General features: G+C 38.5%; 2 protein-coding genes across 6 annotated transcripts; both read left to right on the forward strand.

Annotated features, from left to right (window-relative positions):
• The first annotated feature begins 9,275 nt into the window (after nucleotides 1-9,275).
• Nucleotides 9,276-17,710, forward strand: LOC143030791 (uncharacterized). Its single transcript, XM_076194007.1, has 2 exons — nucleotides 9,276-9,331; nucleotides 13,396-17,710. Exon 2 carries the CDS (start codon nucleotides 13,613-13,615, stop codon nucleotides 15,068-15,070), a length of 1,458 nt encoding a protein of 485 aa, XP_076050122.1. The 5' UTR covers nucleotides 9,276-9,331; nucleotides 13,396-13,612; the 3' UTR covers nucleotides 15,071-17,710.
• Nucleotides 17,711-18,047: 337 nt separating this feature from the next.
• LOC143031822 (uncharacterized) lies at nucleotides 18,048-44,283 on the forward strand. 5 transcript variants are annotated; one of them, XM_076196147.1, is made up of 5 exons: nucleotides 18,048-18,263; nucleotides 19,211-19,334; nucleotides 32,776-32,883; nucleotides 33,452-33,502; nucleotides 42,296-44,283. In XM_076196147.1, exon 5 carries the CDS (start codon nucleotides 42,932-42,934, stop codon nucleotides 43,793-43,795), a length of 864 nt encoding a protein of 287 aa, XP_076052262.1. In that variant the 5' UTR covers nucleotides 18,048-18,263; nucleotides 19,211-19,334; nucleotides 32,776-32,883; nucleotides 33,452-33,502; nucleotides 42,296-42,931; the 3' UTR covers nucleotides 43,796-44,283. The 5 variants fall into 5 exon arrangements, with proteins under 5 accessions (XP_076052262.1, XP_076052261.1, XP_076052260.1 ...); XM_076196146.1 differs by lacking the exon at nucleotides 18,048-18,263 and having other exon boundaries at nucleotides 18,865-19,334; nucleotides 32,776-32,887; XM_076196145.1 differs by lacking the exon at nucleotides 18,048-18,263 and having other exon boundaries at nucleotides 18,865-19,334.
• The last annotated feature ends 27,806 nt before the right edge of the window (nucleotides 44,284-72,089 follow it).

Raw genomic sequence — 72,089 nt, forward strand, 5'->3', positions numbered from 1 at the left:
CCTACCAACGTAGCAACCGCTCACGCTCCCCAATCCTAAGCCCTCACTCCTCCTCGTCAGGGGCAAACAAATCCTCCTCCGGGCTCCCGCGCCGCGTGGCCATACCACGTGCCAGCTCGACTGGGAGGCCTAAGTTGAACCTGACTAAGCTCACAAAGGAGACGCTGCGGGACATAATCCCCTTCACCAGCACTACTACAGACACTGTCCAGTCTAACGATAGTGCATCCTCCTCCTCCTCCGACAGCGAAGTGCTAACCCTCCAAGCCCCTAAGGCTAACTAAACTTCCTCTCAAAACTCCCTCCAGTTAGTGGGACTCACTGAAGCCAACTATTCCTATGGATAGATTGGATTTACGTGTGTTCTACCAGAACGTCCGTCACTGGACCCCACAAAGGACCAGCACCTTGTTAAAGATTGCCAGACACGGTCCTGATGTCATTTGTTTGACTTCGATGGGTGATCCAGCCCCCGACTCTCTTCCCAAGATTCAAGGCTTCAACACTTGGAGTCGGGGTCTTGCTTTGCACTCGGGCGTCTGTATTTTAGCCAGGAAGTCCCTCCAGGCAACTATACTTGATCAATTTCACTATGAGCAGATGCTCGCGATCAAGTTGAGCAACATTCGCGGTCCCATCCTCCTCTGTACCCTCTACCGTCCTCCCCGTATCCCCTTCCTCCCCTTTGTTGACATTGCCAAGGTGATGTCATACAAAGTCCCAACCTTCTTCATTGGCGACTTCAACTGCAGGCATGCTGCTTGGAGCACTGGAACGTACAACAGCAGCTCAGTGAGTCGGCAACTGCACTCTCCTACTATACTTCACCGGCTGAAGTTCCTAGGTCCGGACTTTCCCCCATTCATAGGTCATGGATTGCAGGGTAAGCCCGACCTGGTGTTCTCCAACAGCCGAGCTTTCTTCCTTAACGCCACTATCTCACCCGGTGCCCCCACCCTCTCAGACCACATACCCTTAATCCTTCGCATCTCCACCTCACCCATCATTATCCCCAGTGAGCCTCGGTTACGTTACAGTCAGGCCGACTGGGAAGGCTTCAAAAACACTCTCACGACATACACCAACACAAACATGAACAACTCTCCACATGTAGCGATAGAGCAGGAATTGCGCTCACTTACAAAGTTTGTCAAAAACGCTGTAAAAAAGCACATTCCTAGTACAAAGCACCGAAAGGTTGCCACGTTCACCGCTTCTATGCGCACTAACAGACTACGCATTGTACTACAGAACAGATTTACATATCTATTACAAGCACCCCTAGAGGCCCGTGTCGCCATCCTACGAGACATGCACTGGCTACAGAGTAGACTAAGGAAGTCCCTCTACATCGATTCACATCGTGAGGAGGAACAACTGATGGCCTCGCTCTCCGGCGTCTGTGAGACGGACCCTTCCAAGTTCTGGAGGACCCTCAAACGTCAGCTGGAGGAGTGCTCTGTGCCTCCACCCAAGGTCATCAACCATCTTAACCACTCTGCACACTCCCCCCAACACCAAGCTGACATTCTGGCGTCAGCATGGAGTGAGGTCTTTAAACTCCATCCTGTGCAAGAACCACATTGCTTTAGCACCTTGCACAGTGTTAACTCCTTCATGAACAGATGTAGTGACCTCATTCCCGACAAGACTGTTGATCTCTCTCAGTTAGATGAAGATGATCCCCTTATCTGCCCCATCGTTTTGGAGGAGGTAAAGGGGGTTATCTCGGCTTTAAAACTAAAATCCCCTGGCCCCTCAGGCATCGATGCACACATACTCAAACGTATGCCAGACAACATAATCTCACACATGACGACACTATACAATAGCTCACTAGCCTCTGGGTACTTCCCACAACTATTCAAGGCCTCCCACACCATCCTCATTCCTAAACCCCAGAAACCCGCCTCCGCCCCCCTTTCATACCGACCGATCTCCCTTCTGGAGTACTTTGGTAAGGTGTTTGAGCACGTCCTATGCAGCCGCCTGACCGTGTACCTAGAGACGGAGAATGTGCTGAGGGATTGCCAATTTGGTTTTCGGCCGGGGCGCGGTGCAGACGACGTAATATCCATGATCACTCAATGGGTTCAAAGACCGCCAGACGGTCGCCCTGGTAAGGCCATTTTGGTTTGTAAGGATGTGGAGAAGGCATTCGATACTGTCTGGCATGAAGGCCTTAAGTACAAATTGTACCACAATTTCGACTTTGCCCTGCCGTTCACAAGGTTGCTCTGCAACTACCTGGACGACAGGACAATAAGAATAAAGTGGCGGGGCTGTCTGCCCCAACCTTTTGTGCCGAAGGCTGGAGTACCGCAAGGGTCAGTCCTTGCCCCCAATTTGTACAATCTATATACGAATGACTGCCAGAGCTAGCTTATCCACGCAACCAGGCTCTAACTCTTTCGTATGCGGACGACACTAACCACATCAGCAGACACAAAACGCTGCAGGGAGCGTTACACGTAATGCAAAACATCCTTGACGGGTCACACGCGTGGGAGCAACAGTGGCGCATTAAGACCAACGCGTCGAAATGCAATGCTGTATACTTCTGCTGCAAGCGAACCAACAGAACAATCACAAACACTCCTCTTAAAATAAACAACACAAACATCCCAGTGAAGGACCATACCTGTGTGCTGGGTAGCACACTTGATAGTGGCCTTACCTGGACCCTACACTTCCGCAAGCAGGGAGCGAAGGCTAGAGCTGTGCTGGGAAAGCTAAGACGCTTCAAAACTGCAACACTGTCCACCAAACGTCGATTGTACCTAGCCTTCGTCAGACCGATTATGTGCTAGTCCCCGGGACTAAGCCAGCTGACATGTCCCACCAATAACTACGAGCATTAGAAGGTTCAGAATGCCGCTGTCATGTTCATCACGGGTTCGCGATGGAGGGACTTCAGAACCACTGAGTCTCTACACCGAATTTCCAACATCCACTCAACCAACACAAACACAAACTTCACTCAAGACACCTAGAAAAACTGCACGACAGACACAAACACCTGATACAACACATTGCACCTAGACCACACAGTACAGACTATCTGTCAGCTGCGCCCGTCCCACGTGCGGTGTACACGATAAGACGTGTATAACCGTACCTATCAATAATACACACCTTCACCAGCTTTGACTGGTGATAGCAATAATGATGAAATAATAATAATAATGATAATAATATTGCATGTAGCCCAATAATTGACAAGCTACAAGCATACACAACTCAAACCCAACCTGGGGAAAAGCAGGAGAGCTCAGGCCTTACCTGGGGCTAATCAGGAACGCGCTCTACACGCGGGAATTGAACTCTACTCACTTCCCGTAAGATACACACACACACCTCTCACGAACATAGCCACGACCCACGCACAAACATCTACACTTAATTTTTCTTCGACTAAAATTCGCTTCCTTTCGAACCTTCTCTTATACTACATATTATTTCAGTTTACCTCCCACTAAAGATTTTTCCGTTTTTCCACCTTTCTCTCCTACTACGCCTCCCACCATTTTCTGAACTTTTGGTTATTTTCATCCCGGCGTCGGCGCCGCCGTCCAAGCTCCCAGTCCATTTCTCCCGAGCCACGACCACCAGCTGCCCCTAATCGCTCGCTAATTCGCCCGGTGGCAATAGCCCTCCTTTATACACTACTATCTTTTCATTTTCCTACAGACATTCTTCCCCTCCCACAAAAACCGATCCCGCGCAAGCGGGTGGTCTTTTCTAGGAATTCAGAATTCAGACGATGGGAATTACGTCGAAAGACCGAAAGAGAGCAGACTAGAGTGGAAAATATTGTGGAGGCGTTAACTAGCTTACACCAGAGGAGTCTAAGAAATGTAAAACAAATTTCAGTGTGTTCTGTGAAAGAACCACAAAGTATATAAGTGACAGATATATCTGAAAACATAACAATATGTCAAGATTAAGCTCAAGACGTGTCATACCATTTGAAGAATTTTGTGATGCAGTCAAGGCCTGTAACATTCAAGATAGTGATATGGATGATTTATATGAAGAGTATGGGACTGTGTAGGCTATTAATTTGATCCATACTCCAGAGATAATATAAAGCCACGTTATCTCAAGCTGATTAGTAAATCTAAGGTCCCATTCACAAATTTGAAGAAGCTGGACACTTGTATATTTTCTCTCTTCCATGCAGAAATCTTCACACGATTTTTTTTTTTTTTTAATGATGAACTCAGCTTGGAAAAACGAGAGATGCCATCTGCAAGTGGACTCCAAATCTGTAAATCTTCTCAAAAGAGTGCCTAGCCATGGACAAAAGAAAACTCACGGAGATGGCAGTCTGCCATTATGAATGTCTATGTTAAGTAGGCTATTTTATCATGTGAATCTGTAGTAGTTTTAGTTCGGAACAACGGCATGACAAATGAAAATCAACACAAAATATCTAATCTCTTTCTTTTGGTAATTAGCCACAAGGTGCGACACTAGAAGTGTCACATGAGAAATATAGGTGAAGCTCGGACTAAGGCCACAGCTTAGTGGAGCTTATGGTTGTAGCTGGACGTGGAGCCTAACGTCGGCGAGGCGGTAGCAGATGATGACGGCGAGGCTCGATGGGACGGCTAGAAGATTGGACGAGATGTTGTTGTATGTGCTGGTCGTGCTGTTCTGCCCATCTCGGCGAAACGCCGACCTTTTAAGGGAGGCTGGCGGGAATGTGAGGAGTTTTCCAAGTTCCTGATTGGCTGACCGCTGGCTGGCAGGGACACCCTTGCGAACTACGCTTGCCAACTACAAGAACTTGGAAATGCTAGTTCCGAAGATTTCTTTGATCAGTGTGTGACGGGTCGTAGGATGCATCACGTCACTACAAATCTAATTTGGTTAGCTTACAGTATTTTTTATCAATGGTAAATTTTAATATTCATTTATTCAGTTTTTTTTATTATTTATACTGCATAACTATATGTATATTCGTGAAGAGCTGAAGTCCAGAAACCTTTGTATAGACGAAGAAAGCAAACGCTGGTCTCGTGGAAATAATTTTATTCCTGCGTTTCGAAACCCAGACAGGGTTCGAAACGTAGGAATAAACTTATTTCGATGAGTCCAGCGTTTACTTTCTTGGAATATACGTATATATGTAACATACAATGCGTTTAAAATAGCCTTCATTACATTATATCTTTGACAAATCAACACTTCTAAGTATGTTTTGCATGTTTTATGTATATATATATATATATATGTGTGTGTGTGTGTGTGTTTGTGTGTGTGTGTGTGTGTGTGTGTGTGTGTGTGTGTGTGTGTGTGTGTGTGTGTGTGTGTGTGTGTGTGTGTGTGTGTGTGTGTGTGTGTGTGTGTGTGTTCACCTCGGATCTGCTGCAGCCTTCTGTCGAGACAGCCAGACACCACCTTACGGCAGCGAGCTCAGAGCTCATTATTTGCCGATCTCTGGGTAGGTCTGAGACCACTCACACACCACACACCGGGACAGCACGGTCACAACTCCTTGACTAACGCCCGGCCGCGCGCGCGCGCGCGCGTGTGTATTTACCTAGTTGTATTTTACGGGAAGGGGAGCTATGCTCGTGGGGTCCCGTCTTCATATCTCATTTTATCTAAACTATTTTTAAATTCATGTATTGTTTTTGCACACACTACTTTCTCATCTAACTTGTTCCAACTGTCTATTGCTCTGTGAGGAAAGCTGTTCTTTTTAAAATCTCTTCTATAGCTGCCTTTTTTTATTTTCTTTCCGTGTCCTCTTGTATTTCTGTCATCCCATTTTATCAGATTCTCTCTATCAGTAATTTCTATGCCTTTCATGATTCTGTAAATAGCTATCAAATCTCCTCTCTCTTTTCTTTGCTCTAGTGTCTGTAGTTTAAGTTTTTGTAGTCTCTCTTCATATGATAGTTTTGAGAGTGTTGGTGCCAGTTTTGTAATTGCTCTTTGTATTCTTTCAAGTTTTTTTATACATTTTTTTGTACTTGGTGACCATATCGTTGCTGCATATTCCAATCTTGGTCTTATCAGGGTGATTAGGATTTTCCTCACCATTTCTTCATCCAGGTATGTAAATGCCACTTTGATTGTTCTTATTAAATTATAAGTTTCTCCAAAAATCTTATTTATATGTTTCTCAGGTGACATATTATTCATAACAATGACTCCCAGGTCCTTCTCATTTTCTACTTTTTTTATTCCTTCTTCTCCCAAATTATATGATCCTGTTATTCTGTTTTTGCTTTTTCCAAATTCCATTATACTACACTTTTTTGTATTGAACTCCATCTCCCACTTCCTACTCCATTCTTGTACTTTATTTAGATCTCTCTGTAGTGATTCACAATCTTCTTCAGTTTTCACTCTTTTCAGTAATTTTGCATCATCTGCAAAGAAGCTCATATAGCTTTCAATTCCTTCATCCATATCATTAATATATATAGCAAACATTATTGGGGCCAGAACTGTTCCCTGCGGGACACCGCTTATTACTTCATTCCATTTTGAGTGCTGATCTCTTATCACTACTCTCATTTTTCTTTCTTGCAAAAAGTCTTCCATCCAATTTAGCAATTTACCTTGTATTCCTCCTTCATATTCTAATTTCTTAAGCAACTTCTTATGTGGTACTTTGTCAAAAGCTTTTTTTAGGTCTAGAAATGCACAATCAGCCCATCCATCTCTTTCTTGTATTATATCTATTAGCCTTGAATAGAAACATATTAAATTGGTGACGCATGATCGTCCTTGTCTGAATCCAAATTGCCTTGGATTTAGTACGTTGTTTTTTTCCAAGTATTTTACCCATCTACTTTTGATAATTCTTTCACATATTTTTGCTATTGTACTTGTTAGAGAGACTGGTCTATAGTTGGTAGGTTCTTCTTTATTTCCTCCTTTATATATAGGTACTATATTTGCTTTTTTCCAATCTTCTGGAACTTTTCCTTCTTTTAAGGAACTGCTTATTATGCTATGTATTTTGTCTGCCAGTTCATTCCTGCATTCTTTCAGAATCCAGTTTGCTATTTCATCTGGCCCATGCGATTTTCTGACATCAAAATTACCCAAGTGTGTCAATATTTCATTCTTTGTTACTTCTATTTCTTCCATAGGGGGGACTTTTTCCTTCCACTCAATCTCTTCAGGTTGTATATTTTCCCTTGTAAACACTGATTTAAGATGTTTGTTCATAATTTCTGCCATTTCCATTTCCTCAGTGTATTCAACTCCTCCTTGTCTTAATTTCTCTAAGTCTTGTTTGTTTTTCAGTTTATTGTTTACAAATCTGTAGAATAGTTTTGGTTGATCTTTACACTTTTCTATAACATCTTTTTCATATTTTCTTTTTTCCTCTCTGCACTTTTGTACATATTCATTTCTATAACCAGTATATATTTTCCATTTTTCAGGTCTTCTGTCTTTTTTCCATCTGGTCCAGGCTTTGTCTCTTTTGTCCTTTAACTCCCTACAACTTTTGTTGTACCAGCATTTTACATATTCTTTTTCTTGTTTTTGTCTTGGGACATACTTTTCCACTCCTTTTTTGTAAATTTTTGTCAAAATATTCCATTTCTCTTCCACTGTTGTTTCTTCTTTGTATATTTCTTCCCAGTTTTCTTGTTGGAAGAATTCTCTTATTTTATCAAAGTTTGTTTTTTCATACATCATTCTTCCTTTTCTATATTGTTCATTTCTTTTCATATATTTTTCTTCATTAAGTTCCAGTTCAATCAATATGTGGTCACTTTTACCTATTGGTGTTTTATATTCAATCTTGTCCACTATTCTAGGTTCAGATGTAATTATTAAGTCTAGCCTCGATGGTTCTTCTTCATTTCTATACCTAGTGTTCTCTTGTATCCATTGTGTCATTGAATGGTCAGTAATCATCTCAAGTAGAGCATTTCCCCATGAGTCATCACCACTCTTTACTGTCATTTCTTCCCAGCAGATTTCTTTGCAATTAAAGTCGCCCATCATAACTATTCTTCCTCCGTCTTCCATTATTTTAGTTAATGCTATCTTTGTGTCCTCTAACATACTTTTATGTTCACTCTCCTCCCATGAGGCTGTTTTCGGAGGCACATAATTGATCACAAATTTTCTGCTCTTCTTATCTCGGTCTTCCACTTCTATCATAATCATCTCTACTGTATTCTTTCCATATATGACACCTTTCACGTTTATATCCTTCTTAGTCAGGAACATAACTCCACCCCCTTGTTTTTTCTCTCTGTTTCTAATCCAATAATTGTATGTATCATGTCCTACACTGTTGGGTGGTAGTGGGCCTTTTAATTTTGTTTCTACAATTCCCATTATGTCCGGTTCTTTTTCTTTCAAATAATCATTCAGTTCATTCAATCCTGTTATCAATCCATCTATATTTGTGTAAGACACTCTTAGTTTTCTTCCACTTCCATTGTATTCTCTGTTTCCCTTATGTTTTTCTTAGTTGTATTTACCTATGTGTGTGTGTGTGTGTGTGTGTGTGTGTGTGTGTGTGTGTGTGTTCACTTGGTCTTTGGATCACGTGTTGGACTCGTGATCGACAGCTATTTCCCTCCTGGAAGAGAGCTCAGAGCTCGTAGGTCCGATCTATGGGTAATGCTATGACCTTGCACACACACACACACACACCCAACTCCCCGCCCACGAGAGTCAGAGTAACGACCCGAAGCGCAGCGGTACCGAAATAATTTCGGCCCTGGGCAGGATTCGAACTATGAGCTGCGGGCCACTATTGTGGCAGCTCAGTGCTCTACCAACTACGCCACCGAGTGTTTGTGTATTCACTTGGTCTTTGGTCTTTGGATCACGTGTTGGACTCGTGATCGATAGCTATTTCCCTCCTGGAAGAGAGCTCAGAGCTCGTAAGTGTGTGTGTGTGTGTGTGTGTGTGTGTGTGTGTGTGTGTGTGTGTATTTACCTAGTTGTATTTTACGGGAAGGGGAGCTATGCTCGTGGTGTGTGTGTGTGTGTGTGTGTGTGTGTGTGTGTGTGTATGTATGTATATATATATACATATAAATAAAAATACATATAAAATATATATATATATATATATATATATATATATATATATATATATAATATATATATATATATATATATATATATATCCACTCAACAAGTTTGATGTAGATCACAAGTGTCAGCAATATTATTATTATTATTTTTATTTATTTATTTATCTATTTATCCAGTCATTCATTCATTCATTTATTTGTTTGTTTATTTTATATTACTAATGACCACTTGTACAGAGAAATATTTGTATCTTGTTTGTATACATTTTTCTTGGCGGGCTGATATTTCGTCTTCCTCAGTACGAAAATCCAAATTATGAAATTCACTGCCTAATCTCTCAATTCACTGTGTACTGAAATTGTTACTAGTTCTTTAGAATTCATTCCACATGTGCACTGTATATCGGAATGCTCCAGAAATAGCGTCGTTTTCCATAAGCTAACAAAAAAGTAGTTCTATGTTGTTTTCGTGATTTAAGAGCAAGATTGCTATGGGCACAAAATAATTTTCCCGATGAAATAATTGTAATTCAATTTAAGTGATTGTTTTAAATGAATAACTAACTGAACAAGCTACTCCCACCAATCCACAATACTCCTTGTTTTATTAGTTGATGGAACCGAAGAAGGAAGGTGCTATGTGTAACCTAACCTAGCTATAGGTAGGGATAGGCAAGCTTCGGCTGATTAGATTATTTTTTTTTCTCAGTCTAAGATGGTAGATATAATTTTTGTTTAGTTTTCTTTGTGGTGTTCTATTTCTGCCAAAATTCACTCGTTCACCTGTCAATATTTCTTATTTCCAGTTATCTGTGCTATTGCATCCTCCATTATGCACATGCACACACACAAACACACACACACAGCAATTACAAAACTGGCACCAACACTCAAAACTGTCATATGAAGAGAGACTAGCAAAACTTGAGCTACAGACACTAGTACAAAGAACAGAGAGAGGAGCTTTGATAGCTGTTTACAGAATCATGAAAGGCATAGAAATTATTGATAGAGAGGATCTAATAAAATGGGATGATAGATATACAAGAGGACACGGAAAGAAAATCAAGAAAGACAGCTATAGAAGAGATCTGAAAAAGAACAGCTTTCCTCACAGAGTAATAGACAGTTGGAACAAGTTGGATGAGAAAGTAGTGTGTGCAAAAACAATACATAAATTCAAAAATAGTCTAGATAAAATGAGATATGATGACGGGATACCACGAGCATAGCTCCCCTTCCCGTAAAATACAACTAGGTAAATACACACAAAAGACCTGAAAAATGTAAAATATATACTTGTTATAGAAATGAATATGTACAAGTGTGCAGAGAGGAAAAGAGAAAATATGAAAAAGATGTCATAGAAAAATGTAAAGATCAACCAAAATTATTTTACAGATTTGTAAACAACAAACTGAAAAACAAACAAGATTTGGAGAAATTAAGACAAGGAGGAGTTGAATACACAGAGGAAATAGAAATGGCGGAAATTATGAACAAGCATTTTAAATCAATGTTTACAAGGGAGAACATACAACCTGAAGAGATCGAATGGAAAGAGAAAGTACCCCCTATGAAAGAAATAGAAGTAACAAAGAATGAAATAATGAAACACTTGAGTAATCTTGATGTCAGAAAATTGCATGGACCAGATGAAATAGCAAACTGGATTTTGAAAGAATGCAGGAATGAACTGTGCAGACAAAATACATAGCATAATAAACAGTTACTTGAAAGAAGGAAAAGTTCCAAAAGATTGGGAAAAAGCAAATATAGTACCTATATATAAAGGGGGGAAATAAAGAAGACCCTACCAACTATAGACCAGTCTCTCTAACAAGTACAATAGCAAAAATTTGTGAAAGAATTGTCAAAAGTAGATGGGTAAAATATTTAGAAAAAAATGTGCTAAATCCAAGGCAATTTGGATTCAGACAAGGATGATCATGCGTCACCAATTTAATATGTTTCTATTCAAGGCTAATAGATATAATACAAGAAAGAGATGGATGGGCTGATTGTGCATTTCTAGACCTATAAATTTTTTTTTTACAAAATGCCACATAAGAAGTTGCTTTAGAAATTAGAAACCGAAGGAGGAATACATGGCAAAACTGCTTGAATGAATGGAAGACTTTTTGCAAGAAAGAAAAATGAGAGTAGTGATAAGAGACAAACACTCAAATTGGGATGAAGTAATAAATGGTGTTCCACAAGGAACAGTTTTGGCCCCAATAATGTTTGCTATACATATTAATGATATGGATGAAGAAATTGAAAGTTTTATGAGCTTCTTTGCAGGTGATGCAAAACTATTCAAAAAAGTGAACACGGAAGAAGATTGTGAGTCACTACAGAGTGATCTCAATAAAGTCTGGGAATTGAGTAGGAAGTGGGAGATGGAGTTCAATACTAAAAAGTGTAGTATAATGGAATTTGGAAAAAGCAAAAACAGAATAACAGGATCATATAAATTGGGAGAAGAAAGAATAAAAAAAGTAGAAAATGAGAAGGACCTGGGAGTCATTGTTATTAATAATATGTCACCTGAGAAACAAATAAATAAGATTTTTGGAGAAACTTACAATTTAATAAGAACAATCAAAGCGGCATTTACATACCTGGATGAAGAAATGGTGAAGAAAATACCAATCACTCTGATAAGACCAAGATTGGAATATGCAGCAACGATGTGGTCACCATGTACAAAAAAAAAAGTATAAAAAAAATTGAAAGAATACAAAGAGCAATTACAAAATTGGCACCAACACTCTCAAAACTATCATATGAAGAGAGACTAGCAAAACTTGAGCTACAGACACTAGAGCAAAGAAGAGAGAGGAAATTTGATAGCTATTTACAGAATCATGAAAGGCATAGAAACTATTCATAGAGAGGATCTAATAAAATGGGATGATAGAAATACAAGAGGACATGGAAAGAAAACCAAGAAAGACAGCTATAGAAGAGATCTGAAAAAGGACAGCTTTCCTCACAGAGTAATAGACAGCTGGATCAAGTTAGATGAGAAAGTAGTGTGTACAAAAACAATACATGAATTTAAAGATAGTCTAGATAAAATGAGATATGAAGACGGGACACCACGAACATAGCTCCCCTTCCCGTAAAATACAACTAGGTAAATACACACACATATATATATATATATATATATGCTGCAGTGACTTACCAACTAGGCTATCAAGAGAGATTAAAATTGAGCACAGTTTTTCTTATAGATTTGTATGCTCGAGTTACACATACATGATTTTTTTTTTCAACCCATCTCCACTATGATAGTACAATTGGAAGTATACAAACACAGGAAAGTATTTGTACAACAATGAATGGGTCCCAGTGATTATAGATACATTTTAACAACCACAATCCACTTTAATTCTAAGCCATCAAGGCCAACATGCAGAAATTGAAATGTACTGCTAAGGATTTGAACCCCAGCATCCTCATAACAAGCATATATATTTGTTTCTTTATGTAATGTTCCATTCCTGTGGCTAATTATTTTCATATTTTCACTTTATGTTGATTTACAGGGCACAAATATTCACGCAAATTAGTTATAACACATTTGAAGTGGCTGTTTTCACAGAATAACCATAACTCAACAAGCTACTTCAACTGAGCGCCTTGTATAGTATTAGATTGATAGGAGGAATGAATCACACCAATCATAGGTGCAGTGTGGGACAGGTTAGGATAGATTTTCTAGAAGTAATTTACTTCTTACAGAAGGATGTCAAAATATATTAACATTTTATATATTTATAGGATTCTGGTGGTATATTTGGAATGTTATTTGTATTTCTGCCAACCTTGATGTTATGGGAGGAAGGGGGGTCAAACATATAATGGAAAACAAGTCATTTGCTCTAGAAATACATATCAGATTACCATGAAACTCTCAAACGGTGATTTACGACGTCATTGATTAGTGTGTGTAGGGGTACTCTGCAAAACAATTAACAAATATTTTTTATTTCCAACTGTGTTATTATATCCTACATTATGTACCAATCTCTTTTTCTCATGTTTTGCACCTCTTTCCAGCATTCATTCGGTCATGCACTTAACTTGATTATTTCCTGATTAGTTTTTACTGTTGCAGTCCCAGGTGTTATTTATTTATTTTTTTTTTCTGCACAAACTCATAATTTTTTGTATTTGCTCAACCTTCTATTTCTTTCTTCTTCCATTAAGATTCTTATTTAATACGAGTTGTTTGTTATCTCCCACTACTGCATTCTGGTTAATGCACCACTGTATTTGTATACACTCATGTTACTACTATTACATGCTCACAAAAAGTTAGATGTCGAACTTATTATATATTTTCTTTCAGGTTGATGGGTAAATATCAATACCTTTTCTATGGAAAAGGTATTGGAAGATTCCATATATTCCTAGTATAACAAAGAGAATTGTGTGTGGCATCTGCGGCACTCATATCTTACAAGCCATCTTAGATATCACGCAATGACCCACATTGGAGAGAAACTTTTCCAAAGTGACCTGTGTGATGTGGCTTTCTCAGGAGAGATTGTTCTGGAACAACATGCATGCAAGGCCTCGCAGTGGAGAGAAGTCTTTCAAGTGTGACCTGTGTGATGTGGCTTTCTCAGGAGAGAAGATTGTTCTGGAACAACATGCATGCAAGGCCTCGCAGTGGAGAGAAGTCTTTCAAGTGTGACCTGTGTGATAAAATTTTCTCACATAAGTGTGATCTCAAACGACATATGGTGACCCACACTGGAAAGAAGCCTTTCCAATGTGACCTATGTGATGCAGATTTCTCACAAAAGGGTTCTCTCAAACGACACATTGTGACCCACACTACAGAGAAGCAGCCTTTCCAATGTGACCTGTGTGATACAACTTTCTCACAAAAGAGTTCTCTCAAACGACATATAGTGACCCATACAAGAGAGAAATATTTCAAGTGTGACCTGTGCGATGCAGCTCTCTCGACAAAGAATGCTTTCAAATATCACATGATGACCCACACTGAAGAGAAGCCTTTCAAGTGTGACCTGTGTGATGCAGCTTTCCCACAAAAGTGTGCTCTCAATCAACACATGATGACACACACTGGAGACAAGCCTTTCCAATGTGACCTGTGTGATGCAGCTTTCTCACGAAAGAGTACTCTCAAACAACACATGGTGACCCACACTTCAGAGAAACCTTTCAAATGTAGCCTGTGTGATGCAACTTTCTCAAGAAAGAGTAATCTCAAATATCACATGACAACACACACTGGAGAGAAGCCTTTCAAGTGTGATCTGTGTGATGCAGCTTTCTCAGGAAAAAGTGTTCTCAAACAACATGTGATGACCCACACTGGAGAGAAGCCTTTCAAGTGTGATCTGTGCAATGCAGCTTTCTCAGGAAAGAGTGCTCTCAAATACCATGTGATGACCCACACTGGAGAGAAGCCTTTCCAATGTGACCTGTGTGATGCAGCTTTCTCACAAAAGATTCATCTAAAAAATCACATGCTCACCCACACTGGAGAGAAGCCTTTCAAGTGCGACCTGTGTGATGCAGCTTTCTCACAAAAGATTTATCTCAAACATCATATGATGACCCACACTGGAGAGAAGCCTTTACAGTGTGACCTGTGTGAGGCAGCTTTCTCACAAAAGAGTAATCTCAAACAACACCTTGTGACCCACACTGGAGAGAAGCCTTTCAAGTGTGACCTGTGTGATGCAGCTTTCTCACAAAAGAGTAATCTTAATTATCACATGATGACCCACACTGGAGAGAAGCCTTTCAAATGTGACCTGTGTGATGCAGCTTTCTCAGGAAAGAGTAATCTCAAACAACACATGGTAACCCACACTGGAGAGAAGCATTTCAAGTGTGACCTGTGTGGTGCAACATTCTCACAAAATAGTACTCTCAAACGACATGTGGTGACCCACACTGGAGAGAAGCCTTTCAAATGTGACTTGTGTGATGCAGCTTTCTCACAAAAGAGTAATCTGAAACGACACGTGTTGACCCACATTTGAGAGAAGCCCTTCAAGTGTTACCTGTGCAATGCAGCTTTCTTGGAAAATTATTATAATAATTTTATTGTTATAATTAACAATAATAATTTTATTATTATTAATAATAATACCAGTAATAGTAATTATGCCAGACATCACGTGGTGATCCATACAGGAGAGAAGCCCTTTTTGCTTACTCATGAAGTACTCATATCAAATTTCACATAGTGCCTCATACACTGTTACAAAAGATTGATCTCGTGTATTGCGTAATGACCCACACTGTTTAGAGGCTTCTCCAGTGTGACCTGATTAATTAAACTTTTCTATATGATGATATGTTCAGCTATTACGCATTGATCCACTGTTATAGCAGTTGTGAAATTATTTAGTTATCTTGGATTGGCTTATTGTGTAATTGAATTTTTGCTTGTTCATAATCAAAGAGTCTTGAGACTTCTGTAAAGTACACGGATGTTCTTGTAATTACCAAAAACTGTTGAGAATATTAGAGAGTGGCATGTCGGATACGGTCCTGTTTACCTTAGCATTTTGCAAAGTTGTCTGGAATATGCACCATTGTTACTTGCAATTTGTGTTACTGTAAATATAACTAAGATAATCTACTCAGCAGTGTTTATTGGATCCCTGGAGATAGAGCATCCACAGTTTAATGAAGTTTTATCAGTAATGATATCAGATTGTATATGATGACTTGCTCATTATTGTTGGATGGGTTGGTTTTGTTGTTTTTTGTGCCAAGAAGTATTTGTTTGTGGTGTCTAACAATATTTTTGATAGTACTTTTTCTTAATTACCTACTGAAAGAGAATTTCATGGACATATCATTTGTGAAATATATCATGATGCCCCCATAATTTCTAATGCATTTGTTCCCTCTGTATAAATTGCAGTTGTTAAATGATTTTTATGCTTATCACATACAAGTATATTTGAGTCTTTGTTAGGGCAATATATATTAAAGCTTACTTGATGGTGAGCTTTTCCATGAAAAACAGTTTACTGTGATTATCATTATATATTTATCATGATCATTATTATTCTTTATTTTCTTATTCACTTATTGTTATTATTGTTATTGTTGTTGTTGTTATTACCCAGAAGGGGGAAAAAGCCATTGGCATATGTATGTATATATTAATTTTTTTATTTACTAATATCTTTTATTTTTTCTTTCTAAAGGCATATTGGCTCATATGTTTGCTTCTAGTGATGGAAGGTCTATAAGACCACCATTGTTGTTGTTGTTGTTGTCGTTCCCTAGACTGTCTGTCCGAGCAGTCCCGTCTCCCCAAGGAATGCCATAGCCGAAACTGGGTTTTCCCACAAATCCTTTATAGAGCGTATGTTGTGTTGTTTGCCTGCATGATTGTGTATAATGCAGTCTTCCATTATGTGTTGTATGGTATGGGGTGAAGTGTTACATCCTGGGCAGCTGTTCACAACGCGGTCATCCAGCCTCTTCTGTTAGGCTGTGGGCAGGTAGTGGCCAACTTGGATGTTTGTAATTGAACAGAGGCTACTCTGAGCTGGTTCTTGATCTGAGTGAGTTGCGGGTGGATATATATATATATATATATATATATATATATATATATATATATATTATATATATATACATATATATATATTTATATATGTGTGTGTGTGTATGCATTCTCTATGTAGGTCTTGAAATAGGGCTAAAAATTCTGATTTTTCTTTGGTGTTTTCTGTGCTGATATTATTTTATTTCTTTGTATGGACATGGTTTTCTAGTTTTTGGTTTGAATGAGGCTTTTTTTTTTCTTCTTCTTCTTTTTAGAGGTAGTTGTATATGGATGATGCTGTGATGCATGAGGTGGAATGGGTGAGGGAGTGTGTGAGAAAAAATTTGATGCAGCCTGAAGGGATTTCTCCCCGTCTTCTCCTTTTCTGCATGAGGGGATGGAGAGGGGGGTCACCAATTTAATGAAGTGGCCTTGCTGTGGATGTGCTGTGTCTTGTGACACTGCTTCTGACCCAGGGCAGTGGGCGAGATGCAGGGATGACCCACCATCCAGGAGGTGCCAAGATAAGAAGGAAGAAAGAGGGTGGAGGGGAGTGAAGTGTGATAGGGATGGAATAGGTGGGAGTGGTTTTTATGCCTTTTTTTTTTTTTTTTTTTTTTGGCTACCTCCCTTGTAAGGGGAAAAAAGCCTTTGGTATATGTATGTATGTATGCTAAGATGAAAGGAAATATACCTAAACCTTCTCTTATGCTATCATATCCCATCCTGTAGAAACCTTGGGAAAGAGTTCACATAGATACACTGGAGCTACCTATGTCTAAAAATGGATGTAAATATGTATTTGTTACTATTGATTATCTTTCAAGATTGTATTTTACAACCCATTCCAAATAAGAGAGCTGAAACAAGTGCTTCAGTAATCTGTGATCAGATAATCTGTAATTTCACTACTAAGATCTTAGTTTCAGACAATGGTACTGAATTTAATAAGATCTTGTAAGAATTATGTAGGTTATTCAAGATCAAGCAAACATTCTAGTAAATCATCCTCAGAACAATGGAGATGTAGAGAGGTTAAATAAGAAAATTATTACATGCCTTGGTATAGTTGGATTCCTTGTGTTAAATGTACCCTAAACAACCAAATTAATACAGCTACAGGAGAAATATTTTATTATTGACAATATTCTCCATGTGTATAATATGGAGGATTACATCTCAAATAGGATACATACATTTGAATCTATACATCAAAGAGTTAAATCCTTAACAAATTTTCACCATGGTACTCAGGTCCATGTAGAATAATTGACTTTGCAGGTGGAAATAAATACAAGATTTTCCATCTAGAAACTAGGGAAATATCAATTAAACATGTAGACGATTTATATAGAACTAGGATAGAATTTTATGATGATGATAAAAGTGACATTGAGGATTGTAAAACACAATGTATTAGTTTTCATGTAGAACCCTTAAGTCCAGAGGAGTGTCAGAAATATATTTATAGCATCATTTGTGAATTATGTATTAATCCAAATAATTTTTACAGATAAGATTAATTTTGCTGATATATATGGTGCATGTCTGAGATGGGAGACCTGAACTACTTGGGACCTTTTGTGTGTTAGATGTGCAACCTGAAGCCTTTGTCAGTCATGAAGAATTGGAGCCTTGCCAATATATAAGAACAAGGCCAATAAGTATTGAAAGATTTTTCTTGTGGTATTCTGTGAAGCATTGAGAATTTTTATGTAGCTTCACTAGCATGTGTCTTAGGCAAAAAGTTGAAGTCAGTTGAATATGCTATCTCAGTTTCTGACAAGTGTGAAACAATTGTGATATTGTGCATGGATACACCCCACTGTTGCTAACAATTTTAATACTGTGCATATAGTCATTGTAACATACCTCACAGATACACAACCCACCATTTTTGAAAATGTGAATGCATCCTCCATTATGATCTAAAAAGAAAAAAAGAATCTAATGTCTTATTTTAATTGTTGCTGCTTTTAATCAGATTTCACATTCAGAAGGAGGAAGACATAAAATACTATTTCACACTTTTTCCTGATTTTGTTATTGGAAATTATGACATTTTAAGACCATGGTATTACTGAGTTTTGCAAATCAATTTATTGGATCCAATTTGTAGGTGTTTTAAACATGCTTTTTTATTGGATCTTTTAACCCATTCAACTCCGATGACAAGATGTCTTGTCATTTGGTCAAATAAAACAAAAAATCATAAAACACCAAAATGTTTGATCAAACACCAGAAAAATATGACGTCAGTCCTCGCTTCGCTGCGAGCGAAGCGAGGACTGACGTCATATTTTTCTGGTGTTTGATCAAACATTTTGGTGTTTTATGATTTTTTGTTTTATTTGACCAAATGACAAGACATCTTGTCATCGGAGTTGAATGGGTTAAGGGTCAGTATATATTTAGTGTTGCAGACATTTTGTAGACATTTTGTAGAGATTACTTATTTCTTTTTTATGTATAGCAAATATTTTGGTTTACTATTAGGTTCATGACAACATCCATTGAAGGGGATTTCTTTCAATCTTTTTTTGCCAGTTTATGCAGAAATAGTTTTAATAGCTCCTTGTATGAAATATTTTTATCAAATTTGTAATTCCAGAATATTGCTGTGGATGCCAAGTCCTGTAAGAGAGTAATAGAAAATGGTTGGCCGCAATGACCAAGTGGTAGCTGCTGCCAAGCCCTGTAAGAGACTCATAGATAGATGAGGCTCATAGATAAAGGTAGACAAGTGAGGTAGATGGAGGAGTAGTTGGTGAGGATTTCATTTTTATGAGTTGGGTGCTTGGTAAACAGCAGTTTGTAGGCTAGAAGTTGCACAAGCTCACTCTCTGCATATTTACAAATAGTTGCCGGGGACCCAATTTCATTGCTGTATAATGTTCATGTTTCTGCTGATGTAACAATATGTAAACTAAGTCAGTGTGCAGTGAATTCAAGATTGTTTGAGTAAGTATTGTATTGCAAAGTTGTAATGGTGGATCTGATTGGAGAAAGGGTGGAGGAGAAAATTGAATTGCTTCACAATTGTAAGATTATAACCCTAGGGGAGGTTCTTAGATATAAAGTTAAAGATCATTGGACTAAAGACATCATGACGTCATTTCAGAACTGACATAAGACCTAAATTAAGTGTTCTCAAGGGGAGTCCCTTGGTGTAACTTGTAGAATCAAGTGTAGTAATATTTGGGAGAAAAAGAAAGAAAAAATAAGCTCCTTTTAATTTCCCGTATACAGAAAAATAGTGAACTGAAAAGGAGAAGCCTGACAGTGCAAAATACAATTACTAAGTGAACTCAGTCAGAAATTGACTAAGTTGAATGATTGGAGGCACAGGGCCTACTGAATAAAAGAAGGGTAAGTAATAAATAGCTGTAATGAAAGACATTGGAGAAAGAAGAAAGTGAGAGTAGTACTAAACAAAATTAGAGGACGGAAGAAAGACAGCAACAGAATGGTTACAGATGTCACAATGATAGTTACAATGTTATTTACCTTGACTTTAGCAAAGTGTTCTACAAAGTGCCCCACCAGAGACTACTAAATAAAATTAAAGCCCATGGCATAAGAGAAAAGGTGTTAGAATGGATTAGAACATGGATTAGTGACAGAAAACAGCGGGTCACCATAAATGGTGTAAAATCCAAATGGGGGAGTGTTTCTAGTGGTTCCCCAGGGCTCAGTTTTGGATCCCTTATAGTTCATTATTTACATTAATGACTTGGACAATGCGATTAATAGTGATGTTAGTAAGTTTACAGATGACATTAAAATAAGATGCCTAATTAGGTCAGGAGACTACGCTGAGATTCTACAGGTGAAATGGCAAATGGACTTCAACATCTCAAAGTGCAGTGTGTTAAACATAGGGCCATACAATCCTGAAAACAGATATAGCTTAGATAACACTTTTTAGAGAAAACTGAGTGTGAGGGAGACTTGGGAATTCTAGTGAGTCCTGATCAATCCAGGAAACAGTACACAGCAGGAATAAAGCTAACATAGCATTATGTTTCATTGCTAAGACAGTTACGAATAGAAGTGCAGAGGTAATTATCAAACTCTAGCATTAGACCCATCCTTGATTATGCAGTACAGCTTTGGTCCTAGTCTTATAGAATGGACATCAGTTTACTAGAATCTGTACCCAGGAGAATGGCCAACATGATACATGGGCTCAGAAATTTACCTTACAAAGAGAGACTTGGGCACCTTAACCTACACTCTCTGGAAAGACACTTGGTACAGGGTGATCTAATATAAGTGTTCAAGTGGATCAAAGGCTTTTAACAAGGGTGATGCAAACATATAAAGACAAAAGGGCAGGACTCACAGTAATGGATTTAAACTGGACAAATTTAGATTTAAGAAGGAAATAGGAAAGAATTGGTTCACTAAAAGGGTGACCAACGAATGGAATATACTTAGTAACCATGTAGTGATCGCTGAAACTATCAGTTGTTTTAAGAAGCAGACAACTTTATGGATAGGAATGATAGGTGGTAATTCTTATGTTCTTACACTTGTAGAAGAATGTTGGTAGGTAGCTTGGCCGAAAATATAAGGCACTGTCATGAGAATGTAGGTCTATATGTATGTGGGTTGTTGTGCTATAGTATGATCTGCCAGCCATAATGCAAGATCTTGGTATAATCACAACACGCAAATTAGCAATGACTATGTTTCTGAATTTAAATCCCTATCATCTGGTGAGCGACAGAGGGCACACTATATTATTTCTTCCTCTAGTGTCATTAAGCTATGTTTATCATAGTGTATTAGGTGTAAGGATGCCTGGCATGGTCAATCGGAATATTCCAGATATAGCGTCATTCTCCATAACCTAACCAAAATGTATTCTTATGTTGTTTTTGTTATTTAAAAGTAAGATTGCCACAGACACAAATCAGCTTTCATGAAGGAATGATTGTACTTTATTTTAACCCATTCAACTCCGATGACAAGATGTCTTGTCATTTGGTCAAATAAAACAAAAAATCATAAAACACCAAAATGTTTGATCAAACACCAGAAAAATATGACGCCAGTCCTCGCTTCGCTCGCAGCGAAGCGAGGACTGGCGTCATATTTTTCTGGTGTTTGATCAAACATTTTGGTGTTTTATGATTTTTTGTTTTATTTGACCAAATGACAAGACATCTTGTCATCGGAGTTGAATGGGTTAAATGACTGTGTTGACTGAATGTAGGATATGTACGATATGTAGAACGCAATACAATAAAGTCTATTGTACACTGAATAACTTAACAATCTACTCCCACCATGCTCCTGGTTTTAATAGTTGATAGAAATGGAGGTGGGGGGGTTAGTTTAACCTAGCTTAGGTATAGGTAGGGATGGATAAGGTTAGGTTGATTTTTTTTTTTTTTTTCTATATGATGATAGACATGAGCATTTTAGATTTATTTGTGATCTTCTGGTACTATTTCTGCAAAACTCCATTCATTTACTCCCCAATCCTGTATGTGTAGGGGTTGGGGTGGGGAGGTAAAGGTGTTCCCAAATAAATGGAAACCAGTAAAGGGTTTGCAAGAATCTATGATTATTTGGTGGTTGTACACCTCTCCAAAATTTTTTACTAAGATTTATTCTTTCCAGTTACCTGTACTATTGTGTCATTCATCATAATATATTATCATTATTATTGTTATTATTATTATTTTTATAGATTTATATGGTTATATTTAAATGAGTGCATAGAGGGTTTAGCGAGAAATGTCAATGTAGTGGTCTTGGAAGATCTTAATGCTTGGGTAGGAAATGAACCAAAAGACAGACAGAGTGGTTGGGATGTGTGTAGTTCCAGGGAGAAAATTTATTAGAGATATGATGATGTGTCTAGAGAGTTGATGATAGCAAATATAGTGTTTATTAAGTAAGTCAAGCATAAGCACACATGGGAGGGGGTGGTGGATAGAAGGGTGGTCGATAGGGCCTAACCCCTTGAATACAATGACGCCTACGTAGGCGTCATGAGACGCAAGGGAGTATACGAGGATGCCCGTGTCGGCTTCCTGATTATATTTAGTTTGTAGTTGTAGCCGAGTGATCCTATTATTTCATGAACAGATTTGATCCCTTTTTCAGTGGTTACAAACATTCTGGGTGAGAGAGAACAAGTACAACAGCTGTAATTTTATATTTCATAATGCGCATATTGTGATGCCTCAATATACGTCAGGCAACTAATGTGCAGGCAAAAATTATTTGACTCGTATTGAAGAGGTTGAACCACTTCAGTTCAATGATGCCTAGGGAGGCATCATGAGAAGAGAGTGGTTACATGAGGATGCTGTGTACATTTTTTTTTTTTTTTGTAGCTGTACCCCTGTATTCTGTGAACTTTTTTGATAACATTTGCTGTGTTTATTATTACTCAGAGTAAAAGAAAACAAGTAATACAGCAATGACTTTATATTTTATAATGGGAGTAGTGTAATGAATTGTACATATGGCAGCTGATGCTGTCCATGAAAATTTGACTTGTACTGAAGTGGTTAATGAGTTATATAATGATAACCAGGAGAAGAGTAGGAAGAGTTTTAGATGTACATGTTCTAACGGGAGAGAGTGGGGGAATATCAGATAATTTTTTGGTGGAAGGTAAGATGATAATAGAGGATAGATGGAGAAAGAGGAAAAGGGCAGAATATAAAAAAGTGCTCAGAGTAAACTGCTTAGATGAGAAAAAAAAAGAAGGAGTGCAAGAGTAGGAGGGAGTGAAGAATAAAATAGAACTGGGAGTGGAGGAGAAACGAAGAGAGCTGGGAGAAACTACGAAATCATGCTGAAGAATTGTGCCAGACTGTAGGGATTCGCAGACAACTTGCACGTCAGAGGCAAAGGGCAGCCCCACGATACTTGGATGAGTTTGTCATAACATCCGGCATAGGACAAGATGATGATTCGAATGACTCCGATATTACCAAGAGACGGATCTACTACTCCGTGATAGACAAGTTTCTCAGTGAGTTGAGAAGGTTTTCCGGCGATGCATGTCAGGTACTTATTGGAGTATCTGCCCTCAACCCCAATCATCCAACCTTTTTGAACAAGGAAAACCTATCAGGAATGGTTGCATATTACGGGGTGGAGGACAAAGATCTATCCGTAGAGCTGCACCAACTAAGAAGGTTGATTGCTAGAAAGCAGGAGCAGGGAATGGAAGTGGACACACCTATGCAACTTGCCATCATGCTCCAACCGTACAAAGATGCCTTCATATATTTGTATAAACTAGTGCGTATTAATGTTACTCTTCCAGTTCACTCACCATCATGTGAAAGAAGCTTTTTGTGCCTATAGCAACTGAGAACCTATTTGTGTAACAGTAGCGGTGACAAACGTACCAGTAATCTTGGAGTATTAAACATCATTTCCCAAAGAGCAAAGATGTTAGACAGGGATATGATTATCGATGCATTTGCTGCCAGCCATAGGAATATGCGTATCATTTTAAAGTAGGTGGAATGATGTATTTCCTGAGATATATCATCGTGAGTTTCTCTTCTTTTTTTTAACTCTATCTGTTTATGGTTGAAATCCATGAAATGTCAAAACATCAAGGATTTACTGGCTTTTTCATATGAAGGACACTGAAGAAAACATGTATTTCTATCTGTTTTTAAAACTTTTTTTAAGGAACAACTTGCAATTAAGTTTAGCAAGAGGATTGCATTTTTGTTATTGAAATATGTAAATAGTTTCTAGGGAAGTGCTTATGTTTCAAAAGTGTTTGTTCAGTTATATATGAATTTCATTTTCATTTATATAAATGTTTTACAAACCTTAAAACCTTTTTGTTTTTGTTTTTATTTCAATTTTTGTTTATTCGACAATTGAAGCCTACTTCAAGCAATGTTTCATGAAGCAATTTACACAGACGTACATGCTACATGGGTTAAAAGAGTGATTAGATGCCAGGGCCCACAATATTATATAAGAAGCTTTGAATTTCCACATTGGCCCTGAATTTCCTATGGCATGTACTGCATGATGAATTGGTCACGGTAAAATTATACACTTGATTTCCTTCCTTACCCAATTTGATGATTGACAGCCAATAATACCCCATTCATAGACATTTAATCCAGCTCAAGAAACCCTAGTCACAACATGCAGAGCATGTAGAGGGGGTTTTGATTACAATCCTGCCCAAAGTACCGTGTAATTTTGTGCAACCTAAGTGGAATAGCAACTCAGTGAAGTGTTAATAATAGGCTTCCAGCAGTGGGTTTGGAAACTCGATATACCTCACTAGAACAATAGATAAGTGAGGTTAGAAAATCAACTTTTTTACCGGGATCAAAACAACATGGTATGCCTCCCATGTTCAGATGTTCGTGAATGATCATCATCCGAGTTTATTTTCTGAGACCCCCCCCCCCATCAACATGTTGAGTCCCTCCTCAGCCCCCAACAAAAAAAATCCTAGCAGAGCTCCCGTCAGGGTGGTGCCTCTGGACCCCACCAAGGACCCAAGGCCGGGCCCTTTGACCCCATGGCGGACCTTGGACTACACCTTTCGGATTGCCGCTAACGCAGAAATTATAGTACCATAAGCCACCCCAAAAATTTGCTCAGCCCCCCCTTAGCCTCCCCAACTAAAAATTCCTGGCGCCGCTGCTGCAAATTATAATGTGGATTTCAAAGACTGCATTTCCAAGGTTTAACCTTAGTATTCTAAACGCCTAACTGTTTGGTGAAATCTCAAGGAGCATGAGGTCCAATTAAAGATCTATTTAATTATTGCCCATCATTACATACAAATGGTTACACAATAATAATACCAAACAATAGAAAGCGATAGAAACACACAGAGATCAAGGATACATTAGAAATGTATATATATATAGATTACGTAAACACAATGTGTTATACTGGTCATTCGCAACGATGTTAAAACATGTAGGAACCACAAAAGAGTGCTACTTCGCTATGCGATCTACAGTCAATTAATGTGCAGTATAATGTAAAGAAATCAATGACGGAGTAGCCATTGCTGTAAGATGTAGGCTTGAAGCATAGAATAGTACCGGACTTGGAAGATTCAATCCCAACCATACATATAGAAACAAACAGAGGTCCCTTTAAGTATAAGAAAAAGGAAACTAAAACACATAGGCCCAGATTTCCCAATTTACATCTGACAGATTCCTTGAAGATGTCTCAAACAGACGAAAACGGTCGGTCACCATTCATCTAATTTTCCGTTGTAGAAATGTTACACATTACAGATAGCCTATCTGTAATGTGTGACATATATATGCATAGCCTATCTGAGATAGGCTATGCAATGAATCAGGGCGTGGCCAGGCGACAATAGTATTCCCAAAGTATATAAACCAGGGGTTCTCAAAGTGGTCGATGGGGTCGATCGGAACATCCAAGGGGTCAATGAATAGCCAAGGGGCCGAAAGGGGGTCGATGAATAATCAGGGGGTCGGTGAATGTTTACTGCTGGAGTAGAAGAGACCATTTGAAAATAATTTCAAACTACAAAATTACACTGTATTAGTGATTATGCTAATAATCAGGGGGTCGGTAAATGTTTACTGCTGGAGTAGAAGAGACCATTTAAAAATAATTTCAAACTACAAAATTACACTGTATTAATGATTATGCTAATAAAGTTTTCTAGTTAAAACCAATCATTGCTTTAACACCGATAATATAGAAATACTTTATAATAGGTTACAATACATTATTGTAGTGGAATTTATATGTATATATATATATATATATATATATATTCGACGCACCTAAGTTATATCACATTTGACCTTTGTCACACTCCAAACTTCATCATAGTTCTTAACTCTTAAACTTTTCTTCGCATTCATTCTTATCCTCTACCCACGTTGATTTTTTCTGTCATATTTGAGATGGTGCCAATATGAATGGATCGTATTTATATGGAAAACCAGATATAACTAATATTAATGACTAATGAGACTGAGTAATTTCTTAAAGACGCAATAGATGATGAAATCAATTCAAACTAATTAAATAAAAGCAATTGAAGTTTCAATTTTACAGCCTTCGTTGTCCGTGCAAGTTTGGTATGTAGTGTTTATAAGCAAGATGCATATTTTGGGCGAAATTGCGTTCTTGGCAACTATAAACTTCAATCAGTTTGATTGGAAACACTTTGAGGAATTTCATGGTTGTTATTCATGCAGTTTCAGTTTGGTTGGTAGTGGGTTTGTTTGTGATTTTGTACATGCTGAGGTTTTTCAACTTGCTGTTTCAATCTTGTAAATCGTTTTCCCCACATGGAGATGATTTCACTTCATGTATCTGTTTTTATATTGTGGTGCTGCTATTGATATATGGGTATTTTATGCATAATTATACAAAAAAATGTATATGTACTTTCCACTGTTCTTGTTTCGTTGTGAGGCACATGTTTTTCTTAGTTTCACAGTTCCACTAATAACTATACAGGCTCTTGTTTCCTAAGGATGTTTTCTATTCGTTTAGTGGTTGTTGTTCGCAGCACATTAGCGCAGGGGGACCCGCTCGGTTTCAAGTCCGATATTACCAATATAGGGCCTATAGTACTTAAAGAAAAATTCGTCCCACCCCCATTTTTAATCATGTGCTCTATTTTCCTGTATAGGTCATGGATCGCTTCCTAATTCCTCACAAGAGGCAACAAGTTCATGACGACGATCAAGAACCATGTAATTCTAGTTCTACTGAAAATCCGGAGTTGGAAGAAAAGGTGGATGATGACAGTACCCAGAAAAACACAAGACGTCCCCCAGGGCCAAACAACATCAGTCGCCAGATACTGGGCCTGATTTGAAGAAATATCCTTCACACATGCAAGGTGGTCAGACAAAATCATTCAATAAAAGATGGCACCAACAATATTCTTGGCTTGAATATTCCGTGGTCAAAGATGCAGCTTACTGTTCTGCGTGTCGTCATTTTACAACTTCCCATCTTGGTGGAGCTGATAAATCATTCACCCACAATGGATTCAAGAATTGGAAGAAGGCGACCATGTCTCTGAAGGCTCATGATACTTCAGCTTGTCATAAATTTGCGATGCAAGCTTAGGGAGAATTCAAATTGCAGAAAGTTACAGGGGCAACAATTTATCAAGCCATTGATGCCGGGCATGCCAAGACAGTGGTGGATAATCGGCGATACATTAAAGCAGTTATTGATGTACTTCTCTATACAGCATGTCAAAATGTTGCCCAGAGAGGGCACAAAGAAGAGGATGAATCCGACAATCGAGGAAACTTTTTGGAATTACTTAATGTGCTAGCCAAATATGATCATACAGTTGCAAAAAAAAAGTTAACGGTCCGGGGAATGCAAAATATACTCACCACGATATACAGAATGAATTATTTGAAATAATGGCAGGTATGATCAGAAAGGAGATAAGTGATGATGTGAGACAAGCAGTGCACTTTGCCATCATGGTGGACGAAACGAAGGATATAGCGAAGAAGGAGCAGATCTCTATTGCTGTGAGGTATCTCCATGATCAGGAACTTCATGAAGAATTCTTGGATTTCACACCAGCTGAAGGCCTTGATGCAGAATCATTACTCCACAAGATAAAAGAAACGTTAGCCAAATGTAAAATTGACCACAATACCTGTCTCGGTCAGTGCTATGATGGAGCGGTAGTTATGTCGGGTTGAACCAATGGGGTCCAAGAAAGATTCAAAAGAGATGTTTCACAGGCTGTATACATCCACTGCTATGCTCATAGGCTAAACCTCGTTTTAGTTGACTGTGTAAACAATATAAGGTCAATCTCTGAGTTTTTCGTCACAATCCAATCACTGTACAATTTTTTTTCTCCTCGTCGGTGGTGTATCAGGAATTTCTAAAATTCCAAAAGGAGCTGAACCCAGAAAGACCACATATGGAACTCAAACGGTTATCGGACACCAGATGGGCATGCCAACACTCAGCCTCCCAAGCTGTTAAGAGGACCTTGCCTGCCATCGTTGCAACCCTAAAACATCTAATGGAAGGGGGAAATGTGGACAGGGCCAGTGGAGCAAGGTCACTCACTGCCCTTCTGGATCACCATTTTTGACGAACCTGGTGTTCATGGAGAGTTTGCTGCATTTGACGAAAACCTTGTCAGATCAACTCCAGTCCCCCGATCTCCAGCTTGCCTCGGCAGTTGATTTGGTTGAAGCAGTGATGTCTAGTCTCACAGAGATGAGAAACGAAGAGAGCTGGGAGCAACTACGAAATCATGCTAAAGAAGTGTGCCAGACTGTAGGGATTCGCAGACAACTTGCACGTCAGAGGCAAAGGGCAGCCCCACGATACTTGGATGAGTTTGTCATAACATCCGGCATAGGACAAGATGATGATTCGAATGACTCCAATGTTACCAAGAGACGGATTTACTACTCCGTGATAGACAAGTTTCTCAGCGAGTTGAGAAGAAGGTTTTCCGGCGATGCATGTCAGGTACTTATTGGAGTATCTACCCTCAACCCCAATCATCCAACCTTTTTGAACGAGGAAAACCTATCAGGAATGGCTGCAAATGGTGGAGGACAAAGATCTATCCGTAGAGCTGCACCAACTAAGAAGGTTGATTGCTAGAAAGCAGGAGCAGGGAATGGAAGTGGACACACCTATGCAACTTGCCATCATGCTCCAACCGTACAAAGATGCATTCATAGATTTGTATAAGCTAGTGCGTATTAATGTTACTCTTCCTGTTCACTCAACATCATGTGAAAGAAGCTTTTCGTGCCTAAAGCAACTGAAAACCTATTTGTGTAACAGTAGCGGTGACAAACGTACCAGTAATCTTGGAGTATTAAACATCATTTCCCAAAGAGCAAAGATGTTAGACAGGGATATGATTATCAAAGCATTTGCTGCCAAACATAGGAATAGGAGTATCATTTTAAAGTAGGTGGAACGATGTATTTCCTGAGATATATCATCGTGAGTTTCTCTTTTTTTTTAACTCTATCTGTTTATGGTTGAAATCCATGAAATGTCAAAACATCAAGGATTTACTGGCTTTTTCATATGAAGGACACTGAATGAAGAAAACATGTATTTCTATCTGTTTTTAAAACTATTCTTAAGGAACAACTTGCAATTAAGTTTAGCAAGAGGATTACATTTTTGTTATTGAAATATGTAAATAATTTCTAGGGAAGTGCTTATGTTTCAAAAGTGTTTGTTCAGCTATATATGAATTTCATTTTCATTCATATAAATGTTTTACAAACCTTAAAACCTTTTTGTTTTTGTTTTTATTTCAATTTTGTTTATTCGACAATTGAAGAAATGTAGCCTACTTCAAGTAATGTTTCATGAAGCAATTTACACAGACGTATATGCCAAATGGGTTAAAAGGGTGATTAGATGCCAGGGCCCACAATACTATATAAGAAGCTTTTGAATTTCCACATTGGCCCTGAATTTCCTATGGCATGTACTGCATGATGAATTGGTCACGGTAAAAATATACGCTTGATTTCCTTCCTTACCCAATTACCCAATTTGATGATTGACAGCCAATAATACCCCATTCATAGACATTTAATCCAGCTCAAGAAACCCTAGTCACAGCATGCAGAGCATGCAGAGGGGGTTTTGATTACAATCCTGCCCAAAGTACCGTGTAATTTTTTGCAACCTAAATGGAATAGCAGTTCGGTGAAGTGATAATAATAGACCTCCAGCAGTGAGTTTGGAAACTAGATATACTTCGTTCGAACAATAGATAAGTGAGGTTAGAAAATAATTTTTTTTTTACCGGGATTAAAAAAGCATGATATGCCTCCCATGTTCAGATGTTCGTGAATGATTATCATCTGAGTTTATTTTCTGAGACCCCCCCCCCCCTCGTCAACATGTTGAGTCCCTCCTCAGCCCCCAACAAAAAATCCTAGCAGAGCTCCCGTCAGGGTGGTGCCTCTGGACCCCACCAAGGACCCAAGGCCGGGCCCTTTGACCCCGTGGCGGACCTTGGACTACACCTTTCGGATTGCCGCTAACGCGGAAATTATAGTACTATAAGCCACCCCAAATATTTACTCAGCCCCCCCTTAGCTTCCCCAACTAAAAATTCTGGCGCCGCCGCTGACACCATCTCAAATATGACAGAAAAGATTAAGAAGAGTTAAGAACTATGATGAAGTTTTGAGTGTGACAGAGGTCAAATGTAATATAACTTGGGTGCTTCGAATATATATATATATAATATAATATAATATATATATATATATGTATGAGAGAAATACGCTAATGGCAGCGACATCAAACCGATCATTTTTATGACAGTTGCATGCGGGGCTCGAACCCGCTGTACTCGGCTATCCGTAAATTACCTGTACGGCGCCCTAGACCACTACACCACAGAGACTATAAAATCCTTGAAACCTGGAATCGAACTGATTCCCGAGGGAAGGAAGATCACTTATTGCGGCGATCCGAATTCCTGTATTACTCAAGGACCAGCCCACCAGTGGTGTGGGGTAAGGACCGGGACGAACCCCTTCCACGCTTATCGCCATTGTAACTATGAGAGAAATACGCTAATGGCAGCGACATCATAAAAATGATCGGTTTGATGTCGCTGCCATTAGCGTATTTCTCTCATAGTTACAATGGCGATAAGCGTGAAAGGGGTTCGTCCCGGTCCTTACGCCACACCACTGGTGGGCTGGTCCTTGAGTAATACAGGAATTCGGATCGCCGTAATAAGTGATCTTCCTTCCCTCGGGAATCAGTTCGATTCCAGGTTTCAAGGATTTTATAGTCTCTGTGGTGTAGTGGTCTAGGGCGCCGTACAGGTAATTTACGGATAGCCGAGTACAGCGGGTTCGAGCCCCGCATGCAACTGTCATAAAAATTATATATATATATATATATATATATATATATATATATATTAGTATATTAGTATATTTTGGCAGTCAATTTTCTTGTAGACATGTCTGTACATATATATATATGTACAGACTATTATGGGAAAGGTGGAGGGGGAAGCACGGGTCTTTATCTGAATAACGAGTTTATTTCTGACTAGTTTCGCTTACAATAGCTTATAATAATGTATTGTAAACTATTATAAAGTATTTTTATGTTATCGGTATTAAAGCAATGATTTTTATTAACTAAAAATGTTTATTAGCATAATCATTAATACAGTGTAATTTTGTAGTTTGAAGTTATCTTTAAATGGTCTCTTCTACTCCAGCAGTAAACATTCACCGACCCCCTGATTATTCATCAACCCCCTGGCTATTCATTGACACCTTGGATGTTCCGATCGACCACTTTGAGAACCCCTGGGAATACTATTGTCGCCTGACCACGCCCTGATTCGTTGTGAGGTAGTTACTAGTTACGAGAAAGGGACACATGATCCTAACTAACCTAATTAAAACTAGCCTAGACGAGAAATAGCAAATGCTCAAGTGGGGGTTGGTGTGTAACGCAGCGGACCCTCCAACCAAAACAATGAGAAATACGATCAAATGGTAATACATAAGTAAAATGTATCAATCATAATCACAAAGAACAAGGGTACAAAATATAATGTGGTGAATTGGTTGAATTAATTAAGAAATTGAGGTATTTAATTTATAACATTATAATGCCTGTGATGACTTTGATCACGAGTCAATAAACTCTCACAACGGTTGTTGGGGAGAGGGGGGAACACAAATACCAAGAAGTAGTTACTGGAGGCCTTAAGACTTCCATCACTTCCATAGAGCAAAGAAAAAGTAATTAATAGCCGACGGGGCTGAAGACGACGGAAAATGGGAAGCACTAGGCAGTGTGTCACAATGCCAAACTTGTGACATTAGGTTGTTTGTTCTCTGAAGAGTAAACATTAATATAACATTCTTTCAGCTCTCTAATTATACTATACGAATGCATGTTGTATGTAACATACACAACGCGCTTGAAAAATCGTCTTCATTGAAAAATATAGTTGACAAATAAATACGTCTCATTATATTTTGTATATTTTGTAAAATATTATATTTCCTCTCCTCATTATACATATTTAATGCAGGACAAAATTGTCGACAATATTAAGCAATAAATTATTTTGAGAATTTCAAATAGCTACTTGTGCAGTTAGTAATATACTTCTTTTGTTTGCAATCTTCTTAGAGAACTGCCACTTCGCCTTCCTCGGAACGAGAATCCAATATCTGAAATCCACTCTACAAGTAACATAGTATTAATTGGATACAAACAAGTGGCAAGCACAACCGTCGTGTAGGTAACAAATAAGTGTTATTATGGACACTCGTCAATCTTGTACATGTTATTATTATTGTGTGGTAATGAGGCATTGTAACAGTTACAATGCCTCATTTAAAGTTAAAGGGTACACTCATGTCTACGCAAAAACAATGATTGCTTTTGCGTGGACATGAGTGCACCCTTTAATTTTTTTTCGACTTTGCTTTTGGTTAGTGTAGTCGTAGGATAAAGAATATATATTGATGTATCATAATTTACAAAATTAATATTTAATTTTTTAATGCTATATCACGAAGGTGTGCACTTCTAAAAAAAAAAATACCAGGTTCATTAGTTGATGTTGTCTGGGTTTATATCAGTTCCAACCAGTTTTCACGACAATTTATTAGTAGTTCATTTTAAGGGCCCGAATAACAATAACTCAACAAGCTATTCCCACCGTGTGCCTTATTTTAGTTGTTGATGAAGCTGAGGTGGGGTGTGAGGGGTGAGTGTAACCTAACCTAGGTATATGTTACTTATGTAGGGATTATTATTATTATTATTATTATTTATTTATTTTTTTTTTTTTTTTTTTCAGGCCTGTGTGTAGGAAAGGGGAAGTGTTCCCAGACAAATAAGTCAGTAAAAGGTTAGCAAGGATCACACAAATGTTGATATCTGACATCATTGATCGTTGGGCGGGTGTAGACCTCTGGAAAAATATGACCAAGATTTCTCTCTTATTATTATTGTTATTGTATCCTTCATCATCTAATTTTATCATCATTATCATCAAACTTGGGTGTGAGTGTGGCAGGGAGGAGTGGAGTCCAAATGCCCCCGGGTTAAAACATTCTCAGTGTGGTAGTACCAAAATGTCCCCAGGTCAAGTACCAAAACGTCCCCGTTCTGCAACGCATTTGTCTGTTCACAATGAAAATAATTGATAAACCATATCTAATCTATAATTAAGGAGACTACAACCGTGAATGAATGACCAAGTGTCTTCAATGTTGTGTACACATACAAAGTCATGTACATACTCTGTACCGTTTGAGATCAGGCATGTAATATCTCATTAGCGGTCTCACAAATTACCGACCGGTATTGACCAGGGGGCATTTTGACCCAAGGACGTTGTGACCTGGGGACGTTTTGACCGGTAAGCGGAGGTAGAATGTAGATTGAAAGAAGTAAGTGACTTCTTAATTCTCTGTTAATTTTCACTTTACCAGCCTCTGGTTTTTTTCTAGTCTCTCTGTCATATCATTTTAATATTTTTTCAATCATCCATTTTCTTCGTCTTCTTTTAAGCTTCTTTGGTGCAAATTGCTTGTTCTCTAAACTTGCTGTACTCTGGTTAATGCCTCTATATATTTGTATATTTTCATCATACTTCTAAAATATTAGCAAGTAATATACTTTGTATCAGAATGTCCTTGAAATAGTATAGTACCCCATAACCTAGAAACTTAAATATTGTGTTGATTTATGTGTAAGACTACAAGGCACATAGATTCACACAAGTTACTTAGAACTCTTTTGTACTGGATGTTTTTACTGAATAAGAATAATCCCAATTGTTCGCCTCATTGTAGTATTTGATGGAAGGGAGCGGTGAATCCAACATATCCTAAGTGTAGGTAGAGACAGGTTAGGATACATTGATTATAAGTAATTTACTTCTCACACAGAGGTATGAAAAAATCAACAATTTGTATTTTTATCTATAAGCTTCTGGTGGTACATCATACATATACCAAAGGCTTTTTCCCCCTTACATGGGGGGTAGCCAAAAAGAAAAATGCATAGAAACCACTCCCACCCATTCCATTTCCTATATATTCCACTCCCCTCCACCCTCCCTCTCATCTTGGCACCTCCCGGATGACGGGTCATCCCTGCATCCTGTCCACTGCCCTGGGTCAGAAGCAGTGTCGCAAGACACAGCACATCCACAGCAAGGCCCCTTCATAAATTCAGCATCCCCCCTCTCCATCCCCTCATGCAGAAAAGGAGAAGACAGGGCTGCTTCAAAATTCTTCTCCCTCACCCCACATCCCCCAACTACTCCCCCTCATGCATCACAGCATCATCCATACACAACCCTTCTCCATTCACCCCTATCTTCTGTCTCTCCCGTCCTTCCTCCACAGACATTCCTCTCTTTCCTGATGCCCCTTTCACCCCATCCATCCATCTCATCCTAGGACACCCTTTCATATTCATTCATTCCACCTCTGCCTTCCACACTTTTTTTTTACTAATCTTTCTTCACTCATTCTTGCTATGTGTCGAAACCATCCTAATACTGTTTCATCAACCCTATCTCCCAGCTCCCTTTCCACCCCTGTTCTCCTCCTCACCTCATTTCTCACTCTAGCCTAGTAAACCCTATCATACTTCTCAGACACATTCAAACTCCTTCTCTCTTCCTCTCTCATGTTCCATGTTTCTGCCCTGTACAGTGCTGTTAGCACAATCACTCCTTCATATAACCTCCTCTTAGCATCCATTCCCAGATGTCTATTTCTCATTACACTTTTCAATCCACCAAGGCATTTACTTGCTTCTCTCAATCTACATTCTACCTCCACCCCCACTCCTCCCTTTCCTGCCACATTTGCACCCAAGTATCTAAAACTACCCACTTCTTCCAGTCTCTAACCCTTAATGCTCACTTCCAGCCTGCTGTCACTCACCCCTTGTACATCTCATCACCTTACTTTTGCCCACATTTATCTTCCGCTTCCTTCTTTTACACACCTTCTCAAACTCTGTCACTAACTTCCTCAATCCCTCTGATCTTGCCATAAGCGCAGTGTCGTCAGCAAACAGCAACTGGCTCACCTCCCACTTTTCTCCATTTTCTTTAATCATCTCCAACCCCTGACCCACTACCCTTGCATTTGCCTCTCGCACCACCCCATCCATGTAAAGATTGAACAGTCAGGGCCACATAACACATCCCTGACAAAGTCCCACCTATACCTCAAACCATTCACTCTCTCAATTTCTAATCTTAACACAAGCTCTACTACTCTCATAAAAACTCTTGACTGCTCTTAACAGCTTTCCTCCTATCCCATATATCTGCAGTACCTCCCACAGTGCCTTCCTGTCTACCCTGTCATAAGACTTTTCCAGATCCATAAAAGCGCAAAAAACATCCTTACCTTTTCCTATTGTTTTCCTACATATATGTCTTACCACAAAAATCTGATCTACACATCCCCTACCTGTCCTAAACCCACACTGTTCCTGTCCAATTAATCCCTCTGTTCCTCTCCTAATCCTCCCAATGAAGACCCTCCCATAAGACTTCCTAACTACACTCAACAAGCTGACCCCTCTGAAACTACTACACTCACACTTGTCCCCCTTTCCCTTGTAAAGCAGAACTATACAGGCTCTCCTCCAGGCCTCCAGCACTCTACCCTCTCTTAAACAAACATTAAATAACCTCACCAGCCAGTCCACCATAAGTGTACCTCATTCAGACATTCTGCATGGCATCCATCCAACCCAGGTGCCTTACCTGCTATCATCATTTTAACAGCTGCTTTCACTTCATCCTTCCCTATTTTCCTCACTCATCACTCTCATTTTCTTAGCGCTTCCCACTGCAACTACCCTTCCCTCCCTATCCTTCACATTTAGCAACTCCCTAAGATACTCTGCCCACCTTCCTCTCACTGCCTTCTCTTCCATTATCATCTCTCCATCTGCACCTTTTACCTTTTCTCTACTTGATTTGCCTCCTCTTCCTCTTTTAATTTCCTTCCAAAACATCTTTTTATTACTTTCAAAATTTTCTGTCATACTCTTACCCCATTTCACATCTCTCCTCTTTGCTTTCTTTATCTTATACTTAACTTCCCTTCTCTTTACTTTGTACCTCTCATACGATTCCCTCGTTCTTATTTGTAGCCAATCTATGAATGCCTATTTCTTCTCTTCTACACCCTTCTTTGCTTCCTCATCCCACCACTCACTACCCTTCCTGCCTTCCTTGTTCCACACACCATCTTTGCACACCTTATGACTCCCTCCTTGAACCATCCCCATTCCTCCTCCACTCCTAGTTCTACTCTATCCTTTACTCCCTCCCATTCCTCTCTCAGCTTCTTCTTATACTCCTTCTTTTCTTCCTCATTTAAGCAGTTCACTCTAAGTACCTCCCTACCTTCCGCCCTTTTCCTCTTTCTCCACCTATTCTCCACTCTCAATTTACCTTCCACCAGAAAATGATCTGATATTCCCCCACTCTCTCCCCTCAGGACATGAACATCCTTAACTCTTTCTACCACACTCCTGGTCACCTCTATATAGTCCATTAATGCTCTGTCTGCCACCCTTCCATCCACCACCCTCTCCCATGTGTACTTATGCTTGACTTTCTTCCTAAACACTGTATTTGCTATCATCAACTCTCTTTCAAGACACATGTCCACCATCAATTCTCCACTACGATTTTTACCTGGAACTCCATACTTCCCAATCACTCTGTCTATTGGTTCATTTCCTACCGTAGCATTAAGGTCTCCCAATACAACTACATTGACATTTCTTCCTAATCCCTCTATGCACTCATTTATATCTACCCAAAGAGCCTCCCTTTCCTCTATGCTCTTCTCACTACTAGGCCCATATGCACTTACAAAAACCTACATCTCCCTTCCCAGCTTCACCTTCATCTACATCAACCTTGATGAAACCTCTTTCCACTCCACAACACGCTTTCTTATCTCTTCACTAACTAGTATAGCCACCCTTCTCTCTCTCGTCCACTCTTCACACCTGAGTACCTCCCAGGTACACTCCCAAACTCACACTCACCCCTCCCTGTCATTTTAGTTTCACTCAAAGCCAGCACATCCATCTTCTCACAAACATACAGCCTATCTCTTCCCTTTTACTCTCATCTGTACTAAATCCACGCACATTAAAAGACCCAAACCTTAGGGTATTGGTTGGAAAACTATCAGACGCTCTTATACCTTTACTTTTTTTTAGGAATGTCCCCTATTGGGGTTACAGGTAGTAGGACTCCTAATCCTATCCCCCGTCCCATTTTTTGTCGCCTTTTACGACTCAAGTGGAAAGACTTGGTGGTAGCATTCTCTTCCCCCACCCCAGGGTAGGCAAAAAAAAGGAAATTAATATTTAGAAAAATGGTACAGGACAGTAACAAGGGGTGGGGGGGGGCAGCATAACCGAGGGACAGTCCTAGTATAAAAGTGTCATCATTTCCCTATGAACAAAGTTTTCCTCTATCACAGACAGACAGAATGATGTGTGGCTCTGGTCCGTAGGGGTAGCCCATATAGACCCTAAAGTATCAACTGCATGCTACTTTGCCACAATAACATGCAGCCAATAACCCTCCAACCCTGATGTTAGGGGATGGGGGGTTCACTGCAAAAAAAAAAAAAAAAAGATTGCTGTAAAAATGAATAGCAGATTCTCGTGAATCTCAAATGTTTATTTATGACATCCTTCATAGTTGTTGTTGTTGTCATTCCCTAGACTGTCCCCAAGGAATGCTACAGCCGAAATTGGGTTTTCCCACAAATCCTTTATAAAGTGTATGTTGTGTTGTTTGCGTGCATGATTGTGTATAATGCAGTCTTCCATTATGCGTTGTATGGTATGGGGTGAAGTGTTACATCCTGGGCAGCTGTTCACAATGCGGTCATCCAACCTCTTCTGGTAGCTTAGAAGTGCTGGGTGGTGGCCGCACCGCAGTCTGGCCAGGTGGACTCTGTCCTTTTGTGGGAAAGAGGATTCAGAAGGGTGGATATCGGGGGGTCTGGCATGCAGCAGTGTGTTGTCTCTCAGTGTGTTAATGGAGCGGTGAGTGATATGATTATGAATATGTTTCCGGAGGCTGGTATTTGGTGGTTGTGGAGGAAGAGAAGAGAGTATCTGTGTGTGATACAGGTCTTTGGGTGTTGTTTTGATGTTTCTTGGTGTGTGTGGGTGTTCTGCTATGTAGTGTAGCGGGTGTGATGTGTTTGTGGTGGCTGCGGCAAGTGTTTGTGTTCCTCTCATGTAGTGGTGGTCCTTGACTTTGAGGACTTTTGTTTCATGGTGTAAATGGTCTGTAGGTGTTGTATTTGTGCAGCCTGTAATTGCCTGTAGGGCTTTGTTTTGTATGATTTGAAGGGTGTTGTGGTGTGTCTCACTGAGATTAGGAGCCCATGTAGGACTTGCATAATTCATTACTGAGCGTATGCATTGTTTGTATAATGTTGTATTAAATTCTTTGTTTTGTCCAAATGTTGTTCCAGTGATTGACTTAAGTGCATTAAGTCTAGGTGTGCATTTGTTTTTTATGTTTGTAATGTGTTGTTTGAAAGACATGGATGTATCTTATGTTACACAAAGAATTTTTGGTGTGTTTGAGTGTGGTATTAGAGTGTTGTTGATGTAGAGATGAGGTATGTATTTATGTTCTTTTGTCCAGTTGGTGAGAAGTGTTGCTGTAGATTTGGCTGGAGCTATTTTGAGTCTGTTTGTGATGAACCATGTGTTGAGTGTATCAAGGTATGGCTGGATTATTTCTGCAGCTTTGTCTGAGTTACGATGTGTGCATGTGATTGTTATGTCATCTGCGTAGGAAGAGATTTGTATTTCTGAGGTGTCTGGTGTGGGTAAGTCATGCATGTATAGATTAAAGAGTGTGGGGGATAGAACAGAGCCCTGTGGTACTCCATTCTTAATGTTTCTGATGTGCGATGATTGGCCATTATATGACACATAAGCATTCCTACCTGCCAAATAATTGGCCAGCCATCTTTTGGGGTTATTGTGCATGTCTGTGTTATATATTTTATTTGTTAGGTTGTGGCGGGGGATAGCATCAAAAGCTTTACTAATGTCTAATGTTATAAGAAGTGTTCTGTGGTGTGGTCTATCTGAATTGATGCCATCTAAAATTGTTTGTGCGAGGTTTATCAGAAGAGTGTTTGTGGAGTGTAGTGGCCTAAAACCGTGTTGTGAGTCAGCAAGGGAAATATGTGGTGTGACAAGTTGAAGTATTAGGCGTTCAATGACTTTAGAGGGGGTGCAGAGAAGTGTGATTGGGCGGTGCGATGTTGGGATTGTTGGGTCTTTGTTCGGTTTTGGAATGGTGATTATTTTACCATGCTTCCAGATGTTGGGTATAGTGTTGTGTGAATAGCTGTAGTTTGCAATGTTTGTGAGTGCATGTATACCTTGTGATCCAATATGTTTTAGGTGGATGTTACTTATGTTATCAGGGCCACAGGCAGATGAGTGCTTGAGATTATGTATTATGTGTTTTGTCTGACTGTCTATGAAGGGTGTATAGTCTGAGTCTGTGGGAAAGTCTTTCTTACATCGAATAGTGCGTCGGTCGTCAGGGTGAGAAGTGAGATGGCTTGTCTGTGGAAAATGATTTATGAGTGTGTTTGCTTGTTGTCTGTTTGAGGGTAGATTGTCTGTTGTTGTGATTATTGCTGCATGAGAGTGCGTTGTGTTACTGTTGGATAGTGTAATGCTGTTGAGTGTTTTGTACAATTTGCTGGTGTTTGTTTTGTGATCAAGTGTATTGATAAAGTTTTGCCAATTTTGTGTTTTTTGCTCATGTATTTTATTGGCAATCACAGTGTTTAGTGTTTGTATTTGGTCTGCTATGTTTGGAGGGATAGGTGTGGGGGTATTGTGTTTAAGCGTGTCTCATTGTCTGATGAGGCCTTGGATTTCTGGTGTGAAGTTGGGGTTGTGTGATTTTCTATTGCCTCTAGGGATGTATCGCTTGTCTGCATTTTGTATGATTGTATTAAAAGTGTGCACAGCATTGTTTATGTTTGTGATTGGTGTGCTGTTAAGTGTTTCAAAATGTTGTTCTGTCTCTTCAGTAGAAGCTTCTCAATTAGCTCTCTTGTGATTGGTGTATGTGTGTCTGTGGCCAACTGGGGTGCATCTTGTTTTGGTGGTGATGATGATTGGAAGGTGGTCAGAACCAAGGGGTCCGACCACTCTCCATGATGTTGTTGGGGTTAGGCAGGGGGAGCAAAAGGTGATATCAGGAGAGGAGGGAGTGTAGAGGGCTTGGTGTGCGATATGTGTATGATTATGTGTGTTGTTCATGATAGTCAATGAGTCAAACTGAGTCTGTATATCAAGCCCTCTGTCTGTGTCAGGGTTGTCGACATACCAGGCAGACGACTTAGCGTTGAAGTCATCACCCATGACCCAGTTGGGGATTGAGGCTAGTTGGCTAAATTGAGGCCTGAAGGTGTTTGGAAGTGTGGGGGATGATTGGGGGGGGAATGTACATGTTAACTATTGTCAGTGTTGATTTGTTGCCTGTGCAGATTCGAATGGATTGGATTTCTGTAGTGTTATCTGTGGTAGGGAGGAGAATTTTGGTTGTGGCGCTTGTGTCCACAAAACAGATGGAGTGGTGGATCAGGGTGATGAGTCCACTGCCATTGCCGTCGGTCCGGTCTTGTCTGATGGTGGTATAATTATGAAATGGTGTTTTGTGTGAGTGTCTTATTTTTGTTTCTTGTATAATTGCAATGTGTATGTTGTGTTGTTTAAGAAAGTATTCGAGTTCATGTTTTTTTCGTGTTAATACTGTCAATGTTGTGTTGTAATATGTTATGTTGTGTGTTCTGTGTGTGTTGTATCTTGCTGTTTGGGGTTGAGTTGGGGTGTTAACGGGGAAGGTATAGGATCTGGGTTAGAGGGGGGAAAAGAGAGATTGGGGACAAAGGAAGTGGAGTAATGATTGGGGATAAGGGCAAAGGGAAATTAGGAGTGGGTAAGGGTGCTGGCTGTGGTTGGGGAGGTGGGAGTGGGGTCACTGGAGAGCAGGTAGAACATGTCCAAGTGTTTGTGTATTGGTTTGTGTCAGCAAGTGTTGTACAAGTGAGGTGGGCCCAGTTTTTACACATACTGAACTGAACTGAGCCCTTTGTCTGTCTGCCCGAAGTAATGGGTTTAGAGCATGTTGGGCATGTGTATTTTGTGGTGGGCCCAGGATTGCTCTCTACATCTCTGGCTAAAAGTAGAAGAAGAGGGGTGATTGCCGGAAAATCACCCCTCGGTGCAGAAAAAATATAACATTGCATGTTGAGAAAAAGGATTGTGGTACTCCCCAAGGCAGTTGTAGCTCCTGTGTATTGATCCTAAATGAAAATTTGACATAGATTACTTATTTCTATGTTATTGTATCACACATTATACACCAATACCTTTCTCGTGTCCTCTATCTCTTTGTAGTATTTATTCAACAACATCAGTGTTATTTGCTCAACCTTCTATTTCTTATTCCTTTAAATTTCTTCTATGATACGAGTTGTTTGTCCCCTTCCCCTACTGTATTTTGGTTAATGCCCTGCTGTAATTGTATATGCTTGTGTTCCTTAAAAAGTTAGATGTCAAACTTATGATATATTTTTTTCAGGTCGAGGGTAAATATCATCATTTCATTGGAAAAGGGTATCCAAAGATTCCTTCAATTTGTCATATAACAAAGAGAATCCTGTGTGGCGTCTGTGACTTACCTGTCTCATGAGTTGTCTTTAATATCATGATATGATTCACACTGGAGAGAAACTTTTCCAGTATCTTGCCTGATGCAGATTTCTCAGGAATTAGTGTTCTTGAATAACAAGTGACGTCCCACACTGGAGAATACAAGACTTTCAATTGTGACCTGTGTGATGCAGCTTTCGCACAAAGGTATGATCTCAAACAACACATGATGACCCACGCTAGAGAAAAGCCCTTCAAGTGTGACCCCTGCATTGCAGCTTTCATACAAAAATGTAGTCTCAAATCTCACACAATGACCCACAATGGAGAATAGCCTTTCCAATGTGACTAGTGTGATGCAGCTTTCTCAAAAAAGTGTAATTTCAAATATCACACCATGACAGACAGAGGAGAGAAGCCTTTCTAATGTGACATTTGTGAAGCAACTTTCTGACAAAAGAAGGGTGATCTCAAATGTCACATCAGGGCCCACCCAGGAGAGAAGCCTTTCAAGTGTGACCTGTGCGATGCAGCTTTTTCCACAAAACGTTCTCTCAGATACCACATGATGTCCCACACAGGAGAGAACCCTTTCAAGTGTGGCCTTTGTGATAAAGCTTTCTCACGTATGGGTAATCTCAAACGACACGTAGTGACCCACTCTGGAGAGAAGCCCTTCAAGTGTGACCTTTGTGATAAAGCTTTCTCACAAAAGGGTGATCTCAAATATCACATGATGACCCACACTGGAGAAAAGCCTTTCAAGTGTGACCTTTGCGATGCAGCTTTCTCGGGAAAGAGTCACCTCAAATATCACATCATGACCCACACGGGAGAGAAGCCTTTCAAGTGTGACCTTTGTGATAAAGCTTTCTCACTGATGAGTACTCTCAAAGGACACGTAGTGACCCACTCTGGAGAGAAGCCCTTCAAGTGTGAACTTTGTGATAAAGCTTTCTCACTAAAGAATAGTCTCAAAGGACACGTAGTGACCCACTTTGGAGAGAAGCCCTTCAAGTGTGAAATTTGCGATGCAGCTTTCTCACTTAAGAGTACTCTTAAGAATCACATAATGACCCACACAGGAGAGAAACCTTTCCAGTGCGATCTGTGCGATGCAGCTTTCCAAAGAAAGACTTATCTCAAATATCACATGATGACCCACACAGGAGAGGAACCTTTCCAATGTGACCTGTGCGATGCAGCTTTCTCAAGAAAGGATAGTCTCAAATATCACATGATGACCCACACTGGAGAGAAGCCCTTCAAGTGTGACCTTTGCGATGCAGCTTTCTCACAAAAGAGTAACCTCAAACCTCACATGATGACCCATACTGGAGAGAAGCGTTTCAAGTGTGACCTCTGTGATGCAGCTTTCTCACGAAAGAATCATCTCAAATATCATGTGGGTACGCACAGTGGAAATTAACCTTATTTGTCACGCGTCGACCCATACTGGAAGGAAGCGAGGTAATCCTTAAAGATGGCGGTTTTGCTATTTCATCTAACTAGAAAATATTTCGGTTACAACATTCTAGATTTCCGTAAGAACACCTCAACAATGTGTCAAACATTCGTATAGTATAGGCTTAACTTCTCCATGTTCGTCACTTAGCTTGTTACTCTGACACAAAAGCATTTTGATATTTGGAAACTTGAAAAACAAAAGATCGTAACCGAATTTGTCTCTACTTGAACCAAGTAGCATGCTAGCGAGAATACCTAATTGGTGTCTTTATTGTAATTAAGTTCATTGAAGAGGTACCTCATGGAGGTTATAGATGGGTTTGCTGTTTATTTGGATGACCAGGAGCACGGTGATTGTGCATTTTCTATGTTTACCTTCTTTTTACGCTGGAAAATAGTTTTGTTTATAATTGTTGATATGTATGTTTCACAAATAAAGATATGTATATATAGACATGTTTGACTTATCACTTAGCAGGCTAGTTTATTATCATTATTTTATGATGGAGTCCTCTTGTGTATAGATAATTATAATGATAACAATAATGAGATAATGATAGTAATAACAATAATAGTAGTAACAATAACAACTCAGGCTCAGCAGAGATTAGATGTTGCTCCTAGCCCCAACTGCTGACCGGTCCAGCACATGCAAGACTTCATTGATGTTGGCAAGTGGAATAACCTTTTAGACAGATCTAAACAGTGTACTTTCTGCTTTTTACTGTGGTGTACACGACACATTTCGCAAGTCGCGCAATTCTCTGTTTTTAGATTTGTGCTCGGGGGGAAAAGAGACATACAAGTCTATACTCGTCCACATTGCTCACCGCACAGGACCAGTTTCCGCCGCAGGTATCGCCCATTTCTGTCAGTAACGCTCTGCCCCAATTAGGGACCAACTCTCCCCTTCATCTTAACCCATTCAACTCCGATGACAAGATGTCTTGTCATTTGGTCAAATAAAACAAAAAATCATAAAACACCAAAATGTTTGATCAAACACCAGAAAAATATGACGTCAGTCCTCGCTTCGCTCGCAGCGAAGCGAGGACTGACGTCATATTTTTCTGGTGTTTGATCAAACATTTTGGTGTTTTATGATTTTTTGTTTTATTTGACCAAATGACAAGACATCTTGTCATCGGAGTTGAATGGGTTAAGGGAGGAGCCACCCGCCGCTGCTTGATTGTTTGGCAGCATCGCTCTGCCCCGTCAGGGGCCAGCGCTCTCTGCTCTCTTCCCATTCATTCGTGGGAGCCACCTTCTGTTTGACTCTGACTCTGCCGAAAGGGTTGACTTTATTTCTTGCTTTATTTAAGCGGCGTTATGTAAGGCCCTCAAAGAGAGGCTGAAAAAAAGACTACATACAACCAAAAATGTGGAAAATAATTTGGATTTATTACTAAAAGTAGAAGTGATGACCTGCATGCATTTTTCACACAATGCCATTTTGATGTGGATATTGATGGCACAGGAAAAAATTCAGTTGAACGGAATATTGTTCTTACCCCCATCAAAGGCCAGCGCTCTCTCATCTCTTAAGGGCCCTACACGCGCTCAGACTTTTACTCAGACTTGTCTGCACAAACCATGTATGGGCAGACAAGTCTGAATGTGTCTGTGTATGTAGAGGAGATTTGTGGTCTGCACAGACCAAAATTTATCAGCGATATTCATTTCATATTGTCGTTTTCGTTTTTTATTGACATAACTTTGCTAGTCATTAGGTGCACCCGAGCACTTATATTTCTTAAAAGCCTGTCTCTTTTTAGGAATATATATGTATATTCTTTTTCAGTTTCTTTGTCAAGCCATTTTGGGGGGTGGGTGGGTATAGGATGTACGATAGTCTAGGCAGCCGAGCGCTGCCGATATGTACCTGCATGCATGCATGCAAGCAAGTAAGAACAATGTATGCCGAAGTACAACTGCGTTTCATTCACCTCAAACATGGCACAGTGATCACAGGATAAGACGTTCGCTCTACGACCTCCAGGATGCCCTTGCCACGCTGCCCCACCTACACGCCCTCTCAATCACCCAGGGCCACCACCACCACCACCCGCGGGCTCGGACGATCATCGGAAGCCATTCAGTCCTTGGCTTGGCTGTTCGCCTGTGGCCATGGCTTGCCAGCCAGCCAGCCACCAGGGTCCCACCCCCTGCGGCGGCTCCGGAGAAGTGTGAGGTCAAAAATGGATCCGGCGGCGTCATTCAGGACTTGGAGGAGACCCATGGTTATCCCTCTGCAGATTCAACCCGCACGCACGACGCAGTGTCCCATGTGAGACTACACTGCACTCCGGCTTGGCAACGCTCGCTCGCTGGATGGATGCGAAATACACGGTACAGGAATGGAAGGCCCTCACCCCGGACGCAGCTCTGGATGCAATTGAGCAAATAGTGTTGCGCGATTGCAATCAGACAGTGCTCTGGTCTGATTTCTTTCATGCATCACAGATGCTACTAGCGAAGGTGGTCATCGTTGGCGACTGGCACCCTAATAGATCACGAGAAGTGGCTTGCCTTCGCCCCTTCTATGGGGTTAGGGAGGGAGAGGCAGGGTGGCCGTCGCGACTGACATCGTGACACGCACGTTCGACCAGGGAGGGATGCATCCGCCTCGTCATTCCCGAAGCTCTCCGCCAACGAGCAGCAGCAGCAGCTGCTAACCTGCACGCGGGCCACCAGGGCGTCGACTCCATGATCCGCAGGGCAGGACCGGGCCAGGCCAGGCCAGGCAGGTGGTCTACTGGCCAGGGATAGAGGGCGACCTCCGCTCCGGCGGCATCACAGGCGGTCTTGTCAGAGGAGTGCGAGGCTTACGGCCCGTCCTTACCGGCTGAAACATGCTTCGTAACCTCCCCTCCCGAATACCCGTTGCAATGTACATTAGCAGACATGTTCCAGCACCAGGGACACATGTACATGGCGTACGCTGACAGGCTGGCTGGAGCTGGCCCACTTTCCCAAAGGCACCTCGGATCAAGACGTAATTGCGGAGGAGGCACTTTACCCGCTGAGGAGCCCCACCGGAAATGTCGACGGACGGCGGAACGAATCTGGCTAGTGAAGAATTGCCCGAATTCTTCAAGAAATGGGGTATCTCGGTGAGACTTTCATTCTTAAAACATTTTTCTCTACACGTGCTTAAAAGTTTTCTCAGATTATTTCGTTCTGTGTTGATATGAACACAATTGTCAAAATTCATCGTATTTTCTATATTTTTTCTATGCGTGTTTAAGGACATTCTCGGAATGTTTCGTTCAGTGTTAATATGAACACAATTGCCAGAATTAATTGTATTTTCCATATTTTTTCTATGCGTGTTTAAGGATTTTTCAGAATGTTTCGTTCAATATTAATGTGAACACAATTGTCAAAATTCATCGTATTTTCTATATTTAAGAAATATCTCTCCACGTGTTTAAGAGTTTTCTCAGAATGTTTCGTTCAGTGTTAATATGAACACAATTGTCAAAATTCATCGTCTTGTCTATGTTAAAAAAATCTTTACGCGTGTTTAAGGACTTTCTCAGAATGTTTCGCTCAGTGTTAATATAAACACATTTGTCAAAATAATCGTCTTTTCTATATTCAAAGAAAAAAATTCTACACGTGTTTAATAGTTTTCTAAAAATGTTTCGTCAGTCTTAATATGAACTCAAATATCAAAAAAACATCGTCTTTTCTATATTAAACAAACTACATATGTTTAAGGATTTTCTCAGAATGTTTCGTTCAGTGTTAATATGAACAAAATTGTCAAAATTCATCGTCTTTTCTATATTTCTAAAACATTTGTCTCTACATAAGTTGAAGGATTTTCTCAGAATGTTTCGCTCAGTTTGCATATGAACAAAAGTATCAAAATTCATCGTTTTTTTATTTTTAAAACTTTTTCTTTACACGTGTTTAAGAATTTTTCCAGAATGTTTCGTTCAGTGTTGATATGAACACAGTTGTCAAAGTTCATCGTCTTTTCTATATTTTTATTTTTTCTATACGTGCTTAAGGATTTTCCCAGAATGTTTCGTTCAGTGTTGATGTGAACACAATTGTCAGAATTCATCGTATTTTCTATATTTAAAAAAATCTCCACGTGTTTAAGATTTTTTCTCAGAATGTTTCGTTCAGTGTTAGTATGACCATAATTGTCAAAATTCATCGTCTTTTCTATATTAAAAAAAAAACTACATATGTTTAAGGATTTTCTCAGAATGTTTCGTTCAGTGTTGATATGAACACAATTGTCAAAATTCATCGTCTTTTCTGTATTTCTAAAACATTTGTCTCTACACGTGTTGAGGGATTTTCTCAATGTTTCGCTTAGTTTTAATGTGAACCAAAATGTTAAAATGAATAGTCTTTTTATTACTAGAACTTTTTCTCCACACGTGCTTAAGGATTTTCTCAGAATGTTTCGCTCAGTGTTGATATGAACACAATTGTCAAAATTCATCGTCATTTCTACATTTTTATTTTTTCTATACGTGCTTAAGGATTTTCCCAGAATGTTTCGTTCAGTGTTGATGTGAACACAATTGTCAAAATTCATCGTATTTTCTATATTTAAAAAAATCTCCACGTGTTTAAGATTTTTTCTCAGAATGTTTCGTTCAGTGTTAGTATGACCATAATTGTCAAAATTCATCGTCTTTTCTATATTAAAAAAAACTACATATGTTTAAGGAATTTCTCAGAATGTTTCGTTCAGTGTTGATATGAACACAATTGTCAAAATTCATCGTCTTTTCTGTATTTCTAAAACATTTGTCTCTACACGTGTTGAGGGATTTTCTCAATGTTTCGCTTAGTTTTAATGTGAACCAAAATGTCAAAATGAATAGTCTTTTTATTTTTAGAACTTTTTCTCCACACGTGCTTAAGGATTTTCTCAGAATGTTTCGCTCAGTGTTGATATGAACACAGTTGTCAAAATTCATCGTCATTTCTACATTTTTATTTTTTCTATACGTGCTTAAGGATTTTCTCAGAATGTTTCGCTCACTGTTGATATAAGCATGAATGTCAAAAATAATCGTCTTTTCTATATTTCTAAAACATTTTTTTCTACGCGTTTAATAGTTTTCTCAGAATGTTTCGTTCAGTGTCAATATGAACTCAAATATCAAAATTCATCGTCTTTTCTTTATATAAACATCTCTACATGTTAGTTTCAGAATGTTTCGTTCAGTGTTCATATATGTAAAAATTCATCGTATTTTCTGTTTCTAAAACATTTGTCTCTACATGAGTTGAGAGATTTTCTCAGAATGTTTTGCTCAGTTTTATTATGAACAAAAATTGAATCGTCAATATGAACACAATTGTCAAAATTCATCGTCTTTTCTATATTTAAAAAAAAAAGTTTACACGTTCTAAAGGAATTGGTCAGAATGTTTCGCTCAGTGTTAGAATGCAATTGTCAAAATTTATCGTTTTTTTTTTTTGTATATTGTTAAAACATTTTTCTCCACGTGTTTAAGAGTTTTCTTAGAATGTTTCGTTCAGTGTTAATATGAACACAATTATCAAAATTATTTCTATATTTTCAAAACGTTTCTCTCTATGATTTTCTCAGAATGTTTCGCTCAGTTTTAATATGAAGACATCTTGATTTCCCTTTCACGACGTCTTCCTCCTTCACACAAGGCAAAAATATCGTCGATTTCAATCTTCACACTAGGCAAAACTACCGTCTGTTTCCGTCTTCATACTTGGCAAAAATGCCGTCGATTTTCATCTACACACTAGGCAAAACCACCGTCGATTTCTTCCTTCACACCAGGCAAAACTACCGTCGATTTTCATCTTCACTCTAGCCAAATTGCCGTCGATTTCTTCCTTCACACTAGGCAAAACTGCCGTCGATTTCCATGCTCACACCAGGCAAAAATACCGTCGATTTCCATCTTCACACTAGGCAAAACTACCGTCGATTTCCATCTTCACACTAGGCAAAACTACCGTCGATTTCCATCTTCACACTAGGCAAAACTACCGTCGATTTCCATCTTCACACTAGGAAAAAATATCGTCGATTTTCATCTTCACACCAGGCAAAACTACCGTCGATTTCCATCTTCACACTAGGAAAAAATATCGTCGATTTTCATCTTCACACCAGGCAAAACTGCCGTCGATTTCCATCTTTACACTAGGGAAAAATACCGTCGATTTTCATCTTCACACCAGGCAAAACTGCCGTCGATTTTCATCTTCACACTAGGCAAAAACACCGTCGATTTCCATCTTCACACAAGGCAAAAACACCGTCGATTTCCATCTTCACACAAGGCAAAACTACCGTCGATTTTCATCTTCACACTAGGCAAAACTACCGTCGATTTCCATCCTCACACTAGGCAAAAATACTGTCGATTTCCTCCTTCACACCAGGTGATTTTCATGCTCACACTAGGCAACTGAGCGAAACATTCTGAGAAAATCTTTAGACACGTGGTTTTTTTTTTTTTTTTTTTTTTTTTTTTTTTTTTTTAACAAGATGAATTTTGGCAATTGTGGTCATACTAACACGTGGGGAGATTTTTTAAATATAGAAAATACGATGAATTTTGACAATTCTGTTCACATTAAAACTGAACGAAACATTCTGGGGAAATATTCAAACAAGTGTAGAGAAAAAGTTTTAAAAATAAAGAAAATACGATTAATTTTGTCATTTTTTGTTCATATCAAAACTGAGCGAAACATTGAGAAATTCCCTCAACACATGTAGAGACAGAAGACGATGAATTTTGACAATTGTGTTCATATCAACACTGAACGAGAAAATCCTTAAACACATGAAGAGATTTTTTTCGATATGGAAAAGACGGTGAATTTTGATATTTGAGTTCATATTAATACTGAACGAAACATTTTTAGAAAACTATTAAACACGTGTAGAGAAAAACGTTTTGAAAATATAGAAAAGACGATTATTTTTTACAATTGTGTTTATATAAACACTGAGTGAAACATTGAGAAAATTCCTAAAAACGCGTAGAGAATTTTTTCTTTTCTTTTTTTACAGACAGGACGATGCATTCTGACAATTGTGTTCTCTTAAACACATGGAGAGATTTTTTTTTTATTATTGACCATGAGCGAAACATTCCGAGAAAATCCTTAAATACATGCAGAATTTTTTTTCAATATGGAAAAGATGGTGAATTTTGATAGTTGAGTTCATATTAACACTGAACGAAACATTTTTAGAAAACTATTAAACACGTGTAGAGAAAGACGTTTTGAAAATATATAAAAGACGATTATCTTTGACAATTGTGTTTATATAACCACTGAGCGAAACATTCTGAGAAGATCCTTAAAAACGTTTTTTTTTTTTTTCAGACAGGACGATGAATTTTGACAATTGTGTTCTCTTAAACACGTGGAGAGATCTTTTAAATTAACATATCAACAATGAGCGAAACATTCTGAGAAAATCCTTAAACGTGTAGAGAATCTTTTTTGATATAGACAAGACGATGAATTTTGACAATTGTGGTTACATTACCACTGAACGAAACATTCTGAGAAAACTCTTAAACACGTGGAGAGATTTTCTTAAATATAGAAAATACGATGAATTTTGACAATTGTGTTCACATTAATATTGCACGAAATATTGAGAAAATCCTTAAACACGCATAGAAAAATATGAAATATACGATGAATTTTGACAATTGTGTTCATATTAACACTGAGCGAAATATTCTGAGAAAATCCTTAAGCACATGTAGAGGAGTTTTAAAAATAAAGACGATTCATTTTGACATTTTTTCATATTAAAACTGAGCGAAACATTTTGAGAAAATCCCTCAACACATGCAGAGACATATATTGTAGAAATACAGAAAAGACGATGAATTTGGACAATTGTGTTCATATTAACACTGAACGAAACATTCTGAGAAAATCCTTAAACACATGCAGAGATTTTTTGATATAGAAAAGGCGATGAATTTTGATATTTGAGTTCATATAAACACTGAGCGAAACATTCTGAGAAAATCCTTCAGCACGTGTAAAGAAAAAGTTTTGAAAATAAAGAATAGACGAATAATTTTGACATTTTTGTTCGTATTAAAACTGAGCGAAACAATTTGAGAAAATCCCTCAACACATGCAGAGACATGTATTTTAGAAATACAGAAAAGACGATGAATTTTGACAATTGTGTTTACATTAACACTGAACGAAACATTGAGAAAATCCTTAAACACATGTAGAGCTTTTTTAATATAGAAAAGACGATGAATTTTGATATTTGTGTTCAGATTAACACTGAACGAAAAATTCTGAGAAAACTACTAAATACGTGGGTTTTTTTAATATATATCAACACTGAGCGAAACATTCTGAGAAAATCCTTAAACTACCGTCGATTTCAGTCTTCACACTAGGGAAAATACCGTCAATTTCCTCCTTCACACCAGGCAAAGCTGCCGTCGATTTCCATGCTCACACTAGGCAACTGTGTTTATATTAACACTGAGCGAAACATTGAGAAAATCCTTAACACGTGTAGAATTTTTTAAACATAAATAAGACGATTGATTTTGACAATTGTGGTTATATTAACACTGAACGAAACATTCTGAGAAAACTCTTGAACACGTGATTTTCTTTATAGAAAATACGATGAATTTTGACAATTGTGTTCACATTAACACTGAACGAAACATTCTGAGAAAATCCCTAAATACGTATAGATATAGAAAAGACGATGAATTTTGACAATTGTGTTCAGATTAACACTGAGCGAAACATTGAGAAAATCCTTAAGCACGTGTAGAGAAAAGGTTTTAAAAAAGAAAAGAAGATTCATTTTGACATTTTTGTTCATATCAAAACTGAGCGAAACATTCTGAGAAAATCCCTCAACACCTGTAGAGACAAATGTTTTAGAAATACAGAAAAGACGATGAATTCTGACATTTGTTGGTGGACGAAGTGTGCGTCAGAGAGGCTCGCTGCCGCAGACCCAGTCGTCTACCAGATGCTACTAGCCAAGGTGGTCATCGTTGGCGACTGGCACCCTAATAGATCACAAGAAGTGGCTTGCCTTCGCCCCTTCTATGGGGTTAGGGAGGGAGAGGCAGGGTGGCCGTCGCGACTGACATCGTGACACGCACGTTCGACCAGGGAGGGATGCATCCGCCTCGTCATTCCCGAAGCTCTCCGCCAACGAGCAGCAGCAGCAGCAGCAGCTAACCTGCACGCGGGCCACCAGGGCGTCGACTCCATGATCCGCAGGGCAGGACCGGGCCAGGCCAGGCCAGGCAGGTGGTCTACTGGCCAGGGATAGAGGGCGACCTCCGCTCCGGCGGCATCACAGGCGGTTTTGTCAGAGGAGTGCGAGGTCTACGGCCCGTCCTTACCGGCTGAAACATGCTTCGTAACCCCCCCCCCCCCTCCCGAATACCCGTTGCAATGTACATTAGCAGACATGTCCCAGCACCAGGGACACATGTACATGGCGTACGCTGACAGGCTGGCTGGAGCTGGCCCACTTTCCCAAAGGCTCCTCGGATCAAGACGTAATTGCGGAGGAGGCACTTTACCCGCTGAGGAGCCCCCACCAGAAATGTCGACGGACGGCGGAACGAATCTGGCCAGTGAAGGATTGCCCGAATTCTTCAAGAAATGGGGTGTCTCGGTGAGACTTTCATTCCTAAAACATTTTTCTCTACACATGCTTAAAAGTTTTCTCAGATTATTTCGTTCTGTGTTGATATGAACACAATTGTCAAAATTCATCGTATTTTCTCTATTTTTTCTATGCGTGTTTAAGGACATTCTCAGAATGTTTCGTTCAGTGTTAATATGAACACAATTGCCAGAATTCATCGTATTTTCCATATTTTTTTGTATGCGTGTTTAAGGATTTTTCAGAATGTTTCGTTCAATATTAATGTGAACACAATTGTCAAAATTCATCGTATTTTCTATATTTAAGAAAAATCTCTCCACGTGTTTAAGAGTTTTCTCAGAATGTTTCGTTCAGTGTTAATATGAACACAATTGTCAAAATTCATCGTCTTGTCTATGTTAAAAAAATCTTTACGCGTGTTTAAGGACTTTCTCAGAATGTTTCGCTCAGTGTTAATATAAACACATTTGTCAGTGTTTGTATGACTATAATTGTCAAAATTCATCGTCTTTTCTATATTAAAAAAAACTACATATGTTTAAGGATTTTCTCAGAATGTTTCGTTCAGTGTTGATATGAACACAATTGTCAAAATCCATCGTCTTTTCTGCATTTCTAAAACATTTGTCTCTACAGGTGTTGAGGGATTTTCTCAATGTTTCGCTTAGTTTTAATGTGAACCAAAATGTCAAAATGAATAGTCTTTTTATTTTTAGAACTTTTTCTCCACACGTGCTTAAGGATTTTCTCAGAATGTTTCGCTCAGTGTTGATATGAACACAATTGTCAGAATTCATCGTATTTTCTATATTTAAAAAAATCTCCACGTGTTTAAGATTTTTCTCAGAATGTTTCGTTCAGTGTTTGTATGACTATAATTGTCAAAATTCATCGTCTTTTCTATATTAAAAAAAACTACATATGTTTAAGGATTTTCTCAGAATGTTTCGTTCAGTGTTGATATGAACACAATTGTCAAAATTCATCGTCTTTTCTGTATTTCTAAAACATTTGTCTCTACAGGTGTTGAGGAATTTTCTCAATGTTTCGCTTAGTTTTAATGTGAACCAAAATGTCAAAATGAATAGTCTTTTTATTTTTAGAACTTTTTCTCCACACGTGCTTAAGGATTTTCTCAGAATGTTTCGTTCAGTGTTGATGTGAACACAATTGTCAAAATTCATCGTATTTTCTATATTTAAAAAAATCTCCACGTGTTTAAGATTTTTCTCAGAATGTTTCGTTCAGTGTTAGTATGACCATAATTGTCAAAATTCATCGTCTTTTCTATATTAAAAAACTACATATGTTTAAGGATTTTCTCAGAATGTTTCGTTCAGTGTTGATATGAACACAGTTGTCAAAATTCATCGTCTTTTCTGTATTTCTTAAACATTTGTCTCTACAGGTGTTGAGGGATTTTCTCAATGTTTCGCTTAGTTTTAATGTGAACCAAAATGTCAAAATGAATAGTCTTTTTATTTTTAGAACTTTTTCTCCACACGTGCTTAAGGATTTTCTCAGAATGTTTCGCTCAGTGTTGATATGAACACAATTGTCAAAATTCATCGTCTTTTCTACATTTTTATTTTTTCTATACGTGCTTAAGGATTTTCCCAGAATGTTTCGTTCAGTGTTGATGTGAACACAATTGTCAAAATTCATCGTATTTTCTATATTTAAAAAAATCTCCACGTGTTTAAGATTTTTCTCAGAATGTTTCGTTCAGTGTTAGTATGACCATAATTGTCAAAATTCATCGTCTTTTCTATATTAAAAAAAAAAACTACATATGTTTAAGGATTTTCTCAGAATGTTTCGTTCAGTGTTGATATGAACACAATTGTCAAAATTCATCGTCTTTTCTGTATTTCTAAAACATTTGTCTCTACACGTGTTGAGGGATTTTCTCAATGTTTCGCTTAGTTTTAATGTGAACCAAAATGTCAAAATGAATAGTCTTTGTTTTTAGAACTTTTTCTCCACACGTGCTTAAGGATTTTCTCAGAATGTTTCGCTCAGTGTTGATATGAACACAATTGTCAAAATTCATCGTCTTTTCTACATTTTTATTTTTTCTATACGTGCTTAAGGATTTTCCCAGAATGTTTCGTTCAGTGTTGATGTGAACACAATTGTCAGAATTCATCGTATTTTCTATATTTAAAAAAATCTCCACGTGTTTAAGATTTTTCTCAGAATGTTTCGTTCAGTGTTAGAATGACCATAATTGTCAAAATTCATCGTCTTTTCTATATTAAAAAAAAAAACTACATATGTTTAAGGATTTTCTCAGAATGTTTCGTTCAGTGTTGATATGAACACAATTGTCAAAATTCATCGTCTTTTCTGTATTTCTAAAACATTTGTCTCTACACGTGTTGAGGGATTTTCTCAATGTTTCGCTTAGTTTTAATGTGAACCAAAATGTCAAAATGAATAGTCTTTGTTTTTAGAACTTTTTCTCCACACGTGCTTAAGGATTTTCTCAGAATGTTTCGCTCAGTGTTGATATGAACACAATTGTCAAAATTCATCGTCTTTTCTACATTTTTATTTTTTCTATACGTGCTTAAGGATTTTCCCAGAATGTTTCGTTCAGTGTTGATGTGAACACAATTGTCAAAATTCATCGTATTTTCTATATTTAAAAAAATCTCCACGTGTTTAAGATTTTTCTCAGAATGTTTCGTTCAGTGTTAGTATGACCATAATTGTCAAAATTCATCATCGTGTCTATATTAGAAAAAATTCTCTACACGTGTCTAAAGATTTTCTCAGAATGTTTTGCTCAGAGTTGATGTAAACATGTCAAAAATAATCGTCTTTTCTATATTTCTAAAACATTTTTCTCCACGTGTTTAATATTTTTCTCAGAATGTTTCGCTCAGTGTCAATATGAACACGTTTCAAAATTCATCGTATTGTCTATATTTTTTCTGTGCGTGTTAAAGGATTTTCTCAGAATGTTTCGTTCAGTGTTAATGTGAACACAATTGTCAAAATTTATCGTATTTACTATAAAAAAATATAGTTTTCACAGACTGCTTCGTTCTGTGTTAATATAAACACAATTGTCAAAATTCATCGTCTTGTCCATATAAAAAAATTATGTGTTTGAGGATTTTCTCAGAATGTTTCGCTCACTGTTGATATAAGCATGAATGTCAAAAATAATCGTCTTTTCTATATTTCTAAAACATTTTTTTCTACGCGTTTAATAGTTTTCTCAGAATGTTTCGTTCAGTGTCAATATGAACTCAAATATCAAAATTCATCGTCTTTTCTTTATATAAACATCTCTACATGTTAGTTTCAGAATGTTTCGTTCAGTGTTCATATATGTAAAAATTCATCGTATTTTCTGTTTCTAAAACATTTGTCTCTACATGAGTTGAGAGATTTTCTCAGAATGTTTTGCTCAGTTTTATTATGAACAAAAATTGAATCGTCAATATGAACACAATTGTCAAAATTCATCGTCTTTTCTATATTTAAAAAAAAAAGTTTACACGTTCTAAAGGAATTGGTCAGAATGTTTCGCTCAGTGTTAGTATGCAATTGTCAAAATTTATCGTTGTTTTTTTTTGTATATTGTTAAAACATTTTTCTCCACGTGTTTAAGAGTTTTCTTAGAATGTTTCGTTCAATTATCAAAATTATTTCTATATTTTCAAAACGTTTCTCTCTATGATTTTCTCAGAATGTTTCGCTCAGTTTTAATATGAAGACATCTTGATTTCCCTTTCACGACGTCTTCCTCCTTCACACAAGGCAAAAATATCGTCGATTTCAATCTTCACACTAGGCAAAACTACCGTCTGTTTCCGTCTTCATACTTGGCAAAAATGCCGTCGATTTTCATCTACACACTAGGCAAAACCACCGTCGATTTCTTCCTTCACACCAGGCAAAACTACCGTCGATTTTCATCTTCACTCTAGCCAAATTGCCGTCGATTTCTTCCTTCACACTAGGCAAAACTGCCGTCGATTTCCATGCTCACACCAGGCAAAAATACCGTCGATTTCCATCTTCACACTAGGCAAAAATACCGTCGATTTCCATCTTCACACTAGGCAAAACTACCGTCGATTTCCATCTTCACACTAGGCAAAACTACCGTCGATTTCCATCTTCACACTAGGCAAAACTACCGTCGATTTCCATCTTCACACTAGGCAAAACTACCGTCGATTTCCATCTTCACACTAGGAAAAAATACCGTCGGTTTTCATCTTCACACCAGGCAAAACTGCCGTCGATTTCCATCTTTACACTAGGGAAAAATACCGTCGATTTTCATCTTCACACCAGGCAAAACTGCCGTCGATTTTCATCTTCACACTAGGCAAAAACACCGTCGATTTCCATCTTCACACAAGGCAAAAACACCGTCGATTTCCATCTTCACACAAGGCAAAACTACCGTCGATTTTCATCTTCACACTAGGCAAAACTACCGTCGATTTCCATCCTCACACTAGGCAAAAATACTGTCGATTTCCTCCTTCACACCAGGTGATTTTCATGCTCACACTAGGCAACTGAGCGAAACATTCTGAGAAAATCTTTAGACACGTGGATTTTTTTTTTTTTTTTTTTTTTTAACGATGAATTTTGGCAATTGTGGTCATACTAACACGTGGGGAGATTTTTTAAATATAGAAAATACGATGAATTTTGACAATTCTGTTCACATTAAAACTGAACGAAACATTCTGGGGAAATATTCAAACAAGTGTAGAGAAAAAGTTTTAAAAATAAAGAAAATACGATTAATTTTGTCATTTTTTGTTCATATCAAAACTGAGCGAAACATTGAGAAATTCCCTCAACACATGTAGAGACAGAAGACGATGAATTTTGACAATTGTGTTCATATCAACACTGAACGAGAAAATCCTTAAACACATGAAGAGATTTTTTTCGATATGGAAAAGACGGTGAATTTTGATATTTGAGTTCATATTAATACTGAACGAAACATTTTTAGAAAACTATTAAACACGTGTAGAGAAAAACGTTTTGAAAATATAGAAAAGACGATTATTTTTGACAATTGTGTTTATATAAACACTGAGCGAAACATTCTGAGAAAATTCCTAAAAACGCGTAGAGAATTTTTTCTTTTCTTTTTTTTACAGACAGGACGATGAATTTTGACAATTGTGTTCTCTTAAACACATGGAGAGATTTTTTTTTTTTATTATTGACCATGAGCGAAACATTCCGAGAAAATCCTTAAATACATGCAGAATTTTTTTTCAATATGGAAAAGATGGTGAATTTTGATAGTTGAGTTCATATTAACACTGAACGAAACATTTTTAGAAAACTATTAAACACGTGTAGAGAAAGACGTTTTGAAAATATATAAAAGACGATTATCTTTGACAATTGTGTTTATATAACCACTGAGCGAAACATTCTGAGAAGATCCTTAAAAACGTGTTTTTTTTTTTTTTTTTTTTTACAGACAGGACGATGAATTTTGACAATTGTGTTCTCTTAAACACGTGGAGAGATCTTTTAAATTAACATATCAACAATGAGCGAAACATTCTGAGAAAATCCTTAAACATGTGTAGAGAATCTTTTTTAATATAGACAAGACGATGAATTTTGACAATTGTGGTTATATTACCACTGAACGAAACATTCTGAGAAAACTCTTAAACACGTGGAGAGATTTTCTTAAATATAGAAAATACGATGAATTTTGACAAGTGTTCACATTAATATTGCACGAAATATTGAGAAAATCCTTAAACACGCATAGAAAAATATGAAATATACGATGAATTTTGACAATTGTGTTCATATTAACACTGAGCGAAACATTCTGAGAAAATCCTTAAGCACGTGTAGAGGAGTTTTAAAAATAAAGACGATTCATTTTTTTTCATATTTAAACTGAGCGAAACATTGAGAAAATCCCTCAACACATGCAGAGACATATATTTTAGAAATACAGAAAAGACGATGAATTTGGACAATTGTGTTCATATTAATACTGAACGAAACATTCTGAGAAAATCCTTAAACACATGCAGAGATTTTTTGATATAGAAAAGGCGATGAATTTTGATATTTGAGTTCATATAAACACTGAGCGAAACATTCTGAGAAAATCCTTCAGCACGTGTAAAGAAAAAGTTTTGAAAATAAAGAATAGACGAATAATTTTGACATTTTTGTTCGTATTAAAACTGAGCGAAACAATTTGAGAAAATCCCTCAACACATGCAGAGACATGTATTTTAGAAATACAGAAAAGACGATGAATTTTGACAATTGTGTTTACATTAACACTGAACGAAACATTGAGAAAATCCTTAAACACATGTAGAGCTTTTTTAATATAGAAAAGACGATGAATTTTGATATTTGTGTTCAGATTAACACTGAACGAAAAATTCTGAGAAAACTACTAAATACGTGGGTTTTTTAATATATATCAACACTGAGCGAAACATTCTGAGAAAATCCTTAAACTACCGTCGATTTCAGTCTTCACACTAGGGAAAATACCGTCAATTTCCGCCTTCACACCAGGCAAAGCTGCCGTCGATTTCCATGCTCACACTAGGCAACTGTGTTTATATTAACACTGAGCGAAACATTGAGAAAATCCTTAAACACGTGTAGAATTTTTTAAACATAAATAAGACGATTGATTTTGACAATTGTGGTTATATTAACACTGAACGAAACATTCTGAGAAAACTCTTGAACACGTGATTTTCTTTATAGAAAATACGATGAATTTTGACAATTGTGTTCACATTAACACTGAACGAAACATTCTGAGAAAATCCCCAAGTACGTATAGATATAGAAAAGACGATGAATTTTGACAATTTTGTTCATATTAACACTGAGCGAAACATTGAGAAAATCCTTAAGCACGTGTAGAGAAAAGGTTTTAAAAAAGAAAAGAAGATTCATTTTGACATTTTTGTTCATATCAAAACTGAGCGAAACATTCTGAGAAAATCCCTCAACACCTGTAGAGACAAATGTTTTAGAAATACAGAAAAGACGATGAATTCTGACATTTGTTGGTGGACGAAGTGTGCGTCAGAGAGGTCGCTGCCGCAGACACAGTCTTCTACCAGATGCTACTAGCGAAGGTGGTCATCGTTGGCGACTGGCACCCTAATAGATCACAAGAAGTGGCTTGCCTTCGCCCCTTCTATGGGGTTAGGGAGGGAGAGGCAGGGTGGCCGTCGCGACTGACATCGTGACACGCACGTTCGACCAGGGAGGGATGCATCCGCCTCGTCATTCCCGAAGCTCTCCGCCAACGAGCAGCAGCAGCAGCTGCTAACCTGCACGCGGGCCACCAGGGCGTCGACTCCATGATCCGCAGGGCAGGACCGGGCCAGGCCAGGCCAGGCAGGTGGTCTACTGGCCAGGGATAGAGGGCGACCTCCGCTCCGGCGGCATCACAGGCGGTTTTGTCAGAGGAGTGCGAGGTCTACGGCCCGTCCTTACCGGCTGAAACATGCTTCGTAACCCCCCCCCCCCTCCCGAATACCCGTTGCAATGTACATTAGCAGACATGTTCCAGCACCAGGGACACATGTACATGGCGTACTCTAACAGGCTGGCTGGAACTGGCCCACTTTCCCAAAGGCACCTCGGATCAAGACGTAATTGCGGAGGAGGCACTTTACCCGCTGAGGAGCCCCACCGGAAATGTCGACGGACGGCGGAACGAATCTGGCTAGTGAAGAATTGCCCGAATTCTTCAAGAAATGGGGTATCTCGGTGAGACTTTCATTCTTAAAACATTTTTCTCTACACGTGCTTAAAAGTTTTCTCAGATTATTTCGTTCTGTGTTGATATGAACACAATTGTCAAAATTCATCGTATTTTCTCTATTTTTTCTATGCGTGTTTAAGAACTTTCTCAGAATGTTTCGTTCAGTGTTAATATGAACACAATTGCCAGAATTCATCGTATTTTCCATATTTTTTCCATGCGTCTTTAAGGATTTTTCAGAATGTTTCGTTCAATATTAATGTGAACACAATTGTCAAAATTCATTGTATTTTCTATATTTAAGAAAAATCTCTCCACGTGTTTAAGAGTTTTCTCAGAATGTTTCGTTCAGTGTTAATATGAACACAATTGTCAAAATTCATCGTCTTGTCTATGTTTAAAAAATAATCTACACGTGTTTAAGGACTTTCTCAGAATGTTTCGCTCAGTGTTAATATAAACACATTTGTCAGTGTTTGTATGACTATAATTGTCAAAATTCATCGTCTTTTCTATATTAAAAAAAAACTACATATGTTTAAGGATTTTCTCAGAATGTTTCGTTCAGTGTTGATATGAACACAATTGTCAAAATCCATCGTCTTTTCTGCATTTCTAAAACATTTGTCTCTACAGGTGTTGAGGGATTTTCTCAATGTTTCGCTTAGTTTTAATGTGAACCAAAATGTCAAAATGAATAGTCTTTTTATTTTTAGAACTTTTTCTCCACACGTGCTTAAGGATTTTCTCAGAATGTTTCGCTCAGTGTTGATATGAACACAGTTGTCAAAATTCATCGTCTTTTCTACATTTTTATTTTTTCTATACGTGCTTAAGGATTTTCCCAGAATGTTTCGTTCAGTGTTGATGTGAACACAATTGTCAAAATTCATCGTATTTTCTATATTTAAAAAAATCTCCACGTGTTTAAGATTTTTCTCAGAATGTTTCGTTCAGTGTTAGTATGACCATAATTGTCAAAATTCATCGTCTTTTCTATATTAAAAAAAAAAACTACATATGTTTAAGGATTTTCTCAGAATGTTTCGTTCAGTGTTGATATGAACACAATTGTCAAAATTCATCGTCTTTTCTGTATTTCTAAAACATTTGTCTCTACACGTGTTGAGGGATTTTCTCAATGTTTCGCTTAGTTTTAATGTGAACCAAAATGTCAAGTCTTTGTTTTTAGAACTTTTTCTCCACACGTGCTTAAGGATTTTCTCAGAATGTTTCGCTCAGTGTTGATATGAACACAATTGTCAAAATTCATCGTCTTTTCTACATTTTTATTTTTTCTATACGTGCTTAAGGATTTTCCCAGAATGTTTCGTTCAGTGTTGATGTGAACACAATTGTCAGAATTCATCGTATTTTCTATATTTAAAAAAATCTCCACGTGTTTAAGATTTTTCTCAGAATGTTTCGTTCAGTGTTAGAATGACCATAATTGTCAAAATTCATCGTCTTTTCTATATTAAAAAAAACTACATATGTTTAACGATTTTCTCAATGTTTCGTTCAGTGTTGATATGAACACAATTGTCAAAATTCATCGTCTTTTCTGTATTTCTAAAACATTTGTCTCTACAGGTGTTGAGGAATTTTCTCAATGTTTCGCGTAGTTTTAATGTGAACCAAAATGTCAAAATGAATAGTCTTTTTATTTTTAGAACTTTTTCTCCACACGTGCTTAAGGATTTTCTCAGAATGTTTCGCTCAGTGTTGATATGAACACAATTGTCAAAATTCATCGTCTTTTCTACATTTTTATTTTTTCTATACGTGCTTAAGGATTTTCTGATCTTACTTAAAATTTTGGTTTCAAAAAACTCCATATATAGATTACTCAATACGGGGGAGAGAGGATTACCCATGCTCATTCCAAATTTCTGAGAATAGAATTTATCATTAAATTGGAATTTGCAATCTTTAACACACAATTTGATCAGTTCAATTAAGGTGCCTGAAGGTAATGGTAAATCGTGCTTATTTAACTCTTCTTTAAGATAGATTAAAAGGTCATCCAGGGGAACTTTCGTAAACAAACTAACAATATCATAACTTACCAATTTAAATTCATAGTCTGGTTTTACCTCACTTAGTTTGTTAATGAGGTAAAACCAGACTATGAATTTAAATTGGTAAGTTATGATATTGTTAGTTTGTTTACGAAAGTTCCCCTGGATGACCTTTTAATCTATCTTAAAGAAGAGTTAAATAAGCACGATTTACCATTACCTTCAGGCACCTTAATTGAACTGATCAAATTGTGTGTTAAAGATTGCAAATTCCAATTTAATGATAAATTCTATTCTCAGAAATTTGGAATGAGCATGGGTAATCCTCTCTCCCCCGTATTGAGTAATCTATATATGGAGTTTTTTGAAACCAAAATTTTAAGTAAGATCATTCCCCCCAACATTACATGGATGCGGTACATTGATGACATCCTATGTCTGTGGCCCATTCAAGATAATGTAAATTATTTTTTATGTAAGCTTAATAATTTGGTCAGTTCCATTAAGTTCACGGTGGAGATAGAGAAAAAAGGCGTTTTGCCTTTCCTTGATTGTAATATCTACCGCCGTGAAAGTGAGTTGAAGTTTAGTGTATATCGCAAACCAACCAATGTTTGTTCATATATACACTATTATTCCTCACACCCTGATGGCGTAAAGATATCTGTTTTTTCGTCGATGTACCTCAGGGCCCTACGCATTTGCAGCCCAGAGTACATCGATGATGAAATAAGATGTATTTACGACATTGGTACTAAGCTACAATACCTCACACATGTTCTTGATAAAGCTTACAATCGTGCTAAAAGGACATTTTACAACCTTAGGTCAACTCAAACTTTCAATATGAATAACTTGCTAATTTTACCGTACCAAGAGAACCTGCAAAATATTCCAAATATGTTACGTAAATTTAACATTAATGTAGTTTTCAATAACAAGAACACTGTAAGACAACTGCTCATAAATAATTCTGTCAATAGTAATAAAGGGTGTGTGTACAAAATACCTTGCAAATCATGTAATCAGTTTTATGTTGGTCAGACTGCTAAAACACTCACAACACGAATCAATCAACATAAGAAATACGTTAGAGAGGGAAACCAATCTAGCGGTATATTCAACCACATGAACCATTTTAACCACCCAGTTGACTGGGATAACGCTAAAGTCATCACATATAACAACAACATAACAGAAAGAAATTTAATTGAATGCAGTTTGATCAAATCTAGTAAGGGGATAAATGTTAATCTTCATCAAGGTTTGTACAAATTAGATAGTTTTATTTCTCATGAAATTTCAAAATTGTTTGAATTGTAATATAAATTATGAGCAGTTGTCCCATACTTGTTGGTTACCAGGACGGCCCAAACGTCCCATACTTGTTGGCTACCAGGACGGCCCATACGTCCGTCACGTGTACCTCTTCCACTACCTCTCCGAATGCCCTCTTCACTATGTCATATATTCTGTACCTTGTTTCTTCATCTTATAATTCCTTCTTTGTATCTGCACTGAAGATGTAATTACACGAAAGCGCTCTGCTTCGTTAGTTTACTTTTCCTAGTGGTTATTTACGCATATATATATATATATATATATATATATATATATATATATATGGTGTGTGTACAGCGTGTGTGTACAGCATATATATATATATATATATAAATATATATATATATATATATATATATATATATATATATATATGAACATTTTTAGAAGCTCCGCATGGGATACGAACCCTGACCCGTGCGTCGATAATCACGAGGCCAAGACGCTAGCGACCATGCTACATGGTGATGGTTCAAAAGGACTGTACTAGTCCCCGACCACGCTTCACGTAACATTGTCTTAAACATACCCAACTTGTCGGAGGGCTCGCCTAATACGGGATTAGATGAAAATGAGACTAGATCTTCCAATGTTACGTGAAGCGTGGTCGGGGACTAGTACAGTCCTTTTGAACCATCACCATGTAGCATGGTCGCTAGCGTCTTGGCCTCGTGATTATCGACGCACGGGTCGGGGTTCGATCCCATGCGGAGCTTCTAAAAATGTTCAATCTGTCTTAAACATACCAAACTTGTCGGAGGGCTCGCCTAATACGGGATTAGATGAAAATGAGACTAGATCTTCCAATGTTACGTGAAGCGTGGTCGGGGATTAGTACAGTCCTTTTGAACCATCACCATGTAGCATGGTCGCTAGCGTCTTGGCCTCGTGATTATCGACGCACGGGTCAGGGTTCGTATCCCATGGCGGAGCTTCTAAAAATGTTCAATCTGTCTTAAACATACCCATATATATATATACATATATATATATATATATATATATATATGTATTTGTATATATATATACATATACATATATGTATATATATGTATATATATGTATATATATATACATATATATGTATATATATATACATATATATGTATATATATATACATGTATATATATGCATGTATATATATATACATGTATATATATGCATATATATATATATATATGTATATATATATACATATATATATACATATATATATATATATATATATATACATATATGTATATAGAACGGTGCCTTCCAGAGGACTTTGTAGCATGGAATTTAATGAACCATGCCCTTGGTTCAACTTTGCCGGTGGCAGAAATCGAACCGCCACCTTCTCGACCATCGCCGTAAGTAACGACGACCTAACTAGGCGATTTCATTCAGCTAAGAGGAACACCTCTCAAGGTCGGGCCTCCGACTGCGTTCTGAATATCTTGTGATCCTTCTGTTATGCCGTCAGGCGATTTTATTCAGCTGAGGGGAGAGTGATCTCCCCATGTGCGTGGCTCTTTAAGACTAATTCCTTTACTGAACTTTTTCTTTGCCCTCTCTTTAACTCTTTATGGCTCTTTCTGACGAAGGCTTCTTTCAGCTCTGTTACTGTCATGACGTAAAGAGCGTCTTTGTTCTTAAGCTCTTTTCTGTGTCTGTTTGGATGGTATACGGATGTTTTCCTTCCTTCTGGTAGCCCATATAATATGTGTGCCCTTTCTATGTAACTATGTATGGCTCTTTTAGACGGATTTTTTTCCGGTATTCCTCGAGTTTCCATAAACTCGTTCTTCTTGAGCTGAGGGAGCCTGTTACTTCATGCAGTTGTCAGGCAAATTATATTCGTCCTTTTAGGAACTAAAATTGCTTCCTGATGAGTCTAATGGGCTTCATGTTTATTTTCACATTGAATGAAAATCAGACAAGAAACAATGGTCTCAAACTGTCCGGTAATAGATTCAATTTGGAAGTGGGTAGAAACAACTTTGCCAACCGTGTAGTTAATGAATGGAATAAACTTCCTGCACAGGTAGTGCAATGTAGTTCAGTTCGAAGCTTTAAGAATCATTTAAATAAATACCTAAGATGCTGTAATGATTATAATTTATCTTATATTATTAGTTTTTGTTTTGCTATCATTTGTCTGTCTGATTTTCATTTATTATTAGTTATATGTCAATTTATTATTATTTACTATTTACCTATTTGTTTATTATTTAACTATACCTATGCATTTATTTATGTATTTTATCGTTATTTACATTGTTATAGTTTTTATTTATTATTTTATTATTATGATTTTTTTTTCGCATTCGACCTAGATATGGATCAAAAGGTCTCCTGTCGGCATGCTCCGCCTTTGTAATCCTTTGTAAACTTCAAGTGGGATATCGTAGGACTGAGCCAAGTCCGAAGAGTGGAAGAAAAGCTGATACAATTAAAAGATGGTCACCACCTGTTCTACTAGAGAGGTAAGTACAAAGAAAGATCAAGTGGAGTAGAATTCTTGATAAACCGAGAGGTCGCTGGGAACGTAGTCAAGTTCAGTAGTTTATCAGACAGGTGAGTTTGGATTTCGATTAGGCTGTGTAAAAGGTACACTCTAAAGATAGTTCAGGTTTATGCACCAACTTCACACAGTTCAGAAGATGAAATTTATTTCTTCTACGATGATTTAAGTCAAGTTATGGATCAAGAAAAAAGTAAGTACACGTTGGGAATAGGAGACTTTAATGCTAAAGTGGGGAGGAAGATGGGAGATGAGTCGCACATCATATCTACTAAGCTGCAAACAGTGTCACGCCTGGATCTGATCTGGGATACTTACCTTGCTGGTTCACTGAAAGGTAGTACACGTGCAAAGCGGGGACAAGGCGTGCGGAGACGTGTGCTGGCCGCCGCATCCATTCCAGGAAACTGGCAGAACTTCCTACGAGTGGACAGCAACAAGACCGAGCTGTTTAAGTTTCTCTCAACTCCGATGACAAGATGTCTTGTCATTTGGTCAAATAAAACAAAAAATCATAAAACACCAAAATGTTTGATCAAACACCAGAAAAATATGACGAAGCGAGGACTGACGTCATATTCTTCTGGTGTTTGATCAAACATTTTGGTGTTTTATGATTTTTTGTTTTATTTGACCAAATGACAAGACATCTTGTCATCGGAGTTGAATGGGTTAAGTGCACAGCCCTCTGTGTGTGTGTGTGAAGGGGACTGCACATGAAGATGAGTCCACAACATTCATTTACTTGTGGCAGTGCTGAACTGGTTAACATGACAGTTTATGTACACATACCTTCAGTACCGATGTATACCTTGCCTCAAATATCAGACCATTGTAGAATGTCAGTGTCTTCACAGACTTTGAGTAAAATGTTGTCTTGTCAAAAATACATGATGATCAATATTCATCTCTCATGAATTAAGTGGAGTACTGTAATAAAGTATGCCATTTTGAAAAATGGATACCAGCAAATATTGTCATGTACTATAAAAAATATTTGCCCCAGAGGTAATCTCGCATGTAGAATTCAAGTGGCGGCCATTTTGAAATCCAATATTTTGGCTAATTTATAAAGATACACAATGCAGTTTGTAACCATCGGATTCCTTTCCTCCCAAAACATACATTTGGACACCAGAATCGAGTCAATAGCAGCATTAGACCCAAAGATAATCGAAAATGTAGATTTCAAACAACGGCCATTTTGAAATCCAATATGGCGGCTCATTGGTACAAAATATGCGATGTAGATTGTTTTCATTGGATTCCTTGCCCCCCAAAACATACATTTAGACACCAGAATCGAGTCAATAGCAGCATTAGACCCAAAGATAATCGAAAATGTAGATTTCAAATGGCGGCCATTTTGAATTCCAATATGGCAGACATGAAGGGAGAATTCCGAGTGGCTCAATATCTGAAAATGTTCGCCATATATCAATTTGTGCCAAATTTGATGCTTGTATCACAAAATGCACAATCCTTTTGAATATTCGAGCTAAACCGCCCCACTAAAGGGTCGTTTTAGAAGTCTTTCGCACTATGCGGTTCAACCGTGGACAAAACAGTCGACTGATAGTTTCTATGTCCCTCTTCACAGTGTGCGGGTGGTTGATTGATCCGTCGCCTGGCAGAATTCATGCATCCCACTGGGCTTGTCCGGTTCCGTACCCGTGCCCGGTGGCAGTAGGCTTTATATTTCAATAGAAGCCTTCACACTTCCGTTAGTATTCGTACAGACATCGTATGACAAACATATATAGCGCACTTCCACAAGATTGATCTCTGACAATGGAGCAAGATATTGACATTGAAAATTTAATAAGAGTGGTAGAAGTGAGGCCTCTTTTGTGGGATAAAAACCCTAGAGGAATATGAAATTCGAGATAAAACTGTTGCTGTCTGAAGGAGGTACAGTTATGGTGGACTGGTTGGTGAGGTTATTCAATGTTTGTTTAAGAGAGGGTAGAGTGCCGGAGGACTGGAGGAGTGCCTGTATAGTTCCGCTTTACATGGGAAAAGGGGACAAGTGTGAGTATAGTAGTTTCAGAGGGATCAGCTTGTTGAGTGTAGTGAAGGCTTATGGGAGGGTCTTGATTGAGTGGATTAGGAGAGGAATAGAGGGAGTAATTGGTGAGGAGCAGTGTGGTTGTAGGACAGGTAGGGGTTGTGTAGATCAGATTTTTGTGGTAAGACAGATATATGAGAAAGCTATAGGAAAAGGTAAGGATGTTTTTTGGTCTTTTATGGATCTGGAAAAGGCTTATGACGGTAGACAGGAAGGCACTGTGGGAAGTACTGCAGATATATGGGATGGGAGGAAAGCTGTTAAGAGCAGTAAAGAGTTTTTACGAGAGTAGTAGAGCTTGTGTTAGGATTAGAAATGGAGAGAGTGAATGGTTTGAGGTAAAGGTGGGACTTGGTCAGGGATGTGTTATGTCACCCTGGCTGTTCAATCTTTACATGGATGGGGTAGTGCGAGAGGTGAATGCAATGGTAGTGGGTCAGGGGTTGGAGATGATTAAAGAAAAGGGAGAAAAGTGGGAGGTTAGCCAGTTGAAGTTTGCTGACGACACTGTGCTTGTAGCAGGATCAGAGGTATTGAGGAAGTTAGTGACAGAGTTTGAGAAGGTGTGTAAAAGAAGGAAGCTGAAGATATATGTGGGCAAAAGTAAGGTGATGAGATGTACAAGGGGAGAGTGTGACAGCAGGCTGGAAGTGAGCAATAAGGGTGAAAGACTGGAGGAAGTGGGTAGTTTTAGATACTTGGATGTGAATGTGGCAGGAAAGGGAGGAGTGGGGGTGGAGGTAGAATGTAGATTGAGAGAAGTGAGTAAATGCCTTGGTGGATTGAAAAGTGTAAGGAGAAATAGAAATCTGGGAATGGATGCTAAGAGGTTATATGAAGGAGTGATTATGCCAACAGCATTGTACAGGGCAGAAACATGGAACATGAGAGGAAGAGAGAAGGAGTTTGAATGCGTTTGAGATGAAATGTCTGAAAAGTATGATAGGGGTTACTAGGCTGGATAGAGTGAGAAATGAGGTGAGGAGGAGAACAGGGGTGGAAAGGGAACTGGGAGATGGGGTTGATGAAAGAGTATTAGGATGGTGTGGACTCATGGAAAGAATGAGTGAAGAAAGATTAGTAAAAGTGTGAAAGGCAGAGGTGGAAGGAGTGAATATGCTGGGGCGTCCTAGGATGAGATGGATGGGGTGAAAGGGGCATTACAAAAGAGAGGAATGTCTGTGGAGGAAGGACGGGAGAGGACAGAAGATAGGGGTGAATGGAGATGGGTTGTGTATAGATGATGCTGTGATGCATGAGGGGGAGTGGGTGGGGATGGGGGATGAGGAAGTATGAGAAAAAATTTGACGCAGCCCGAAGGGATTTCTCCCCATCTTCTCCTTTTCTGCATGAGGGGACGGAGAGGGGTGGTCGCCGAATTTATGAAGCGGCCTTGCTGTGGATGTGTTGCGTCTTGCGACAATGCTTCTGACCCAGGGCAGTGGACAGGATGCAGGGATGACCCGTCATCCAGGAGGTGCCAAGATAAGAGGGAGGGAGGGAGGAGGGTGGAGGGGAGTGGAATATATAGGAAATGGAATGGGTGAGAGTGGTTTCTATGCCTTTTTCTTTTTGGCTACCTCCCGTGTAAGGGGAAAAAGCCTTTGATATATGTATGTACATTATACAAATAGCAAAGTCCAAATCTGCAACTCCCTCACACTCGGTACTGCTTAGCAAAGCATGTTTAGCTATATGGGGATACAATTGTTTGTGTGATGCGTCAGATAGGGTGTGTGTGATAGAGGATGAATAGACTGGTCTTGTCGAGGTTTCTTCACTGTGTATTGTGCTGTCAGGTCACATTTAGTTGGGAGAGAGGTATTTTTCAGATGGTGGGGGCTTTTCTATTTTTCTTTCCCCAGGGGGAGTTGAGGGTGTATGTTGGGATTTTCTTTTTTATGAATTTACCTATTTGCTTTAACCCATTCAACTCCGATGACAAGATGTCTTGTCATTTGGTCAAATAAAACAAAAAATCATAATAAAACAACAAAATGTTTGATGATCAAACAGCACCAGAAAAATATGACGTCGTCAGTCCTCCTCGAAGAGGAGGAGGACTGACGACGTCATATTTTTCTGGTGCTGTTTGATCATCAAACATTTTGTTGTTTTATGATTTTTTGTTTTATTTGACCAAATGACAAGACATCTTGTCATCGGAGTTGAATGGGTTAAAGGGTCATCGAGCACCGAGAGATGGCCGGCCCACGGGTAGTGCTTAGGACTAAGTCTTGGGTAACCCAAGTCAGAGTCCATCTCTTAGGTTTGCATTGCAGGCACCCGTCACCACTACCTGCTAGAGCACAGAGTCACTGTCATTCTTCGCCCGCCTGGGCCTCCTCAAGGGAGGAATGGGATGGCACCTCACCGCCGAGATGGGAGCTGGCAGGGCGGGTAAATTTCGAGAATGTGATAACTAGAGCAGTGGTGGGTGGGTATTCAGTCATTCTGTTGCATCATCAGTGGCAACTGTTTTCTTCATTGTTTGCGGGAGGTAGGTATGGGCAATCTCCACAGTGTCGTCATAATAGATTACCATGGGTGTGAGTGAGGCATTGTTGTTGTCCCATTGATGAGCAGGGTAGGAGTGCAGCAAAGAAGCTTTCTTGTATTCGGGACGAATGCTACTCCCTCTTTTTGTTACATCTTTGTTATTTGCAAAACAATGGTCATCTTGAGGGGGTTGGGTGGTGGGGTGTCAAGTAAAACTAGGAAGGACTGCTTTGGAAACGGTTTTTCTAACCCAGCTCTCCATTTGGGATGAGCAAAGCAGATACACATAACCCCATCCACATTGGCACAAAGTATGCAGATCCAGATTCACCGCCTTTACCTACAGATTAAGGCAGCGGCATTTGCTATTTGTCTGATCTCA

This window comes from Oratosquilla oratoria, chromosome 12, assembly GCF_046742065.1.
Source record: "Oratosquilla oratoria isolate Oo_2021 chromosome 12, ASM4674206v1, whole genome shotgun sequence".
Taxonomy (NCBI): Eukaryota; Metazoa; Arthropoda; class Malacostraca; order Stomatopoda; family Squillidae; genus Oratosquilla; species Oratosquilla oratoria.

Coding starts and splice junctions, on each gene's coding strand:
- LOC143030791 (XM_076194007.1), top strand. CDS start 13,613: ATGCAAGGCCTCGCAGTGGAGAGAAGTCTTTCAAGTGTGACCTGTGTG.
- LOC143031822 (XM_076196147.1), top strand. CDS start 42,932: ATGATGTCCCACACAGGAGAGAACCCTTTCAAGTGTGGCCTTTGTGAT.